The following is a 72,089-nucleotide window of genomic DNA, read 5'->3' on the forward strand; positions in this document are numbered from 1 at the left end:
AATGTGTTAATTACATGCAAAACACTATTTCACATATGGAAATGTATATAATTATATAGCTTGATATACTATTTAATACTTATACATACACATAAACACCTTTGTCACATGTTTTATATCATGGAAAAAACATTTTACATGGAGTAAATTCACGTTTTAATGGCACATACACATTGTTAGACACTGTATGAAAACATCATTTCAATTATAAAGTCACATGTAATATGAAATGGGTTTCAAATGTAATGACAATTCACATGTGAAAGGAAATAATGTCATACAGGCACAAGTGGTTTTAAGATTCCCCACAAAATGCAAGACTTCAGGTGTTGAAACTTAAACAGTCACATGGGAAACATCAATTTCACATGTTAATTATTACACTTCAAGTGAGCAAATATACATTTCATATGTGCTTTGGTATGTAAGGGTCTGAAACAAAGCCCTAGCCTGATGATATGTGGGTCACCTTCTGACACATGGACTGGGACCAGAACCAAAGGCACCTTGCAGAGCAGCAGCCTGGCGGTGCTGGGAGGCTCTCGGATGCCCTCTGTTATCACAGTCAGCCTCACCTCCACAACACTGGCCTCTACAGCATGACGTCAACCAGCCTACAGATTATTTCCCCCATGTTTTTACTTTTAATCCTTCCTCCAGTTTTTCATCCAGCCAGCAATTTGCAAAGCTCTGGTCTCTCTCCACACACACACACACACACACACACACACACACACACACACACACACACACACACACACACACACACACACACACACAATGTGGCATAGAGATTAACATATATCAGCACTGAAATTATGAAAAAATAAAAACTGTTCTTGCACATAACAGATTCATGATGTCCTCGGTAAACAACATAAATCAATCATTTAATTGAGGGAAAGCATAGTTTGGAATGAGATTAAGGTTAGTGAAATGAAATATTGAGTAGTGATATACCTGTCTCACTCAGCCGAGGTTTGGATGCGGACTATGGCTGCTATGCTCTACTTTAATGTGACAAACATGGAAAGGACAATTCAACAGATTAGCCTTTATAGAGGACTGTGAACTGTTAAGTGCTGAGTGTTGTGTTGTCTTTGCTGGAGGACATAAAGCGGTTTTATGCAGCCAAGTCACCCTCATGTTTGTAAATCTCTCCCAGTATGGAAGGCAGAGAGTCTGCCCTGCTGTCGGATAAAAGACTCAACAGCAGCAAATTGATAGACTACAAAAACTGTTCAACTGGTGGTGCTAAACAGAACATTAGGAATGGTGGACGCCAGGCAAAACAAAAGCTACTTTGAGTGGGAAATACAGGAGTTTCAACTCATGTTAATATCCATCTAGCACAGAGGTCAGTTCTACAGTATTTTCAGGGCAAATAGGTCTGTCATCTGGCTAACAAGCTGTCAAACTTCAGGCCGAAGTCCCAGCTGAAAGAGGACTGGCAAATGAAATTCCTTTCATCTTCCAAACATTAAAAACTGTTGTAGAAAACTTTCATTGGAAACTGCTGTACATTATAGCAATTATAATATTCAGCAATTTACTTGTAATCTTATATATAATCAGTGCATTAAGCATGTAATCTTGTATCCATATTAGTGGCAAGGCAGCATATGCAACTAGGAGTATAGGAGCAGGTTTAAATACCCAGAGGATAAACCATGTCAAAAGTGATGGATGTACCTGGCAAATAAAAAATGCCTAAAGTACCGTGATCAGGGAAAAGCTTGAGGAGCCATGGGTGCATATTTCAAAAGCAACATGTGAGCACCCCATCACCAGAGAGGTACGGTCTCTGTCTCTAGTGAATTCATTTTTAAGCTGTTTTGAGACTTCAGTGACTAGTTGATTATGCTGAAGACAACAAGAGCGCAAGGATTATGAAGAATGTTGGGAGGAGCTGATTAACAGAAAACCATGCTATATGGTTAGCCAGGATGTGTACGTAGGACCAGAAGGAGCAGCTGTGACACTCCCCGCTGAAATAAGAGACTGGTTCCACATCTAGAAATCTACTCATCATGTCACACTGTTGGTGGCAGAAGGACACACATCCCATGAACTTGGTCCAATAGTAAAAGCAATGTTCCAAACGCAGGAATGGAAGCCCACCAAGAACAAATACATTCACACCTCGTCAGATGGACAGTACATCAGAATATCACCACAAGCATGTGATGAGGGACTAAAAGAGAAGGTTTTAGTAAACAAGAGCACACCCGCACAGTTATCAACAGAACATGAAGATCTGCTAAAACTAGTACCACAGGAAGTATGGTCGAAACATAAGACAGATGTAGGACAAGTTAGAAAACAATATCCACTAAAGCAAAATGCGGTTGAAGGCATCTGTCACAACAAGTCGATGGTGGACCCAAATGCAGCACACAGGAAACCAAGGATAATTGGTAATGACCTTTATTAGTAGTCAGGAGCAGGTTATAGCCGAGTACACTGATCCACAGCGGGATTATAATAATCCACAAGGACCAACCAATAGGTAGCAGGCAAGAGGTAAATCGGGGCCGGGTGGAGGGTCGGGAAACAGGCAAGGCAGGTTGAAGGAATCCTGTCTGGGTCGGGAAACAGGCAAAGCAGGCAGGTCAGGGGCAGGCAGGGTCGGCAACGAGAGATCTGTTTGGGGAAGAACGCTGGACAGATTTGCATGATACAGAGTACAATCTGGCACTGAGTGAGTGACTGGGAGAGGCTTAAATAAGGGCTTGATTAATTGGCAGCAGCCTGAGCCCAAGGTGAGGTGATGAGGTGGGAGTGGCTGGCTGGTGTGGTGAGAAAAAGTACCAGGCTGAGGTAAGAAGTACTGGAGCAGACTGTGACAGCATCAGACCCACCATTGAAGGCCTATTGAAAGTATTAAGACAAAGAGGCCCTGCAACACCCCCATTTTTCCAATTAAAAAGCCACACTAATGATTATCGATTGGTACATGACCTAAGGGCCATCAACTCCATTGTAGCGGCTGAAACACCCATCTTCCCAGACCCCTCTTACACTGCTCTCTAATATAACTGATGAATGATGGTATACAGTGATTGATTTATGTTTTTCAGTGTACCATTGCATCCAGCCTCACAGCATCAATTTGCTTTTACTTATCTGGGACAGCAGCACACGAGTACCATAGGGATGTGTCAAGAGCCCCTCCATATTTAACAGGGTGTTGGCTCTAGACTTACAAGACCTAGATGTTCCAAGTACTGTACTTCAGTATGTGGACGATTTGCTGATTTGTAGCCCGACAAAAGAGCAGTGTGAAAAATACTCTATTGCAGTATTGAAGGTGCTGGTAAAATGGGGGTCCAAAGTTAGTAAAGGCAGGCAGAAGTTGAGTATCTGGGAAGAAGTTTATGTGGAGACAAGAGACTAATCGCTTCCTCACAAATAGAAGGTATAACTAAAGCTCCCAAACTTCAAACGGAGGGACAAATGCTCTCTTTTCTGGGAATGGCAGGAAGCGGTCGTCTGTGGATCTGTCACTATGCTGTCAATACAGCACCTTTGTGAATTCTAATACGAACAGCAGGACAAATAATTCAGCCCAATTACAATAGACAGAGAAGGCAATGGAAGACTTGCAGAGCTCCAGCACGTAGGAACCTGGATTACTCCAAACCTTTCTATTTATATGTTGCAGAACAATCAGGATATGCTAGTGCTGTATTGATGCAAGATACACTAACAACAACAACTATTAGCTTACTATAACACCAAATTGGATTACATGCAACTCTGTATACATCTCACAAATTACACGCTTTTCTTACAAGTTCACGGTTCACTCTGACTCAAACTAGGAAGCCAGGTTATGAAGTTATACTTTCAGCACCAGAACTTAACATCCAACGGTAAATCCGGCAACTAGGATGGTGTTTCCGGTAGAAGGAACTTTGCATGATTCTGTTCAAACTTCTGTAACAACCTGTATGCTCAGCCTATCATAGCAGAGCTTACGTTATTCTTAAACAACTCCAGTTTTAGAGATGCTATAGGGAATCATGCAGGTTATGCCATGGTGAAATTAAATCAAAATAATACATTCACACATGTTCAGGCAACTAAGATTGCTAGACCATGTTCTGCACAGCGAGCAAAAATGAAAGCCTTAACAACGGCGTATAAATTAGAGCGAGGGAAGTGCCTATATATATACAGACTCAACATATGCATATGGTGTAAGTCATATACACAGTAACATTTGGAAACAGAGGTTTTCTTAGAGTAGATGGCACTCCAGTAACACACAGGGAGGCTGTTTCTGCATTGTTGGAAGCAATGCACCACCCAGTGGTGGTAGCTATCATTAAGGGCCCAGCACACAAAAAAAGAGGAACAGACTCTCTAACAGCTACAGGCAACAACTTGGTAGATGAGGCTGCTCAACATGGCTCTGTTGCTGTTTGGAGGAAAGCTTAATTGGATAGAGGTTTTTCCTTCAGTGCTAATGTGCATGGGATCACAAACTATCAGACTAACACATCCAACACCTCACAAGATGCTAACAGGGCGACCAATACCCGTGCCATAGCTTTGAGGCCTATGTGAGGGTCCTTTATTCGAACAATTGGAAAAAGAATTAGGAAGTTATGTACAGCATTTAACTCAAATCCATGAAGTGGGGTTTCTTTTAGGAAGTTTTTCCTTGTGCGATGCGAGGGTCTAAGGACAGAGGGTGTCTTATCCTGTACAGTCTGTAAAGCACACTGAGACAAATGTGTAATTTGTGATATTGGGCTATATAAATAAATTTGATTTGATTTGAAGTTATATTTTTAGTTATAGTTATATACCACACACCATACCACAGTATTATATTATACCGCGCTCTGTGTATCATGCTGGATGTTGTGATATGCTATACACTGAATGTCATACATATATAACTCTGTATTTAAAAGGAACATATAACATAAAGTGTACCGATGCCAGCCCCATAATTCCCATACTTTTGAGTTGAGCTTGCTCGACCCATTTTTAGCTAAAAAACAGCCAGTGATGTTTTTGAAAAAGGTGTGATCATGTAGTTACTGTTTTTTGAGTAAAGTATGAGCATTAGAGTAAAGATTTTATGCGAATGCAGGATCATGTTGCAAATGTACATGGTGTACTTATAGATGCATATGTCTGAACCTGTCATCAAACCTTATCCTCATGTTTGCTGTTGTCACAGGACGGGGGTTTCTTGTCTATTAGGATATGCGGATATTAAAATATGACTGACAAGTCACAAAGGGGGGAAATGTAGTAAGTTTTCTGAGGAAACTGCTCTACATAAAATTATAAAAAGAATACATGTATTCAGCGTGTAATCTTCTCTAATCTCTGTAATCCACTCTGTTCTCGAAGCGGACTCGGGTTTTGTTCTGTTCTTAAAGAGTAAAAGTCTATTGCATCGGACTATGTTTGTCTCCAGTGAAATCTTTTTTTAACCTGTTTTGAGACTTCAGCAATTAGTTGATTATGCTGAAGACTAAAAGTGTTGGTGAAGAGGTCCAGACTCTTTTTCTGGCCCATTTGACTTCATTATCTCCGACACAACTCTTTTCCAGTGCAAAAAAAAGAAGAAGACTGAAAATTCTGTACAAATGGCCTATTTAGTTAGATGTTCAGATCAATGTCATGTCTGTGCGTTAAGTACAGAGCAGGAGTAAGGACGTTGTTAGCCTAGCATAGCACAAAGACTGGAGGCAATGGGAAACAGCAAGCCTAATTCTGTCCCAAATTAAAAAATACAGCTCTAAAACTCACTAATTAACAAGTTGTATCTGCTATTTGAATCTGTACACAAGAAAAATGTAACAGGACGAAGAGTCTACATCCGTACTAGCGACTTTGTGAAGCTGAACTGAGCCATAGCGGTGCTTCAAGCTAAATGCTTTAGCATGCTAACATTTGCTAATTTGTACGAAACACAAAGTTTAGGGAATCACTCTGCAGAACGGTCGGAATCAAATCTATGACATCAACAGTTTTTGAAATATTTCAGTCTGGACCAAAGCAGTCGACTCTCCTACCAACAAACAGACAGACATTGCCATTCACAGAGCCACGGCACTAGTGTGGCTAAAAACAACAGTTTGCGGTCTTAAAAATAGATGTGTTAATATTTCTTGAGGAATAACAGTTTATACGATGAACAGCACTTCAGCACTCCAGTGTTTCTGCCTATAGCCTATTGGGTTTAGTTTTTCTCTTCGTACAGGGATAATGGTACCAAACCTGGCAACCTCACTGTGATGACAAGACTTCAGGAAGCTGCACACAGATATGGTTTGCAAAGAAATAGTTACAGCACAACATTTTTGTTTTAAAATGTTTGTTTAGATAGCCTACAGATTAGCAGACATATACAGCATGTTAATCAGTGAGCTTTAGACGTGTTGGTAGGTTTATTTTTTAACTGTGGACAGAGCCAGGCTAACTGTTTCCCCCTACTTCCGGTCTTTATGCTAAGCTAGGCTAACTACGTCCTGACTCCAACTCCATACATGATCTGAACGTCCCACTTTCAAAATGAGAAAAAATATGGGAATTTTATGGAGCAAAATCCAGGCCAAATGTGTTGATCATTTGAACAAAAAATTTAAACTGAAAGTTCATTCATAATCCAAAATCTAGACATAGTCTCCCAAGATCATAGACAGAGAAACTGTGAATTCAGCTTTGGGATTAAAATCCATGCACTTTGTGGTTTGAATAGCCACAGGCATTTAATAATTTTAAAGTACAGATTACCTTGAGCAATATGGGTCAGATTCAGACAATGGGCTTTTTACCCCAGAGGGGAGAAATCTCTGAACCGCATTAGGTAACTAACATGACCAGGCTGCATAAACATCTTTGACACAAAAAGTGTTGTTTTTTGCTTTATATTTGTACTAATTATTGCAATTAATTGTGGGGTTCTTTTGGGGAGTTTTTCATGTCAACTGCGAGGGTCTAAGGACAGAGGGTGTCGTAAATTGTCCAGTCTGTAAAGCCCCCTGAGGAAAATTTGTAATTTGTGATATTAAGCTATATAAATAAAATTAGATTTGGTTTCATACTATATTGTCATCAACAGAGTGAAGAGTTGGTCCGTTGTTCCACGACCAGGACGGAATCCGCATTGTTCCTCTTCAATCAGAGGTTCGACTACCAGCCGAACCCTCCTTTCCAGTACCTTGGAGTAGACTTTACCAGGGAGGCTGAGAAGTGTGATACCCCTGTAGTTGGCACACTCTCTGGTCCCCCTTTTTAAATAGGGGAACACCACCCCGGTCTGCCAACCCCTAGGCACGGTCCCAGACTTCCACGCAATGTTAACGAGGCGAGTCAACCAAGAAAGCCCCTCAACACCCAAAGCCTTCAGCATTTCTGGACGGATCTCATCAACCCCTGCGGCTTTGCCACAGTGGAGTTGTTTGACTACCTCAGTGACTTCCATCAGGGAAATTGACGATGATCCCCCATCAGCTTCCAACTTTGCCTCAACCATAGAGGGCGTATTAGTCGGATTCAGGAGTTCCTCAAAGTGCTCCTTCCACCGGGCGATAACCTTCTCTGTCGAAGTCAGCAGGGTCCCACCCTTGCTGTACACAGCTTGGATGGTTCCCCGCTTCCGGATGGTTTTCCAGAAGCACCTTGGTGCCGACCGAAAGTCCTTCTCCGAACTTCTCCCACACCCGCTGCTTTGCCTCTGACACGGCAGAGGCTGCCGCCCTTCTAGTCCTTCAGTACCCTGCAACCGGAGTCCTCCCGGATAACATAACCCGGAAGGACTCCCTCTTCAGTTGGACGGCTTCCCTGACCACCGGGGTCCACCACGGTGTTCGAGGGTTACCGCCCCTTGAGGCACCTAAGACCTTGAGATCACAGCTCATCACCGCAGCTTCAGCAATAGAGGTTTTGAACATCGCCCACTCAGGTTCAATGCCCCCAACCTCCACAGGGATGTCTGAAAAGATGTCTGAAAAAGGAGGTGTGAGTTAAAGATCCTCAGGACAGGGGCTTCCTCCAGACGTTCCCAGTTCACCCGCACTACCCGTTTGGGTTTACCAGTTCTGTCCAGAGTCTTCCCCCACCCCTTGATCCAACTCACCACCAGATGGTGATCAGTCGACAGCTCCGCCCCTCTCTTCACCCGAGAGTCCAAAACATGCGGCCTCAGATCAGATGATACGATTACAAAATCGACCATTGACCTTTGGCCTAGGGTGCTCTGGTACCACGTGCACTTATGAGTATCCTTATGTTCGAACATGGTGTTTGTTATGGCCATTCCATGACTAGCACAGAAGGCCAACAACAAACGACCGTTCGGGTTTAGATCAGGGAGGCCCTTCCTCCCAATCACGCCTCTCCAGGTGTCTCCATCATTTTCCACGTGTGCGTTGAAGTCTCCCAGCAAGACTACGGAGTCCCCTACTGGAGCCCCCTGCAGGGCTCCATTCAGGGTCTCCAAGAAGGCTGAATACTCAGAACTGCGGTTTGGGGCATAGGCACAAACAACAGTCAGAGTTTTCCCCCCCATAACCCGAAGGCGTAGGGAGGCGACCCTATCGTCCACCGGGGTAAACTCCAACGTAGCGGCGCTCAGCCGGGGGCTAGTGAGTATCCCCACCCCGGCCCGACGCCTCACACCTTGGGCAACTCCAGAGAAGAATAGAGTCCAACCCCTATCCAGGAGTACGGTTCCAGAGCCAAGACTGTGCATAGAGGTAAGCCCCACCAGATCCAACTGGTAGCGATCCACCTCCCGCACTAGTTCCGGCTCCTTCCCCCACAGAGAGGTGACGTTCCACGTCCCCAGAGCCAGCCTCTGCTGCCCGGGGCTGGTCCGTCGAGGTCCCTGACCATCACTGCCACCCGTGTGACAACGCACCCGACCCCAGCGGTTTTTCCCATGAGTGGTGGGCCCACAGGAAGGATGGATGGATGGGAGGCACCACGTAGCTTCTTCGGGCTGTGCCCGACCGGGCTCCGTGGCAAACCTGGGCACCAGGCGCTCGTTGTCGGGCCCTCCCTCTGGGCCGGGCTCCAGACGGGGGCCCCAGGCTTCCTCTGGGCAGGGTCTCTCCTTTCCTTTCCCTTTCTTTCATGAAGTCGTTTTTGAACCATTCTTAGTCTAGCCCCTCGCCTGAGACCAATTTGCCTTGGGAGACCCTACCAGGAGCACTAGGCTCCAGACAACACAGCTCTCAGGTTCATAGGGACACACAAACCTCTCCACCACGATAAGGTGATGGTTCCCAGATTTGATTCAACACAGCTTTATTTAGGAATGTAATGTATGTATTAACAAAAAGTTAAATTATTAATGTCAGAATCAGCTTTATTTGACATGTACACATACAAGGTTTTCCGTGTGATTGTTACACAGTATATTACATACAGTATTAGGTAATAATGCAGGAGCACCTCAGATAATTTTGTACTTCAGTAATGCAAATTTACAAGCAAATATGCAAACAATCACATTACCTAAAAAGTTGTCACACTTTGGATCTGAAGCTAGTGTGGCCCCTGGAGTTGTGAGCACCCTTTTGTGTGGTTATATGAAGATCTACTTGCAGAGATTTCCTTGCTTGGAATACAATCCATCCAGTGACAGTGTGCATCATGACTGTGTTTTATCATGCCTCACTTATTATTTGTAAATATACCAATTTGAAGAACTTCTACTTCATTGCCACAAAAAAGTGATGTACAGCAATTTATTTATAACCTTTATTTTACCAGGATAGGTCTCATTGAGATTAAAAATCTCTTTTTCAAGAGCGTCCTGGCCAAGATAGGCAGCAGCATAGTTACAGACAAAAACAAAACAGTCACAATCACAACACAATCACAACATCAATTAAAACATTAACAGACACAGCGGTCTGCTTCAATGTCTTTAAGAGTTGAGCAATACAATTTGATATTTACTGTGATGGATTGTTTAACTCAAGCAAGTTTCAAGTCTGTGACTTTTCAGACCCAGAGGTTGCGTCTTGGTAATGAGGTTCTCTCAATCAAGCATGATTAGATGCATCACACCACTGGTGACAATGAGCTCAGCTTTCAGCTATAAACCACAAGTGAAGCGTACCTTGTCACCTTTCAAACTAAACTACCTGAAATGACTTCATAAAGCTTTCTACAGCCTTTAAAGATACATATGCAAATCCTCTTCACCTCATCAAACAGAAGAAGCATAAGTCTGCTGAAGAGGTCATGTCCACTTACCAGCTATTAGACTGAGCGTGTGAGCAGAGAGGAGAAGGCAGCAGAGCGCGAGGGGACCAGTCATCCTGCTGGGTGCTGCTGCTCACAATGAAGGATGCTCCATCTGTCATCAGAGCGGAGGACGATGTTTCATCTCCCATCCTTCACACTGAGGCTGTCTCACTCTGTCGCCTGGGTTTATAGTCAGAGGATTACAGCCTCTCTCTCTCTCTCTCTCTCTCTCTCTCTCTCTCTCTCTCTCTCTCTCTCTCTCTCTCTCTCTCTCTCTCTCTCTCTCACACACAATATTTTAACACTCCTTTACTTTCTCTGTCTCTGTTTTTTCTCCTTTGTTTCTCTTTTTCTCATTATGTGTGCGTCAGAACTAGCTCAGCACATCTCCCATTTGGGTTTATGTAACTTGTTCATTAAAGTCCACAATACAAAACTGTTGAAACACACAACTGATGATGTGTCTATACCAGGAGTTAAAATAAAAATAAATGGTCCTGAGTGTGCTTTTAATTAAAAGCTGTGTGTCCAAAATGCAAAATGTTAAGTTCTGAGGAGAATGAATATGCTCAGAAAGTTCCAGTAATTCTTCTACCAGAGTCAACAAGTCTCTCTGGGAAGGTTGAGTATCTGACCAACAAGCTCCACCGAGAGGAGACCTGGAGACAGCAGCAAGTCAATGTGTTCTGGGTCTTCTCCCAGCTGGACGTGCCTGGTGGCATCCTTACCAGAAACACCTCAACCGGCTCCTTTCAACACAAAGGAGCAGCGGCTCTATTACGAGTCTCTCCTGGATGGCTGAGCTTCTCACCCTATCTCTAAGGGATACGCCAGCCACCCGCCTGAGAAAACCCATTTCGGCCACTTGTACCCGCGATCTCGTTCTTTCGGTCATGACCCAGCCTTCATGACCATAGGTGAGGGTAGGAACGAAGATCGACCGGTAGATCGAGAGCTTTGCCTTCTGGCTCAGCTCTCTTTTCGTCACAACGGTGCGGTGAAACGAATGCAATACCACCCCCGCTTCTCCGGCCAATCTCTGACTCCTTCACTTGGGGTAAGGGCTCATTTCCTACCCATGATCATGTTGGTTTCCCACCAACATGATCTGATTATATTGGATGATGCAGGGTTCTTTCTTATTCTCTGGTACAGGGTCATACTCACCCCTCCTGTTGAGACTCTGACCTCCTCCCACAGTCCCCTTCTAACACTTCGGGTCTGTTGATCTCTTCACTGATGTTGAGATAGGAGCCCCTAGGAGTACCTCCTCCCTGTGTAGTCAGACTACACCACGAAGAGGTCCAGTTTCTGCTCCATGGAGGGTCAGTGTCGCCAGCAGGAGTGGGTGATATATTTACCCGTTTACAGTGTCTCAGGTGTCTTCAGGATGCTCTTTCTTTGACTCGGACTGCTGTGGGTGTTGTCAATAGGACTTGAAAACCGTCCATCCCATCTTGGAGAATGCCAGTGTTTCCTTTTATTTTACTTATTTTTTGTTTACTTTTAGGAATACCCAATCTCCTGGTTTCACTGGACTCTCCTCTCTGAGTTTTCTGCATGTGACACAACAAACACATTTTGTAATATATTTTCTTCTTACAGTTATGACACTTCTTCTTCTATGTCTAATTCTAAATGCGATTGTTTGTCCATAAGTTCTCTCTGGAATATAATACAACTCAAATGGCGATAAGCCTCTTGCACAATGTGCATTTTTAATATTACTGGTGCTAAGCACTTCATCCAGTTTATGCTGTTTTATACTATTATAAATCTGCTATTTCATACTATTATTAATGCTCTTTCACATTTATTTACATCAACACTGTGATTACTGTGTTGTAAATGCTCTTATTCTGTCTAATTTATACGTTTTTGCAGTGAAGCTCTTTGGGCTGCAATTCTTAAATAAAGCTTATTCTTATTCTTATTCTTATTCCTAAAATTACCTATTTTACAGTTAATTTATCTGTAAACACTTTAGCTGCTGTCATAGCGTCTACTGTATGTGTTGAAACTACTTCAACCCAATTTATATATGTCTATTATCGTTAAACAATATTCTTTCCTTAATATTTATTTAGTTTTATAAAATCCATGCACATGTGCTGAAATGGATATTCTTGAGTCGGCATTCGGCCTCCTAGAGGACGAAAGTTACCCTTTGTATATATTGTACATGCTAAACAAAAGATTTTTTCATGTAGTTTGTAAAGCCAACTGCTATGAATATACTTTATATCAATGTAACCCTCCCTCCTGTTGAGACATGATCTATATCATGGCTCAAAAATACATACACATTGATATAAAACTTCTTGATAGTACTAACTTCTTCTCTGGTCAAGTACTCTTCCAAATGTCGTCTTTGTCCTGTATGCAATTTTTCTTAGTACAAATAGCTTTTCTTGCTTTGTAGCTGCATTTTGCATATATTTATCTCTCTGTCTATATGTCTGTTCTCTCATTTACATATTGTTGCTTAACTTCACTCCCTGCTTGTGCTGCCTTCTTGGCTTCCTCATCTGCTTTCCTGTTGCCTATTGAAACTGGATCAGTTCCTGTAGTATGTGCCGTGCATTTACATACAAAAATAGAAAATGCATAGTTACTGTCTGTATAAACTTTGTCAACAAAAATTTCTATCTCTGATTCCTCTTAGGGAATGTCGGTCAAGTCTGGTCTTGGTACAGTCTTCTTGTCTGTCTCTGTCACAGTCATGTGGTTCTCCGTCTTAAACTGTTGGTCTAACTTTGTGTCCTTGCTGACATAAAAATGTTAACAAAGCATGCATATCTTCCTTACAATCTTGTTCTGTTTTTGAACAAATCAAAATGTCATCTACATACAATAATATCTGACTATTTCTTGGAGGGTCAAATCTGTCTGTAAAAATATAGTAGGTGCTCTCACAATATCCTTATGGGATTCTTGTGTAAGTGCACACTTCCTTTCCTCATACTGGAAAGCAAACTAAAACTGACTTTTCTTTTCCACTGGAATGGAAAATAATGCATTTGCTAAGAAAATAATGTGTTTGCTAAGTCAGTTAATTTCACTAAAAATGTCTTTTTAAAAACGTGAATGTGTCTGGGACTGTGGATGCTCTTGGTACTACAGCCTTATTTACTGCCTGTAAATCTTGTACCATTCTCCATCCTATAGATGGCGCTGTTTTCCCTAATGGAAATAATATTGCAAGGCAAGTCAGGACATTAAATTATTACTCCTGACTCAAATACAGCCTATTGGTCTAATTTCCTCAGACACTTTTTATTTAATCGGATACCGTCTCTAATATGGTCCGATGCTAATGTTTTCTTACAATTAACTCTTACTTTAACTCATTCTTCTCTTAATGCTTCACTTTCTTTCTTTTTCTCAATACCAACAACCAATTTCTCACAATCATTCACATCCAAACATCCTTCAAAATCATACATTTTCCAATGTATCTTTTCCTCTCATATACTTCAAATGTCCCACATTTTCTGATTTGTCGTCACAAATCTTCTTACTGCCTTGGCTTCCCATGTCTATGAATTCAATTTAGTCCTTTGGGACTCCTTGTTATTATCTCAGCTTAGATAAAACAGTGTATAATTCTATGAGTACTCCGTAAACCCTGCAGTTTGTAAATATCACTATTCCAAATGCTAAAACCCTGCAGTTTGTAAATCTTTATTCCAAACGCTATAACCCTGCATTTTGTAAATCTTTATTCCAAATGATATAACCCTGCAGTTTGTAAATCTTTATTCCAAATACTATAATCCTGCAGTTTGTAAATCTCTGATATTCCAAACGCTTCGACTATTTGTCAATACTTCTGATATTCTAAACGCTGAACCTGCAGTTTGTCAATATCGCTAGTATTACAAATCCAAATTATATAAGACAAAACCAACTCGACTATTTGTAATATCTCTGATATTCCAAACGTCCCACATATATGAATCAACTATTCATAATTATCTCTGATAAAGCAACAGTTCTAATCTACCACTTGCAACTATCATCGGTAATACGAACGTCAACATAACATAATATATATATATGCAACATATATATGCACACATAAAAACAAACAAAACAAACAATTAACGGTTAACCTACTTCACCTGTTATTTGAGTTGATCACTGATTCGTCTTTCGGATCTCGTCACTCCGTCCACTCTTCAGGGATAACCTGGCCTCTCAATTGTCCAAATCGATCTGAAGTAACAGACCGAGGCAGAAGGCTTTTGATCAGGAAGTCTCGGACTTCCCCCGTACGGTTTCAGGCTCCCGTGTTGAAGAGCAGACAGAGGTGTTGAAATCCGGCTCGAAGGACCAATATGTTAGGAAAATATTCTTAATAACGCCACGAAGTCAGGATTCAAATCAAATAAAAGTCTTGATCAATATTCTTATAAGAAGAAGCCAAGTTTTATTTCATACAAAGGATGATCAATAAAACTCACACAAATACAGGTTTGTAAGTAATAAAGGCACATGTTCAAAGAACAATTGTTTAAGGCAAAGTCTTAGCCTCGGTGACAGCTAAGCGGCTCCGTATGTGGTAGTAAAAAGGGGATAGAAGGTAAATACAAACATGGCAGAGTGGGTGCAAGTATTCAGAACGAGTATGACGGTGAAAACAAGTGCCATATGCATTAGAGGTCAATACCACAATTCAAAATAAATGTGCTGCTCCCAGAAGCAACTGTCTCAGCCCTTATATATATACATATTCACAGGATCAGGTGTCAGACTTGTTAATTCAATAGTCTCCGCTATCAGACGTGCTAATTTACCAGGCTGAGAGCCTGTTCTTTAGAAAGTGCAGTTCACCTCCTGTCCCCTGCTGGGCTTAACACTTCTTTGTTAACCCTGTCTTGTCTTCTGCCCTGTCTCCTGTCTCCTGCTGTGCTTTACACTCGGTATTACAATCAGTATTATAATCAGTATTATAATCAGTATTACCTGTATTTTCCTATCACAAATACATAACAAATTATTATACGTATGTCAAACCTACTGATAGCGTATCACTTACTTATACAAAACGTATCACAACGTCTGGCCAACGGAGCTGGAAAAGTGCCATTTGGTTCAGGTTATGCTGATGCTGGAGAACGGCTAGAATGTACTCTTGTCGCAGCCTCTCAGCATCCTCCATGCTCTCTGATGCTGGGTTGATGTATTCATCAAGACGTGCTGTGAAGAAGTGAGGATGAGCTACTCACAGGGACCCTATATACTATATTCAAACCCAATAAGCTCCCAAAACGGTATCCGAACGCTAGCTGTACTGTAGAAACACGTTTAATAAGTTACTCCGTCGTCAGGGATAAGCTTAACATAGGTTACGTATAGGTTATCCACTCGTTATCAATAAATTGGCTGTAGGGCTCACCGTCAGCCGACGTAGCTTATATCTAACATACCTCTACCGTAGTCACGTACTGTATTCACGTAGGTATTTACGTAGTATATTTACGTGGGTAAGTATTCACGTACTGTATTTACGCACTATATTTACGTAGGTAAGTATTCACGTAGGTATTTATGTACTATATTTACGTAGGTAAGTATTCACGTACTGTATTTACGTAGGTAAGTAATCACGTACGTATTCCCTATTCACGTATGTCTAACGTAACGTAACTTATGTGTAACGTCTGCATAATTTATGAATCACACGTTGGGTACGTCCGGTAATTTTTAACATGCTCAAAACATCAGCGTTCAACAACGCACCCCAGCGTAACACCGCATGCTCTTAACGAATACTACTTATGCCTTCCCTTATATCAACGTATTGCCGATATTTTGTATACGCCATATTTTTGTATACGTTATGCATTCGTTGGGTATTCGTCTGATACATTTTGTATAAGTAAGTGATACTCTATCAATAGGTTAGACATGCGTATCTGTATATGTTCACTTTTCCGATCCGATCCAATGAAAAGTTGGACGTATTTGGAAATGTTCATATACGCCAGCATACGTTTCTGCCATACGGATATGTGTGACAGAGCCTTAACATCCTTGAGAAAGCAGTTGCAAAACAGTTGTGTGATTTTTTACATAATAATAGTTTATTTGAGGTTTTTCAATCTGGATTTAGAGTTCATCATAGCACATAGACGGCACTGGTGAAAGTTACCAATGACCTTCTATTGGCATCAGACAAAGGACTTGTCTCTGTTCTTGTCTTGTTAGACCTTAGTGCTGCTTTCGACACTGTTGATCATAACATTCTACTACAGAGACTGGAACATTGTATTGGCATAAAAGGAACCGCACTAAGCTGATTTAGGTCCTATTTATCTGAGCGATCTCAATTTGTACGTGTTAACGATAAATTCTCCATGACAGCCAAAGTCAGTCTTGGAGATCCGCAGGGTTCTGTACTTGGACCGATTCTATTCACCTTATATATGCTTCCTTTGGGCAATATTATAAGGAACCACTCTATAAACTTTCATTGTTATGCAGATGATACCAAATGGTATCTATCAATTAAACCATACAAAACCAATCGATTGGCTAAACTTCAAGCATGCCTTAAGGACATAAAAACTTGGATGTCTAGCAACTTTTTGATGTTAAACACAGACAAAACTGAAGTTATTATACTTGGCTCTAAACGCCTCCAAAATGCATTTTCTAATGAAATAGAAGATCTGGATGGCATTAATTTGGCCTCCAGCACCACCGTAAGGAATCTTGGCGTTATTTTTGATCAGGATCTGTCTTTTAACTCCCATATAAAACAAATCTCAAGGACTGTCTTCTTTCATCTACGTAACATTGAACATTAAAAATAAGACACATCCTGTCTCAAAATGATGCAGAAAAACTAGTCCATGCATTTGGATTACTGCAACTCATTGTTATCAGGTTGTCCAAAAAGTCGCTTAAGACTCTTCAGTTACTCCAAAATGCAGCGGCACGTGTATTGACAAGAACTAGGAAACGGGATCATATTACTTCTGTATTAGCTGCTCTGCACTGGCTCCCGGTAAAATACAGAATATAATTCAAAATCCTTCTCCTGATTTACAAAGCAATTAATGGTCAGGCTCCAGCATATCTTAAAGATCTCATAGTACCTTATAAATCAACTAGAGCAGGGGTGTTCAAACTTTTTTCACTGAGGGCCACATACAGAAAAATATACGAAGGGCTGGGCCACTCATACCTTTGAGGTATATTGCCTAAAAAAAGAAAATCAAGCTTGTAAGTTAGTAACGTAAGTCAAATAAGTTATTGGGCTCCTAACCCTAACCCATCAACTAACGTTAGTTAGAAAATTTTATCAACTTTAATTGATTGAATTTATTGAAAAATTTAGCTTATTAACATGAATACTTTGTAATATATGTTTTAACTCTCCTATAATGGGAACAGCATTGCACTCAGTGGGAGCAGTGATGCGCTTTGGACTGAAGGATGGCTGGCAGGTCAGGTAAGTTTGGTGTTTGAGAAATGAAGGACATCACAGAGATGGCTGTCGGTCATTTTGGTTCTCAATCTGCTTTTGTTCAGAGTTAAGATATATATATGTAACATATATACACATAATTGAGTGGGGAAGTGCGCAACATAGAAATTGCGTAGTTGTGTCTCAAAGAGACGGAGCTTCACACAGAATGCTTTCATATGCGTAAGCTCTTGTTCAGTGTTGAGATGACCAGTAAGATCATCTGAAAATGCCAGGTCTGCCAAACATGAAGCTCAGCTCATGAAGACGTCGGTCCTTCTCTTTCAAAAATAGATCGATTTCTGATCTCAGGGAATAAAACCGCTGCAGCACGGAGCCGCGACTCAGCCAGCGCACATCAGAATGGTGGAGTAGGTCCCCGTATTCAGCATTGACATCAGACAGGAAAGCTTGAAATTCTCTGTGGTAAAGTCCTCGTGCTCAAATTATGTTGTGGCCTTTAGACTCCTAAAACCAAGCAGCTCTTCCGTAACGCAAAAGTTATTGTCAACTCCTCGCAAAAAAAATGCGGTGTCTCTCGTATCTGTGCTCTCATCACATGCAATCGAGTAAAAATCTAAAGCACAAGCTTTATCTGACACTTGATGTTTTAAGTTAGCTGACAAGGCAAAACTGTGTTTCTGTGTTAGAACTAAGAAGTACAATACATTTAAGCACAAGTTTCTATCTGGGCCATATTCCATTATACTTTTATAATTTGCTGCGGGCCAATTAAAAATGGACCACGTGCCGTAGTTTGGCCAACCCTGTACTAGAACATTGAGCTCCCAGACTGCAAGGTTACTTGTAGTTCCTAGAGTCTCTAAGAGCACAATGGGAGCCAGAGCCTTCAGCTATCAAGTGGAGCCAGCTTCCAGTTTGTTTTCAGGAGGCAGACACCCTCTCCACATTTAAGAGCAGGCTAAAGACTTTCCTTTTTGATAAAGCTTATAGTTAGGGCTGTCTCTGGCTTGCCTTGGATCAACCCCTACTTATACTGCTATAGGCTTAGACTGCCAGGGGACACCTCCCTGCTCTCCTCCTTCTCTTCCTCTCTCCTCCCCTCCCTCTCCCCTCTTCTCCCTGTCTATCTGTATGCATTTATGTAAATGCATGTTACTAACTCATCATCCGGGGTATCATCCCCCTTTTTGACATTATCCTAGATTCATCCATACTTTCTCTTTTTTGATCACAACAGAATTTCTGTCAAATGTTGTATTTGTACTATGTTGTTTATCCTGTACACACAACATCTATTGCATGTCTGTCCATCCTGGAAGAGGGATCTCTCCTCAGTTGCTCTCCCTGAGGTTTCTTCCATATTTCCCCCTTTAATTGTGGGGTTTCTTTTAGGAAGTTTTTCCTTGTGCGATGCGAGGGTCCAACGACAGAGGGTGTCGTATCCTGTACAGTCTGTAAAGCACACTGAGACAAATGTGTAATTTGTGATATTGGTCTATATAAATAAATTTGATTTGATTCGATCACAAAATCGATCATTGACCTTTGGCCTAGGGTGCTGTGATACCACGTACAATTATGTTCAAACATATTGTTTGTTATGGCCATTCCGTGACTAGCACAGAAGCCTAACAACAAACGACCGTTCAGGTATAGATCAGGTGTCTCCATCGTTTCTCACATGCGCGTTGAAGTGCAAGTAGTCAATGTCAAGCTGTCTGAATACATCCCATCCTCCTTGTAACATCACATGCACACAGTGCAATTTAGAAGACAGTTTGTACTTCACAGGAAGCAGAAGCCTCTGGGACAGATTTTCTAAGAACACACCTTTGCTGTTGTTAGCCAAGCTTGGCATAAAGACTGGAACATGTTGCATCTCATTTGTTTAATCTGTAAACAAAGAGAAATATAAAAACACCACGTTGTGGTTTTCAGGGGAGTCACATGCTGGAACTATGTGTCATGTCTCGTCGAATTTGTTGAGTTGTTTGCTGGTCAATGCATTCACACTTCCAAGTGATATTTCATAAATTCCACAATCACAGGGATTTAAAGCCAATGTTGCAAATGTGGCAACAAATAGAAAGTGAATTAAGTGCATTTCCGTCAGCTGGGTTGAGGCAAATAAACTGAGCACAAGGTTCCAATTTCAGGAAAATGACATGGGAACAAAGGAAACAGGTTCTTTCAGCTCAGATGAGGCTCTCGTGATGTACAGCGGAGGGTCTCCCCTCCAGGTGCAGCAATGTGTTTGACAGCTCTTGGGAAAGAAACATCTAGCTTTTATAATGAGAAAGTTATTTGACGATGAATTGACTCCTTTGCAATGCAGTTCCATCCATCCATCCATCGTCTACCGCTTTTCCGGGATTGGGTCGCGGGGGCAGCAGCTCCAGTAAGGAACCCCAATCTTCCCTTCTCCGGGCCACATCCTCCAGCTCCGACTGGGGGATCCTGAGGCGTTCCCAGGCCAGTGAGGAGATATAATCTCTCCACTGAGTCCTGGGTCTTCCCCGGGGTCTCCTCCCAGCTGGACGTGCCTGGAACACCTCCCTAGGGAGGCGCCCAGGTGGCATCCTTACTAGATGCCCGAACCACCTCAACTGGCTCCTTTCAACGTAAAGGAGCAGAGGCTCTACTCCGAGTCTCTCACGGATGGCTGAGCTTCTCACCCTATCTCTAAGGGAGACGCCAGCCACCCGTCTGAGAAAACCCATTTTGGCCGCTTGTACTCGTGATCTTGTTCTTTCGGTCATGACCCAGCCTTCATGACCATAGGTGAGGGTAGGAACGAAGATCGACCGGTATATTGAGAGCTTTGCCTTCTGGCTCAGCTCTCTTTTTGTCACAATGGTGAGGTAAAGTGACTGTAATACCACCCCCGCTGCTCCGATTCTCCGGCCAATCTCTCGCTCCATTGTCCCCTCACTCGCGAACAAGACCCCGAGGTACTTGAACTCCTTCACTTGGGGTAATGGCTCATTCCCTACCCGGAGTAGGCAATCCACCAGTTTCCTGCTGAGAGCCATGGCCTCAGATTTGGAGGTGCTGATCCTCATCCCAACCGCTGCACACTCGGCTGCAAACCGATCCAGTGACTGTTGAAGGTCACAGACCGATGATGCCATAAGGACCACATCATCTGCAAAGAGCAGCGATGAGATCCTCAGGTCACCGAACTGCAACCCCTCTCCTCCACGACTACGCCTCGATATCCTATCCATGAAAATCACGAACAGGATTGGTGATAAAGCGCAGCCCTGGCGGAGGCCAACATTCACGGGAAACGAGTCCGACCTACTGCCAAGTATCCGGACACAACTCTCGCTTTGGGCGTACAGGGATTGGATGGCCCTCAAAAGTGACCCCCTCACCCCATACTCCCGCAGCACCTCCCACAGTATCACCCGGGGGACCCGGTCATACGCCTTCTCCAGATCCACAAAACACATGTAGACCGGATGGGCGTACTCCCAGGCCCCCTCCAGGATCCTTGCAAGAGTAAAGAGTTGGTCTGTTGTTCCACGACGAGGACGGAATCCGCATTGGTCCTCTTCAATCAGAGGTTCGACTACCGGCGAACCCTCCTTTCCAGTACCTTGGAGTAGACTTTGCCACTGTGGAGTTGTTTGACTACCTCAGTGACTTCCATCAGGGAAATTGACGATGATCCCCCATCAGTTTCCAGCTCTGCCTCAACCATAGAGGGCGTGTTAGTCGGATTCAGGAGTTCCTCAAAGTGCTCCTTCCAGCGACTGATAACCTTCTCAGTTGAAGTCAGCAGGGTCCCACCCTTGCTGTACACAGCTTGGATGGTTCCTCGCTTTCCCCTCCTGAGGTGCCGGATGGTTTTCCAGAAGCACCTTGGTGCCGACCGAAAGTCCTTCTCCATAGCTTCTCCGAACTTCTCCCACACCCGCTGCTTTGCCTCTGACACGGCAGAAGCTGCCGCCCTTCTAGTCCTTCGATACCCAGCAACTGTTTCCGGAGTCCTCCCGGATAACATAACCCGGAAGGACTCCTTCTTCAGTCGGACGGCTTCCGAAGGCCGAATACTCAGAACTGCGGTTTGGGGCATAGGCACAAACAACAGTCAGAGTTTTCCCCCCCATAACCCGAAGGCGTAGAGAGGCGACCCTCTCATCCACCGGGATAAACTCCAACGTAGCGGCGCTCAGCCGGGGGCTAGTGAGTATCCCCACCCCGGCCCGACGCCTCACACCTTGGGCAACTCCGGAGAAGAATAGAGTCCAACCCCTATCCAGGAGTACGGTTCCAGAGCCAAGACTGTGCGTGGAGGTAAGCCCCACCAGATCCAACTGGTAGCGATTCACCTCCCGCACTAGTTATTTGTCAAATAACTGTCTGTACTGTACTAACTGTACTAAAATTGTTTAAGATTTGTGAACGTGAGGTTGTTGTACTATGCTTTGAGAGGACATGACGCTCCGCTACCTGTTCTATCCTTGATAAGAGAAGAGTCTCCTTACAGTCTCGTCTCTCAGGCAAATATTTAAATATACACGTGAAAGTGTGTCTCACTGTGTCAGGTTGGGCGAGATACATACAGAGCAGAGATGTTGAGAGACACAGGGAGAGCTAATGAGTAAAATGTGGGGAGGTTATTATTGCATATTAAGTGAATATTAGCAAACATGCAAATACATGTATTGAATAAACTTCTTTTTTGCATGATCATTTATCACTATATATATATAATGTATGTGCTTGCACATTTTTTTTTAATCAATTATCACTCAGTCTAGAGGTGTGTTTTCTTCTTCATATTCATCCACTCAACAGCATTTAAATTGAGGTTAGTTAAGGGCATATTCATATTTCAGCTGTTTCACAAAGCACCACAGTAGAGAGGTCACATCTCAACAAAGGGCAAACACACACATTCTTTCACATTCCATTTGGCAGGCTGAGCTGGAGGCGCATTTTGTTTAGTTAATCTAATTTCATTCATCTTCAGTGGTAAATTAGGACAGCAGAGCCAGCAGCACATGGTGATGCATGTTAACGGGATTACAAACCAACATAATATTATTTTAGTATTCAATATTTCTGCACTGCTGTGGCATTTGAGAACATGTGGAACAGTGGTATGTTATCCAAAAGTAGCACAGCTCAAACTGTCTACATGAGCCAATCATAGTTTATCTATAAGGCCCCATAGCTAATTAAAAGTCATAGATGGGGCCAAAGTAATATTTCCCAAAGTGACAGTCTTTTCCGTATGGATGCTCATGTGGAACACCTTTAATCCGAGACTAACACTCTTTAATATGGAAACTCATTTACACGACAAATGCTCCATGTGTACTAGAGTGTCCACCTGTGTGTACCTGAGGCTGGATCCCTGGATGACAGTGACTTGGTTGGCACAGCTGGCCCACACAGCGTCTTCCAGTGTCAACAGAGTGCAGACCGGCTCACAGCCAGCCTGCACGAGACCACGTCCCACAGTCTCTCTGAGAGGAACAATTTTTTTGCACGCATTCACAGCTGTAGTGTGAATGTGGACCATCATACAAAGCAGCATGACGTCAGTAGGCACTCACCGCCACTCTTTCTGTGGTACACAGCTACTTTGCCATTGGCCAGTCCAGCGAAGAGGAAAGACAGCGAGTGTTTGAGGCAGAGGACTGGATAGCTGTCAGGGTTCACTGAATAGCTGTGTCCACGCTGCTGTACACAGAGATGCTGGGAAAACATGAGACACATTACACTGAAAAGTTAAATTCTACACATACAACAAAAGACAAGCCTAAAGGAATAGTTTACTGTACTCCTTCTCTTTCGTCCTGAGGGTGAGACAGTGCTATGGATATCAGCCTCATGTTTGAGGACAGAGCTCCAGTCAGGACGTGGGTAGCCTAGTTTAGCATAAAGACTGGAAGCAGGGGAAACAGCTAGCCTGGCTCTCTGGGATTGGGTTTGTGTAATCTGTTCACAGCGGGTGACTGGAGCAGATGAGAATATGTGTGCTCTGACTCAGTCTGACCTGCCATCCTGCAGGCCAACACAGATGATGTTTCCTAACTTGGCTGCAGTCTGGGCCTTCACAGCCTGCCTGTCCTCTGTGCTGGGACACGGCTCCTTCACATACTCTAGACAGAGGACTGGAGCTCTCAGCGGGACGCTTTTAACCGGGCGAGGAGAGGCACGGTTCAGGGAGAAGATCTAAGAACAGAAGAGTTTACCAAACCAGTACACGATAATCATGAACAAAACAGAAACAAATACACATTTAAAAAAAGAAAGAAAAAGTTTGACTTTTCATTAAACTTCATGAATTCAATGTGATGACTTAATCAACAGTTGCCTTGCTTGATGACTTGATTTATTACTTAATACTAATAAATAAATAAAGTAATTGGTTGATTTGTTGGTTTATTAATTGGTTAATTGATTGATCGATTAATTTATTAATTACTTGATTGATGACTTGATTGAGTGATGACTTGATTGATTGGCAACTTGATTGATTGGTGACTTGATTGATTAATTACTTAATTGATTGATGACTTGAGTACTTGATTGACTAATTGATATGGACGGGCACTAGCACTAGCAGAGTGTAGCTAACCGTACTCACCCAGCGGTAACCCTGTGGTAAGGACGTACTGGCAATGCAGAACCCAAGCAGGGTGGACTGAGACGGACTGTGAAGAGCTGCCTCCAGCTACGCAGACAGAAGGACACATCATTCATTTGCTGTTTATATTCACATGTATATATACACACATGTACAGTAAGAGGCATTACATCTTCCATTCCATCATCTTCATTGTTGTGATCCCATAATGAAAAATGACTGCAGTGTCTCAAAGAACATGCAACAGTGATACTGATATATTCCTACTGCTATCTATGACGAGCTAAGATATTTATATATTATAGTATATATTTCTATTAATACATATTATAGCCAATACAAATCACCTATAATAAATATTCTACTTAATAAATAAACAATAGTAATACAAATTATAGTACAAATATAAGTAAAAGCTTAAGCTGAAGATGGAGTAAATAAATGTTGGAAATGATAAGTAAACAAATCTCAATGTATTCACCTCTAAATGTACACATATAACGTTAAGGCCTTTATTTGTGCCTTGATATATTATGAATATGTATTTATTCAATTGCATTGATTTATTGAATAATATATATTTTTATGTGTTTGTTTATTGATGAATTTCATTCCAACAAAACATATGAGTACAACCCACAGCATCACACGGCCAAAACGCAGACAATGCTGATCCAGAAAAAAACATTTTAAAAATGGATTTATTCATTTGTGATGGTCTCAATTTCATCATATCCTAATGATTTTTCAGTTTTTTTTCCTACAATTTATTTATATATTGAATGCTGCAACCTCCTCAGTCTGATGTAAATATCACTTCTTCACCGTGTTTGGCTAAGAGACATGAGCAGAATATATGACTGCTCAGTGACCTACATAAATCCCACCACCTCACTGTTGCAGAGTTCCCCATCTCTGACCATAAAGTTGTGTCCTTCAAGGTCAACGTCCCCCTATCCACCATAAAAAAGCGACGGACCATCTCCTTCATCTCCTTGGGGATACTCACTAGCCCCCGGCTGAGCGCCGCTACGTTGGAGTTTACCCCGGTGGACGAGAGGGTCGCCTCCCTATGCCTTCGGGTTATGGGGGGGAACTCTGACTGTTGTTTGTGCCTATGCCCCAAACCGCAGTTTGGAGTATTCGGCCTTCTTGGAGACCCTGAATGGAGCCCTGCAGGGGGCTCCAGTGGGGGACTCCGTAGTCTTGCTGGGAGACTTCAACGCACACGTGGGAAATGATGGAGACACCTGGAGAGGCGTGATTGGGAGGAAGGGCCTCCCTGATCTAAACCCGAACGGTTGTTTGTTGTTGGACTTCTGTGCTAGTCATGGAATGGCCATAACAAACACCATGTTCGAACATAAGGATGCTCATAAGTGTACGTGGTACCAGAGCACCCTAGGCAAAGGTCAGGTCGTACTCTGATCTGAGGTGTGAAGAGAGGGGCGGAGCTGTCGACTGATCACCATCTGGTGGTGAGTTGGATCAAGGGGTGGGGGAAGATTCTGGATAGACCTGGTAAACCCAAACGGGTAGTGTGGGTGAACTGGGAACGTCTGGAGGAAGCCCCTGTCCTGGGGATCTTCAACTCACACCTCCGGCGGAGCTTTTCAGACATCCCTGTGGAGGTTGGGGGCATTGAACCTGAGTGGGTGATGTTCAAAAACTCTATTGCTGTAGCTGCAATGATGAGCTGTGGTCTCAAGGTCTTAGGTGCCTCAAGGAGCGGTAACCCTCGAACACCGTGGTGGACCCCGGTGGTCAGGGAAGCCGTCCGACTGAAGAAGGAGTCCTTCCGGGTTATGTTATCCGGGAGGACTCCGGAAACAGTTGCTGGGTATCGAAGGACTAGAAGGGCGGCAGCTTCTGCCGTGTCAGAGGCAAAGCAGCGGGTGTGGGAGAAGTTCGGAGAAGCTATGGAGAAGGACTTTCGGTCGGCACCAAGGTGCTTCTGGAAAACCATCCGGCACCTCAGGAGGGGGAAGCGAGGAACCATCCAAGCTGTGTACAGCAAGGGTGGAACCCTGCTGACTTTGACTGAGAAGGTTATCGGCCGGTGGAAGGAGCACTTTGAGGAACTCCTGAATCCGACTAACACGTCCTCTATGGTAGAGGCAGAGCTGGAAGCTGATGGGGGATCATCGTCAATTTCTCTGATGGAAGTCACTGAGGTAGTCCAACAACTCCACAGTGGCAAAGACGCAGGCGACACAGGTTGGCGTTCTGGATTTCCCCCTCCTTCAGACGGACGACCCTCTGTAGAGCCAGACACCAGTCCTGAGACACTGTGCTGTTGAGATTCTGACAGCGACACGTGAAGGAAAAGAAGGGCAGACCAGTTACAATGTCTTTTACTTTACTAAGAAGAAATGAGCAGTGTAGCAGCCAGCTCTAACTATGCTCCTCAGATAAAGGAGGATTTTGGTTTTTCCTCCGCAGTTTTAGTTGTACTGTCAAAGTTATTAGGTGACATCACTAAAGGAGACTGTGAGGTCAAGAAAGTCGAGCAGTCAGAGGATCGGACAGGGTGGAAAGAAACATTACTCAAATTGTCCGCTTTAATACTAATATTACTAATAATAACAATAATAATAATAATAATAATAATAATAATAATGATAATACTACTACTACTACTAATAATAATAATAATACTAACACATCATAATAATAATAATAATAATAATAATAATAATAATAATAATAACAATGCTACTACTACTACTACTACTACTACTACTACTACTAATAATAATAATAATAATAGTAATACTACTAATACTAATAATAATAATAATAATAATAATAATAATAATAATAATAATAATAATAATAATAATAATAATAATAATAATAAGGTAGGGTAACATACAACATTTGAGAATAAGACATTTCCACTGTCGGGAGCTATGAATCTATGTTATCACTATCAAGAAATTGGGAGGAATTCTGATGCATCAACTTCTGGATGTCATGACGGCAGATTTGAAAAGATTACATTTTCTGAAAGTGCAGTTTGTTTTCACATTCATCTGCTGAATTTGTATTTTTTCATGTCTCAGTTTAACTCCTGGACACATCAGCAGGATTTACAGCTACTATGGAAACCGATATGCAAGTTACACAAAAGTGATGTGGAACGTCGACACTTCCACTGCACTTATACTAAGAAGGGACCTTTCAGTCAATCTTGTGAACAATGTTTGCATCTTTCGATTATGGATTTTTCAGTGAAGAGGAGACAGCGATGTCATTTTGAGAATTTCTCTCTCTTTGATTGTGATGGAAAAACCGTACCAGACACAAATTACTATTCAAAGCAGACTATTTTTATACGTCTTAAAAATGTGTGGATGGAATCTTACATTTATATATCACTAAATCTAAGTCAGGGAGAAGAAAACACTGAATGGGTCAAAAAAGGAGACTATTAAGTCTGTATGATTGTTAAAAATCAACATAATACAGACAGAGAATGGTTTTTAAAAGTTCCTAAAAATAATAAGAAAATGGATCTCTGATGCAATATTCATAGGAAATGATCTGCTCAAAATGAATCCAAATCTCTCGTTTTCCACAATCTTCCTTTGCTGTTCTTCACTGTTATTGTTATGAATGAATGATATATTTTATTGCCATTTCATTTTATACTTAGTCAGGGGTCGTTAGTTTACTGAATGATAGAAAAGGGCTTCTTAAAGAAAAAGGTCGGGAACCAGTGCTCTGAAGCATGATGGTCATTCAAACATTATGTTAGTCCTGTTGTAATCACATTCATTGCCTTGTGATTACAACAGAACAAGCTGGAAACGGTAAGGGTTGTTACCTGGTAGGTTCCATGAAGCGTGCACACCAGCAGTGACACCTCCTGCAACACAGCTCCAGCTCCTGGTATAGTCTGGGAGGACCCAGGAACATTTTACCTGAAACATAGGGAGTCACATTCAGCTCACATATTATGTATACATTCATAATTTAAAGACAGAACAACTGTATTCTGATCTAATTAAATCACAAGACATACAGCATACATATGATTGCCCGTGTGTGTGGTGTGTGTTGTTGTACCAGTGGGGCTGGAGGTGGAGCTGTGGCGTCTGCCTGTGAGGACACTATCCCTGTTCGGCAAACTGTCCTGTCCCACCTCCACCACCTGAATGTGCAGCAGGGGGGCACACCACTTCACTGTGTACTTAGGACCAACATGAACCAGGCTGCTGATGTCAGGGGGACCCCTGGTGGACAGAAATATTCTAAATGTTTACTACATGGCACTATTTATATTGTAATTAACACAACAACAGGTAAATAATCAAAAACCCACAGTGTAATAGCGATAAGAGGAGGTACTTACTTGAGGTTAAAATTGACACAGATCAGGGTACCATTGAGGAGGAAGACTTTCCTCTCCTTGGACTTGAGAACTTGACCTTTATCACCATAAACTATTTCAGTCAGCAGCTCACACTGGATCAGCTGCCCCTGCTCTGAGATCAACAGCTGGAAGCACAAATCACTTCACTGATTAAAGAACATTCTTTCCTATAATGGAAATACATACATTTGTGCCTCATGCTCTACAAAATGACAAGTTACCACGAAGACAAAGGGTAGCTAATGAATGTAGCTGCCTGGGCGCTGATTATTTTGGATGTCAAAGCTTTGATAGAAGTGTCTTTCCGTGGCTTTTGGTCCCTTACATGCATCTCAACGACTACCAGCCACATCGGATGCTTGGATATTCATGGTGACCTTCTCTCACCTCTCCTCTGGCACCATCATCCAGCCAAAATAGTTCAACTCAACAAAATACATATGCAAATGTAATAACATTCAAGGTTCAATGTGTAAGATCTGCCAGAATTTAAACTTAAAACATTAAAACAATGAACTAACATTATCAGCAGAGTGTGAAGAGGTAACATTAAACACGTCCATGTGTTGTGTTGCAGAGATAGCTATCCTGAAGTAAGCATGCTAACAGCGAGCTGCGCTGCGTCCAGCCGGTAATAACACTTGTTCCTCTAGAGTCTAGAGGTGAAGACGTACAGCTGCCTGATTGTAGATTTGGATTTAGTCCAACAAACAAACTAACGTAACGTTACATGGACTGCAACCTGGTTAATATCACTGCTCCAGTAAACACAGATGATCAACCTGAAGATTATAAAACAGCAGAGTTTTCTGACTGGAGATCAGAGTTACAGATTGGTTGAATTCTGGTATTTTTGCCCTGCTGACAGACTTACAGGCACTACACGAGAGTAAATGCAATACACAATATAAAGAATAAATAGAATACAATAAATATGTCAAATTACTACAACTAAAATCTGAACATTAGAGATCGTATGGACCCAGTATAGAGGTGAAATACTGCGCCCTGTTTCTTTGGAGCAGCAGAAGTGCTCATGCATGTGTGTCTTAATGCATCATGTGTCACCTTGTTGAGGTTGCGGCCCCCCACACTGTGTGCTATCTGCTGGATTTCAGCCTCCTGCTCGGCTAGACGCTTCTGGTTTGTTTGTTTAACACTTTGAGCTGCATCTCTGTATGAAAGGTGCTGTATAAATGAGTTTCCTATGATATTCTATATAATAATAATAATAATGTTATAATATATAAACATAATGTTCTGCAGCACTTAAAGCGTGTTGTGAGGAACGACCAGCGTGTTCATTCTAGATATTAATTTGCTGCTATTTATATCATCATATTTGAAAATGACTGAAGCCCTTTGAGTGCAGACTGTGGGGTTCAACTGTGTCACCAACTCAAAAGAGAGCTACGTGTGAGCACCTTGAGAAAGTCCAGGAAAGCAGGTTTCGACATGCATGCCTTCTTGATCAGTGCCATGGTGTTGTTGAAGTTGTTGATGTAGTCACTGTACACATTCAGCACCATGCACTTTGAAAACTGTGGAGGAAAGAGTGACATCAGGACTCTGCAGGGATGAATCTTTAGTTCTATATTGTTCACAGCCCTCAGGTATACAGTCATTTAGCACTGCCTCTGCAGAAATTCACTGAACTCCCCTAAAAGTAAAAAAGTATTTCTCACCTCTTCAACCACTGACTGTGGTGGCTCAGTGAGGACCAACAGTTAGTGCATAACGTCAGACTGAAGTGTGTATTGTAAGGTGAATTACTGCTGGACTTCTGAATTTGTTTCAAATTTAAAGTTTTATTCTGACACAAGAGTCGAGAGAAATCAAAATTAAGTCTGGAAGTGACGGTTCAGATGCATGTTTGCACTGCGTGGTAGGGCTCTGCTCGACCCAGCTCACTCTTTTCTGGTTCTCCACTCGGGATAGTACCTGTGGCTGTACTTTTTTTAGTACCAGCTCAGCCAAGGTTCTAAGCAAGCTGAGCGATACTTAAAGTGGAGTTAAAACACTGCAGATGATTGGGCAGAGAGGATCGTCAGTCGCGTATCACTGGACATCCTGCACAAACCCGCCGTCCTTATATAACAAACTACCGTCAATAGCGAGCGCATGTTTTTTTTCACTCAACCCAGATAAAAAACAAGCAGTAGCTGGTAAAACTATGGCGTACACCACACCTTACAATGGAGGAAGTGTAGACATTCCTCTGTTTGGTTTCCGATGGAAGGATTCAGCGAGTCTCCTGGTACTATCTGCCATGGAAAACTAATTATGTAAGGCGAGTCGAGCCTACCATGCGGAGGACACGTGGATGGAGTGGCTCAGTGACAACAAAGATTAACGGGGGGTGGAGTTTGAAAGACTACACCAGTGACCAAAGGGAAGAAACAGTAGCGAAGTGAAGGAGGGATAAGGAGGGTCTGAGTGACTAACCGAGGCCACAAACAGGTCTCCGATCTTCTCGCTGTGATCCCACTCGGCCACGCGGGATGCCAAGGCAATCTGGAACATTGAGTGGCACTGATGGATCTCCTGCAGACAGTAAAAGATTTGACGCACCTTCTTGGAGCTGAGGATGAGGCGTCTGACAACCTGAAGGAGGCAAATGTGAACACAACTGCAATTACTATTTCAGGGTTATACCAATACACCACATCATATCCTGTAAATTAACAAATAAAAGCTGATGTTAAAATAAGGACAGCGTGTTCAGCACAAACCAATAAAAAGCGGTTCACATGGTAAATTCAGTAAAATGTACATTTCCACAGCACTCGTTCCAGTACAGTACACGTCATGTTACATCATCACTCTGCTGCTCTCACGTTCTATTTTTATCCCAAATGTAATTGTTTTCAATCACTAATGCATTCCAGTGGCTTCTACTTTTGTTTGGTTCATTCAATGTTAAGCGATCATCTTGGAAACACTTCCTGCAGATGTTTTAAAGGGGATGTTTTAAAGGGGAGGATGATGCAACGTTGGGCCACTGGAGGGCTTATATTTAGAATGATCTGCAGGAAATGTTCCACTGACAGTAGCTTAACGATTGAGAAAACAGAAAAGTAGAAGCGATTAATTAGTGAAGGAGGAGGTTCGAGTATGACCTGACACGTTGTTGTCCTGATGGACTTACAGCTGTAGAATTGCACATTTTACTCATGTATTACGACAACATGGATGTTGCATACACTCCCGTCCATATACACACCCGTCCAGCTCCTCTGGCATGGGGCACAGTTGTGGTGGAGGGTGCTTCAACTCACACACAGACACGTCCATGTAACCTCCTTCCATCCTTTCCCTCACCTGCAAATTAGACACAACCACTTTATGCACTCAGAGAAGGAGAAACGATTGAATCAGCCATATGTCTGCCGTCGGGGTTTGCTCATTTGTCTGGTCAGGGCTGGTTCGAAATTTCTAAAGAGCTTCTACCCTCACTGCCTACATGTGCCAAAGAAATTCATTGAGGTGAACTTGTTGATCCCAGTTACAGTTTCTGCACCTGTGGAATCTTTCCTCTGCAGGAATGACACTTTGCGGATCATGGCTAACTTTGTCTTTTCTAACCCGTCCTTGGTACCGTTCCTCGCTGCTTTCATCAACTGCTGAACCTGGAAACACGAGTACAGACGTATAACCAAGGTTAAAGCAGGCTCTGATCCTAAAATGTAACAATTGTTGGATGATGCCACCCCCAAGGACAACTCCTACTTTAGTATCACAGCTCTGTCTGATGTGGGCAACATGAGGTGTACTGAGATGCAGCACCAGCTCCCTCCGGGTGACGGCACAGCGCTCCTTCAGCCTCAGCCCATCTGCAGGCAGCTGGTAGAAAAACTGAGTTCAAGATTAACACTAAAGCAGCATCACACACTGAAACACACACACCTCTTCTGAGGACCAACTGCAGAAGGGGTGGCAATAATTTAGAATATTATCTTGTGTTTATGTCATGGGAGACTTCAATACTGATCTTTTGAGGGTTTGGCTGAACGTACAATGACCTGCTCGACCCTGCCGCGAGGATATTTACACCAGGCACAGCAATGATCCGGCTGGGACAATCATTATGGCTGTACAACATATAAAGGATCCATGCTGCAAAAGAGCCCTTCATCAAAGCTGACTGAAATGAACATGGCTTTGTTGTTTGTCATAAGTAATAAACACCACATGGTCCAAAATGAATTAAGACGGAATATTCAATTCTAACACATAAGTTCACTAATATCCATTTAAACCTTTAGTCTGTTAAAAACGGATCTCATGTTATAAAAGACAGCAGCATCCCTCTTTGAACTAAGCTCCACCCTAGTCTCATGGGACTACTTGCAGTTAGTATTCCTACACCACATGCTGATCAGGACTTCTCTAAATGCATTTAAATCCACTGCTCTTAATATTTCACAGCCACACAAAAACAATAACTTATGTAGTAAAAACGTATCTCAAAAGTCAAGCAGATTTAGAATCTGGGTGACAGTTTTCCAGATTCCATCTGAAGTCCATCGATTCAATACCTAGCTCAAGTTATTGCTACTGTTTACTTCTAGCCTGAGAAGACATGACAATAACTCACCAATGGTTTCTCATCCAAACGTCCAGCTTCTCCTAGAGAGACATCCTCTTCATCATAGCCAGCTCCTTATCTCCTTATCTCCTTATCCTTGTTATGACACATGAGCTGAGAGGGGAAAGTCCAACTCAGGAGTAGCACATGGTGACAGAAGCAGAACACAGAAGTCAAATCAAATCAAATCAAATTTATTTGTATAGCCCAATATCACAAATTATACATTTGTCTCAGTGTGCTTTACAGACTGTACAGGTTACAACATCCTCTGTCCTTAGACCCTCGCATCGCACAAGGAAAAACTTCCTAAAAGAAACCCCAAAATTAAAGGGGAAAAAATGGAAGAAACCTCAGGGAGAGCAACTGAGGAGGGATCCCTCTCCCAGGACGGACAGACGTGCAATAGATGTCGTGTGTACAGGATAAACAACATAGTACAAATACAACATTTGACAGAAATTATGTTGTGTTGGAAAAAAAAAGAAATAGAAAGTTTGGATGAATCCAGGAAAATGTCAATAAGGCTTCCCGGTGTCCAGCAGGACCAGGTCAGCAGGCGCTGTCACGATTCATGATCCTGACGTAAACTTTATCAGTGGCAACCTGCCACATGAGAGACAGACACTCCGGGGATGATACCCCGGATGGTGAGTTAGTAACATACATTTACATAAATGCATACAGATAGAGAGGGAGAAGAAGAGAGAGGGAGGAAAGGAAGAGAGCAGGGAGGTGTCCCCCGGCAGTCTAAGCCTATAGCAGCATAACTAGGGGCTGATCCAGGGCAAACCTGAGCCAGCCCTAACTATAAGCTTTATCAAAAAGGAAAGTCTTTAGCCTACTCTTAAATGTGGAGAGTGTGTCTGCCTCCCGAACACAACCTGGAAGCTGGTTCCACTGGAAAGGAGCTTGATAGCTGAAGGCTCTGGCTCCCATTGTACTCTTAGAGACTCTAGGAACCACAAGTAACCCTGCAGTCTGGGAGCGTAATGCTCTAGTTGGTTTATAAGGTACTATGAGATCTTTAAGATATGCTGGAGCCTGACCTTTAATTGATTTGTAAGTCAGGAGAAGGATTTTGAATTCTATTCTGTATTTTACCGGGAGCCAGTGCAGAGCAGCTAATACAGGAGTAATATGATCCCATTTCCTTGTTCTAGTCAATACACGTGCCGCTGCATTTTGGATCAACTGAAGAGTCTTAACCGACTTTTTTGGACAACCTGATAACAATGAGTTGCAGTAATCCAGCCTTGAAGTAACAAATGCATGGACTAGTTTTTCTGCATCATTTTGAGACAGGATGTGTCTTATTTTTGCAATGTTACGTAGATGAAAGAAGGCAGTCCTTGAGATTTGTTTTATGTGGGAGTTAAACGACAGATCTTGATCAAAGATGACGCCAAGATTCCTTACAGTGGTGCTGGAGGCCAAGTTAATGCCATCCAGAGCTTCTATGTCATTAGAAAATGCGTTTCGGAGGCGTTTAGGGCCAAGTATAATAACTTCAGTTTTGTCTGTGTTTAACATCAAAAAGTTGCTAGACATCCAAGTTTTTATGTCCTTAAGGCATGCTTGAAGTTTAGCCAATTGATTGGTTTCATCTGGTTTAATTGATAGATATAATTGGGTATCATCCGCATAACAATGAAAGTTTATAGAGTGGTTCCTTATAATTTTGCCCAAAGGAAGCATATATAAGGTGAATAGAATCGGTCCAAGTACAGAACCCTGCGGAACTCCAAGACTGACTTTGGCTGTCATGGAGGATTTATCGTTAACAAGTACAAATTGAGATCGCTCAGATAAATAGGACTTGAACCAGCTTAGTGCGGTTCCTTTTATGCCAACACAATGTTCCAGTCTCTGTAGTAGAATGTCATGATCAACAGTGTCGAAAGCAGCACTGAGGTCTAACAAGACAAGAACAGAGACGAGTCCTTTGTCTGAAGCCAATAGAAGGTCATTGGTAACTTTCACCAGTGCCGTCTCTGTGCTATGATGAACTCTAAATCCAGATTGAAAAACCTCAAATAAACTATTATTATGTAAAAAGTCACACAACTGTTTTGCGACTGCTTTCTCAAGGATTTTAGCGAGAAAGGGAAGGTTAGATATCGGCCTATAGTTGGCTAAAACCTCTGGATCAAGACCAGGCTTTTTAAGAAGTGGTTTTATTACAGCTACTTTAAAGGATTTTGGTACGTAGCCAGATAATAGAGACAGGTTGATCATATTTAATAACGAGGTGTTAATTAAGGGTAAAACTTCTTTAAACAGTTTAGTTGGAATCGGGTCTAAAAGACAGGTTGATGGTTTAGACGATGAGATTGTTGAAGTTAGTTGGTTAAGGTTGATTGGAGTAAAACAGTCTAGATATATTTCAGGAGTTACAGATGTTTTTAAAATTCCAACAGTTGAAGTTAAGTCATTACCAATTGAGGTCAGGAGGAGATTAATTTTGTCTCTAATAATTATAATTTTATCGTTAAAGAAACTCATAAAGTCGTCACTACTGAGAGATATAGGAATAGAAGGCTCTGTAGAGCTGTGGCTCTCTGTCAGCCTGGCTACAGTGCTGAAAAGAAACCTGGGGTTGTTCTTATTTTCTTCTATTAAGGAAGAGTAATAAGCTGCTCTGGCATTACGGAGAGCCTTCTTATACGTTTTAAGATGATCTAACCAGACTAAACGAGATTCTTCCAATTTAGTGGAACGCCATTTACTTTCAAGATTTCTCGACTTTTGTTTTAGTTTGCGGATTTGTAAATTAAGCCATGGAGCTTTCTTTTTCTGTTTTATGATCTTCTTCTTAAGAGGAGCGACAGAGTCGAGTGTTATTCGCAGTGAGGCTGCAGCGCTATCAACAAGATGATTAATTTGGGAGGGACTAAAGTTAGCATTGGAGTCCTCTGTTATATTGATATTGAGTCCTGGTATTGAATCAAGTGCTGATGGAATCACTTCCTTAAATTTAGTCACAGCACTTTCAGATAAACATCGAGCGTAGGATATTTTGCCTACTGGCTTGTAGTCCAGTAACAGGACTTCAAAAGTTATTAAAAAATGGTCTGATAAAAGAGGATTATGTGGACACACTGATAAACTTTCAATTTCAACACCATATCCCAGAACAAGGTCCAGAGTGTGGTTTAAACAGTGAGTTGGTTCATGTACATTTTGACTGAACCCAATTGAATCTAATATTGAGATAAATGCATTATTAAGGCTGTCACTATCAACATCCACATGAATATTAAAGTCACCTACAATAATTACTTTATCTGTTTTAAGGACTAAATTTGATAAAAATTCTGAGAATTCAGATAGAAATTCAGAGTACGGACCAGGAGGGCGGTACACAGTAACAAATAAAACTGGCTTTATTGTTTTCCATGTTGGGTTTGAGAGCGTAAGAACAAGGCTTTCAAAAGAGATATATTTTAGTTTAGGCTTAGGATTGATCAAGAGGTTTGAGTCAAATATGGCCCCAACTCCACCTCCTCGGCCAGTACCTCGAGGAATGTGAGTATTAATATGACCAGGTGGAGTAGATTCATTTAGACTGACATATTCTTCATGTCTCAGCCAGGTTTCAGTGAGACAAAATAAATCAATCTTATTATCTGATATTAAATCATTTACCAATCCAGCTTTCGTTGATAAAGATCTGATGTTTAAGAGCCCACATTTAATTTTTTGATTTAGTTGCACTTTTGCAGCGGTGGTGTTTATTTTAATTAGGTTTTCATGTATAACTCCTCTTCTGTTAACCATAGACTTGATTAGTTTCAGTGGTCGTGGGGCAGACACAGTCACTATGGGGATTTGAGTGGGTGACTGCCCGGAAAGAAGCACAGAGAAGTGTGTAAGACTACAACTCTTTGTCCTGGTCTCAACTCTGGGTTGTCATGGATTAGGTCCACTAATAGACTGTGTAATATTATTGGATATGAGATCTGCTCCAGCCAAAGTAGGATGGATGCCGTCACTCCTAATCAGACCAGGCCTTCCCCAGAAAGTCCGCCAATTGTCTACGAAGCCCACATCATTATCTGGACACCACCGTGAGAGCCAGCGACGGAATGATGACATGCGGCTAAACATGTCATCATTCAAAAGATTTGGCAGAGGACCAGAGAAAACTACGGAGTCCGACATTGTTTTGGCAAATGTACACACCGACTCCACATTAACTTTAGTACACTCCGATTGACGCAATCGCGTGTCATTACCGCCGACGTGAATAACAATCTTACTGTATTTACGTTTAGCCTTAGCCAGCAGTTTCAAATGTGCTTCTATGTCGCCCGCTCTGGCCCCCGGAATGCACGTGACTGTCGTCGCTGGTGTCTCAAAATGAACGTATCTCAAAATTGAGCTACCGATAACCAGAGTTGGCTTCTCAGCTGGTGTGTCACTGAGTGGGGAGAATCTGTTAGAAACAGCAAGCGGTTGGTGGTGAACCGTAGGCTTCTGATAACACTTCTTTCGGACAGTCACCCAGTCTCCCGGCTGCTCGGGTCCCGCCGGGGGACGGCTAACAGGAGATACCACTGGTCGACCCGCACCGGCTATAGGGGGCTTGCTAACAGCTACACTTGCTTACTCGCTGACTAACCATGGTGCGGAGCCGCTCATCTATCCCTCTAAAACTCGCCTCCAACCCTGCGTATAAACTACATTTAATACACGTACCATTATCACTAAAGGAGGCCGAGCAATAGCTAAACATGAAACACACCGAGCAGGAGAGAGCAGAAGAGGGAGATGCCATCGCTAGCTGCCGAGCTGCAGCAGCTAACGTTAGCAGAGCCGAACAGAGCGTAAAGAATTGAGGATTTAGCGAGCGTCGCTAAGAGAAGGAGGATAAGGAGAGAGTTGTAAGTGCTTAGGAAGTACAAGTATAGGTTTAGATAGATGACAGGTAATTAGCCGATGTGATCAAGAATATAACAACATTAACTGGGTCAAGCTGGAGCTGCCGAAGTATGCTACCAACAACACAGAAACATTAACAACCGGAAATGACGTGCTTACCGTAACCGGAAAAGTCGTAAAATGTCTGGCCTTCCTGAAGTGCTAACAGTGAGGCTAGGGACTGCCAGAAATAATCCACTTCCTCTTTTCATCAAACCAGGTTTCATTCACACAGTACATCAGTGGCCCCGCTAAGGTGATTTCGGGGTCGGACCAATTTGGACCTTTTAAGATCAATAGCCACAGACTGAGGAATTGTTGTGTCACAACATTCAGTACTTTTAGATTAAATAGTTTAGTGCTAAAAGGACTCCACTGGAGATCTAGCTAGAAACCTGCATTAATCCATATTCTCTCTGGCAACATTAGGGGGAATGGCACTGGTGAAAGTTACTAATGACCTTCTATTGGCATCAGACAAAGGACTTGTCTCTGTTCTTGTCTTGTTAGACCTCAGTGCTGCTTTCGACACTGTTGATCATGACATTCTACTACAGAATGTCATTTGGCTAAACTTCAAGCATGCCTTAAGGACATAAAAATTTGGATGTCTAGCAACTTTTTGATGTTAAACACAGACAAAACTGAAGTTATTATACTTGGCCCTAAACGCCTCCGAAACGCATTTTCTAATGACATAGAAGCTCTGGATGGCATTAACTTGGCCTCCAGCACCACCGTAAGGAATCTTGGCATCATCTTTGATCAAGATCTGTCGTTTAACTCCCACTTAAAACAAATCTCAAGGACTGCCTTCTTTCATCTACGTAACATTGCAAAAATAAGACACATCCTGTCTCAAAATGATGCAGAAAAACTAGTCCATGCATTTGTTACTTCAAGGCTGGATTACTGCAACTCATTGTTATCAGGTTGTCCCAAAAAGTCGCTTAAGACTCTTCAATTGATCCAAAATGCAGCGGCACGTGTATTGACAAGAACAAGGAAACGGGATCATATTACTCCTGTATTAGCTGCTCTGCACTGGCTCCCGGTAAAATACAGAATAGAATTCAAAATCCTTCTTCTGACTTACAAAGCAATTAATGGTCAGGCTCCAGCATATCTTAAAGATCTCATAGTACCTTATAAACCAACTAGAGCATTACGCTCCCAGACTGAAGGGTTACTTGTGGTTCCTAGAGTCTCAAAGAGTACAATGGGAGCCAGAGCCTTCAGCTATCAAGCTCCTCTCCAATGGAACCAGCTTCCAGTTTGTGTTCGAGAGGCAGACACACTCTCCACATTTAAGAGTAGGCTAAAGACTTTCCTTTTTGATAAAGCTTATAGTTAGGGCTGGCTCAGGTTTGCCCTGGATCAACCCCTAGTTATGCTGCTATAGGCTTAGACTGCCGGGGCTCTCTTCCTTCTCTTCCTCTCTCCTCCCCTCCCTCCCCTCTCTTCTTCTCCCTCTCTATCTGTATGCATTTATGTAAATGTATGTTACTAACTCATCATCCGGGGTATCATCCCCGGAGTGTCTGTCTCTCATGTGGCAGGTTGCCACTGATAAAGTTTACGTCAGGATCATGAATCGTGGCTGCGCCTGCTGCCATGGTCCTGCTGGACACCGGGAAGCCTTTTTGACATTTTCCTGGATTCATCCATACTTTCTCTTTTTTTTTTATCACAACATAATTTCTGTCAAATGTTGTATTTGTACTATGTTGTTTATCCTGTACACACGACATCTATTGCATGTCTGTCCGTCCTGGGAGAGGGATCCCTCCTCAGTTGCTCTCCCTGAGGTTTCTTCCATTTTTCCCCCTTTAATTTTGGGGTTTCTTTTAGGAAGTTTTTCCTTGTGTGATGCGAGGGTCTAAGGACAGAGGGTGTCATAACCTGTACAGTCTGTAAAGCACACTGAGACAAATGTATAATTTGTGATATTGGGCTATACAAATAAATTTGATTTGATTTGATTTGACAGTGAAAGGAGATGTGTCGCCATCTTTTGTTTCAGTGTTACGTCTCAGCAGCAAACAAAGAGTAACAGAGTGAACATAGTGGATGGTTAAGCATGTAAAGAGACAGATATCAGTAGCTGGTGGAGACCAAAGCCAGAGCTAAAGGAGAGAGAATGTTGGACACAAAGACTCCTGATGAGTCATCACGTTGCTCCGTAACTCGGCAACGTGACCACAGCCATGTCAGGTGATATGCTGATGATGTCTTTGTTCTGTTGAGAGCTTGTTCTGCTGCCCCCAAGTGGTCAAAAAAGTATTATACATTGCTTTAAATCTTTGTGTAGTATTTGACCATGATGTCATCATGTCTTCTATAATACACTGTATGAATTATAATGGCAAAACAAACTAATTGATTCCATTTAGTAGTAGTAGTTTTAATCATTACATTTGTACCAGAACGTTTGTTTCTACTTGCTTCCCAATCAGAGTTTTAGCTGAACTCGCATAACGTGAAAAATGTACAAAATATAAACTATTTCAATTTAGCCAATATGGAAAATAATATAGAAAGCAAAACTGAATGATTATCAAATATCCTGCATGTGACCTCATCAAACCTCTTAACCTGTTAACCTCTTAAACATAATGTTTCGCATCAATTCTTCAACCCATGATCGACGTACTATGATGCATACAAATTATGTAAATGGTAACTTTCAGTGAACAATGGAAGCATTACTGACAGTATTTTTGTGGACTATGGATTTCCTGTCAGACACCAGAGAAATAAAATGAGGAGTTCTTCATCTTATTATTCACACTGAAAATATAATCTGAGAGTGAGTTACCTTGCTACTGCTGCGGCCTGGAGGAGCCGTCTCACTGTCAGACAGCTCGTCATAACTCTCAAACTCACTGGAGCTCCAGCCGTTAGAGCCACGCTGATCAGATCTCTGGATGTCCTCGTAGATGTTCATGATGATGTAGATGATCAGCATCTATTCAAACAAGCCCACAGATGAGACGCACACACTCTAGTGTTTTAGTCTATTGAAACTGTGTAGGCCACTGTGCTAAAGGTGGAGGAGTGACCAACTGATCCCTCCTGTGTGTAAAAACAATGAGACTCACCTCCCACTGGGTGCTGCAGGTTCTCAGCAGCTACGTCATCATAGAGGACCTCTGGGTTTCTGAGCACACGGTCTGGGCTGCAGCTCGCTGCACTCGGGTTGGTTGGTGTGTGATGTTCAGCCTGTGGATTGACTACAGAGAACAGCTGGGCCTCAGCAGCGTCCAGCTGTGGGCTGCTGCACTCGTTTACTGCATTGCCAGGCTCTTCCTGACCGCTTTCTGTCATCAGAGAAGGCTTTCCTACAACACAATGAAGCCATTGTACCACAGTGTTAACGGAGCAGAGCTGCCACAATTAGTCGACTAACTGATCAGTCAATTCTCGGGGTTCACATCAGTGAGGCCCTGACCTGGACTCATCACACTTCTTCCTGCCGGACCACCTAGTTACACCGCCCTCAACCTTAGACTCTACAGAGGGTGAACGCTACTCAGCACATCACCAGGACGGAGCTGCCATCCATGGAGGACTTCTACACCCAGCGGTGTAGGAAGAAGACACACAGGATCATCAAAGACCCCCGTCCACCCAGCAACGTCTGGCAGACGGTACCGCAGCACCAGACTATGGGACAGTTTTATCCAACAGGTCATGTGATCGTTGAACTCCTGAATTCTAAAGTGTCACTACTTACTTATGTTTACAGTCCATACATCTGTTTATTCCACATATCTATATATTATTACAGTATACAGTATTTATGTTTTTATCTTATTCTATTGTATATGTATAATATTCTACTTAGTCCTGCATTTTACTTGCAACATTATGTCTCTTGCACTATTTTATTACTTTATTACATTTTATGTCTTAAGTATACTGTAGAAGGAGCCTGGCACTTTAGATTTACATTGTCAACAACTTCCCTGTAACTTTTGTTCATATGACAATAAAGCCTTTGAATCCTTGATGAATGGTGTGTGTTTGAAGAACAGCTCACACATGTGTGACTCTATGTATACAGACATTACAGGGGTATGGAGCAGAGGACAGCTAGCTATTGCTGAAGCGAACATGTGTACCTATATATACATACAGCTTACTTGTGCTAGAAGCTAGTTAGCTACCAAAGCAAGGCTAACACTACAGGAGGCTTGTGTATCTTTGTGTAATCACAGTGTGGGCTCTGAAACCACACTGAGCCACTCCGTAGCTCGAGGTGACGGCCGTGCTGTCCGGATGCAAGCAGACACAAAACATCCTCATTTTGCTGAGCATATGGACACAGAGCAGCTCAGGCTTTGACGGATGTCAGATACTGACATGTTTCATGTTATCTATGAGGTTATTTCTCTCCTATTGTGGAGATGCACTCCAGAGCGCTGGAATAAAGATAGTAAGTGGACCTTGAGTACACTTGTTTTTTGCTGTTGTTAGGGTTAGGAACTGTCATGCTCAGCTGGAACCTTACGTTTAATGAGACAACAGAGACTGCAGACAATAAAAACAGGGACCTTTGTCATTCACAACATGACGTTTAAGGTGGTAAATAGACATTTAATGCGGAGTCGTATCACATGTCAAGTATGGGGTTTTACTCCGTGTGCAAAAACATAATGTGTTTATTGCATCATAGAGGTTTTTCCACTAGAGTTGGTGTGGGTTTTTGACTATATCCACTATATCAGAAAGCTTGAGCTGGACTGATTCCGATGGTGATGCGGTCAGCTTTAACTCCACAGCTTCACTCAGTGGAGTCTAAAGATTCGGTGAGATTGTGTTTACTGCTAGATTTAGTATATGTTTATGTTCTTTTTGTTTACAGAAACATTAGGACAGTTTTCTTTATTTCAACGTCCATGAAATTCTACCGAAATGTGAAGCTTTTTGCATGGCCCTCGATATTAAACACAACACTGGTTTTTAAATTCGGTTTCAGAGATAATTGGTCTACTAATTCTTGGCTTACAGATTGTAGTTTGGTCTGTTGTATGTGTGTATGTGTTACAGGTTGTAATTCATTCCATCATAACTTACCCCTCTGGTGACTCCCTGACCTCCATATCTGGTATGAAAATACAAACAAAAAAGAACATTACAACATCATCTATGAGCAGAAAACCCTCATCGTATATATCCATACCTGTTGTGTACCTGAGCAGTGTAGCTCTATGTTGCTGGTTCCATTCATGCCCTGACTTAAGAACTCATCTCTGGAGGTCCCATGCCATTGCTGTCAAAATCAAAACTTCTCCCCCGGCTCATCTTCATCCTCATCTTCCTCTATGTGTGATGCCCCATTAGATATAGACACTGAGGAAGAAGCATTTAGTAATTTAGTACAAAACAGTCTTCTACCCTGTTTCACTCTAGTTCCTGTAGATGAGCTCAGATGTTCGTCTAGAAAACATGTTCAAGCTATTAAAGTTGTCGTAATATGAATTTGAGAAATAACTCTGAAATCATGTCTTGAAAAAGGTTTAATGTTCCCGTAGAAACCGCTGAACCTGCTTCTGTGTCAACTGAACCAAGTTGATTGTGCTGATACATCAGTTACTGCTAATAGTTTGTGCAAAACAGACAAACCTGGACAAATGTAGCCCTGTTGTTAATACTTGGAATCCTGATTTATGTTGTAAATTTGAGATAGAAAAAACTTGAATATTCTATATATCTATAATCCAATTAATTTTATTTTAGTTTTTTTCCTCATAAAAGTGTCACCACGCTGACTGGTGTCCCCACGCTGACGGGTGTCCCCACGCTGACGGGTGTCCCCACACTGACAGGTGTCCCCACACTGACAGGTGTCCTCTCACTGACAGGTGTCCCCTCACTGACAGGTGTCCCCACACTGGTTTGACTTATTGTTTACGAATCCTTTGGATTGATCTCAGTAACTCTGGGTTCAACTATAAAGTCTGTCATCACATTCATTGTTAGATGATGCATTATGTTGGACAGCTTGTTGACCAGCTCTACTGAGCAGCGTGGGACACAGCAGCGCCGAGAAGCAGAGGAGCTGCTGGTCGGACAGATTACACTCGAAACATATAGCTTTTAAGTCCTAACCCTTCACTAGTCACTCCTCATTGGACCACAAATTAAGACATCCACACCGCAGCAGCAACAAGGCTGAATTACCAACTGGACAAAGGGAGGAATGGCCTCTGGGCTCCAGACCCCCGTGTGAAGACTACAGCTCCCTCCACAACATGGTACACTTTGGTTACAGGTGACAGTGTGAAGTTAGAATATACAATACATCAGATTAAGAAAAAGGCAATAAAAAACAATACTCTTGATAATAAGCAGATGAAGTAATAAGAAATAGTTTAATAATAAAATGTCAGAAATAGTAATTAAATAGTTTGTCTCATCCAGTAGATATCATTGTCACAATGAAAAAAAGGAAAGTTTCATGGTTACTTATGAGAAATCTTTATGCTATGTGCTTACTTTGAGATGTTTAAACTCTAGCCCTAAGCCTTTGAGGCCCTTTCTTAAAGAATAGCCATCCTTAACATCACATCTTAAATTATTTTATGTTTAATGGATGTGTCACACACTGAAGCTGGGGCCAGGTTGTGTTGCAGCATAACACACTGTGTGCAGGAGCTCATTTACCTCAAGCAGGTTAATTAGGACATGAACATAAGTGACTTGCAGATACTCTAGTCCAGGGGTGTCCAAACTACGGCCCGTGGTCCATTTTTAATTGGCTCGCAGCAAATTCAAAAAGTATAATGGAATATGGCCCAGATAGAAAATTGCCCTTGAATGTATTGTACTTCTTAGTTCTAACACAGAAACACAGTTTTGACTTGTCAGCTAACTTAAAATATCAAGTGTCAGATAAAGCTTGTGCTTTAGACTTTTACTCGATTGCATGTGATGAGAGCACAGATGCGACAGACACCGCACAGCTGATATTTTTTTTGCTGGGAGTTGACGATAACTTTTGCGTTACGGAAGAGCTGCTTGGTCTTATGAGTCTAAAGGGCACAACATAATTCGAGCACGAGGACTTTACCATAGAGAATTTCAAGCTTTCCTGTCTGATGTCGATGCTAAATACGGGGACGTATTCCACCATTCTGATGTGCGCTGGCTGAGTCGCGGCTCCGTACTGCAGCGGTTTTATTCCCTGAGATCAGAAATCGATCTGTTTTTGAAAGAGAAGGACAGCCCTCTTCATGAGCTGAGTGACCCTCCATGTTTGGAAGACCTGGCATTTTTAGTTGATCTTACTGGTCATCTCAACACTGAACAAGAGCCTACTGCTGAAGCTCCGTCTCTTTGAGACACAACTACGCAACTTCAATGTTGCGCACTTCCCCAAGCTGTCCGAAATCAAATGTGCTTTTCCAAAGGCCAACCTTTCTGATAACAAGGGGAAATATGTGTCTGTGATCACGTCTCTCATGACAGAATTCAGTCAGCACTTCCAAGATTCTTCTATCATTGAGAAAGAAATCAAGTTGATCAATGCAGAAGAAGTTTAAGAGAGTCTGCAACTAGAACTTATATACAATAATTATATACGATAATTCCCTGAAGAATCAACATCAGCTTCTCTCCCTCCCCGACTTCTACCGGAGCTTGGAAAAGTTTCCTCTGATGAGATGTCACACACAAAGAATGATGAGTCTGTTCGGCTCATACATGTGAGCAAACATTTTCTCTGTTAACAAAAGCAGATTGAAAACCAAAATGACCGACAGCATCTCTGAGATGTCCTCCGTATCTCAAACATCAAATTTACTCCTGACCTGCAGCATCCTTCAGTCCAAAGCGCAGCATCACTGATTCCACTGAGTGCAACGCTGTTCCCATTATAGGAGAGTTAAAACATATATTACACAAGCTTGAGATATCCCCCCCCCCCTTTATACAGGGCTGTGAAGGGGATCACCATCCTGACTAAGAAGCAATCTGAGGCTCCTGTTTTGAGAATGAGCTGCAAACCCTTATTGTAACAAATTAAATGTGTGATGGAGGATGCTCCCCCTTGAGTATATTCAATTATCAAGCATAATCTACCTACATTTGATAGATTTCTTTTAAGGCAATATACCAATATATGTGGCCCTCAGTGAAAAAGGTTTGGACACCCCTGCTCTAGTCAGTCATAGAATGCTAGTGTGAAACACACACACACCTCTTAACCTTGTTGAACATCAGTGTCGTAGTGTAATACCTAAAGGTTCCCCTCCTACGCTGCAGTATATTACAGCGGTCTGCAGCATGGGGAGGCATCCAGAGTTCACTGTGCCAATCCTCCTGGTCGTCTCTCTGCAGTCCGACTGTGTCAGTAGATTTGCATCAAGGTTGTCTGAGAAGCATATGGTCTGCAGAGGCTAGCAGATGGTCACTGGGCTATTCGGCAGGGGATTAACGAGTCCGGCTTCTCCTAATGAGTCGTGTCTGCCCAAGGCCACTTCAGACCGGACACTTGTGTCCAAATGTGTTTCCTTTGTTACAGGATGTCATGGCACAGGAAGTGCCTTTATGAAACAATATGATTTTATTTAAATAAGGTAAACTAAGTTCATGATAGAATCAAAACGGTCTAATATTAAAAATGGGATTTCACATATGAAAAGCATTTGTGTGCTTGCTTGTGTACCAGACAGGGAGAGTCTAATGAAAGACACCATAGCATTATGAGAAGTGTAGGATCCACGGTGTTTGACTAAATTTCAGCTTTCCCCCAACTTTATGGAAGTCTAACTAAATACTTGGAGTACCCCTTTATTTCACAGTATGAAAGCAGACATGTGCTCTTATTGCACCTGGTACAAGGCTAGTTAATGTCATATATGTCCATAATGTCATAATTATAATATATTAAATGTCAAACTCTGGACAGCACACGAGAAGACGTGAGCTCAAAGAGCTCTGCTGCAGGATGCATTCCAGCCACTACTATCATGACACCCCCAAGTCCTCCACACAACTATTGCCAATCGAGTTGCATTGTGGGTAATGGAGGCGCCATATTTTGACAAGGAAGAAGAATACGTGGAGATAAAAGGAAGATATCTCTGGTAGCATCGACGTGTTTTCATGCTCTGGTCAATTAGAACGTTTGAGCTATTTTGCTCCACTCACTCTCTCTCAGAGTAGTGGACAGAAAACATCAAAATCCCCATTCAGGAGTTTATTTTACTAACTTTGTCTGTTTGTGTCTGTAGATTCACCTAAAGTTAGCATTACATAATGCCTAATTTGCATATTTAAACATAACATTTCAGAAAACTTGTAATAGAAAAAGTAATTGTGTTAATGTCAGTAATGAAGTGGGGAAGTTTCATGGTGATATCTTTTAGTTACATATTTGACCCTATTCACCTGTAGTGCGTACAAAATTATGAATTTTACAATACATATCTTTAAAGGACGCTTTCTTTAAAGGAGGTTTTTCTCAGATTCTGAGCCAGAAACTTCAGTATCACTTACATACACCAAACATTTCCTTCCTTCTCTCTCTCTCTCTCTCTCTCTCTCTCTCTCTCTCTCTCTCTCTATATATATATATATATATATACACATATATATATATACACATATATATATATATATATATATATATACACATATATATATATACACATATATATATATATATATATATATATATATATATATATATATATATATATATATATATATATATATATATATATATGGCTCTCAGCAGGTGGATTGCCTATTCCGGGGAGGGAATGAGCTTTTACCCCAAGTCTTGCTCAAGGACATTACTCTTTTAGGAGGAGCCTGGTATTGAACCGGTAACCTTTTACTTACTGCAAATGCAGGAATGCAACTTCATAGGGTCATCCATTATCATTTTTTTCATTTCAATTTATTTTAATTAATTTAATTAATTTGTGTTTTATTTTCCTATTTCATTTGATTTAATTGTATTTTTAAATTTTGTTTTATATAACTATTTCATTTTTAAATGTAATTATCAAATCAAAATGTTAATGTAATTAAATTTAGATCTTCTTTAACTAAATACATTTTGTATTACAATTTTTAAGTAAAATGTTATCAAGTTTAAAAACAAGTATTGTTTTAGAAGAACCTTTTAAAATGTAATTTATTTTAATCTTCACGGACCCCCGGAATGATCAGGTGCTAATGCTGTTGTGTTCCCGCTGATCCATATCAACAGTAAGTTTGTTGGTAGACTGCCAGTTTAGGTAACCGCTCTGTCGATACTAGAGAAAATACAGATGTTGCATTTATTGCTCATTACTCCTCTCAAAAGCCAGAGCTGCAACAGGATACAGGATATATATAATAAATTGACACCTGTGCAACCTGGTTTTCCTGACTGTTAAGGTGATCCTACAATCCAGAACCCAGTCAGTACTTTTCTCAGTACATTGAAAATCAAGTCTTCAGAGATTTGGCAGCATTCACATATCAAAGGCTGTATTTTCACACTAAAGATAAAAAAAATATGTAGGAAATCTCACAGAAATGAAAGTGGAAGCTCTGTAGCGCCAAGGGGAGCTGCAGATCCAGATGATAACTCTTGAGGTTCCTCCATAGGTTTCTTCATGCCTTTACTTGATAGGAAACTTTCAGAGGGGCAGGAAATGTGGGCAAAGAGAGAGGGAAATGAAATGCAGTAAACGGTTAGGCCAGCCGGCAGTTAAGCTGGGGACGTGCTGCTCAGGGCAGTGTTGCTATTGGGTCACCCTCGTCACATTGTTGTCACATTTAATTGTATTCAATTTATTTTGTAATATTTCAATCTGATTTATTGATTTGTATTTGATTTATTTAATGACATTTTTCAAAAAAATGTTTACCTTAAATAATGTTATGTATGTTATGTTATGTAATGTATATTATTATTCATTATTAATATTATTTCAATTAATATTGCACCCTAAGCAGCATTAAATCATAAATCATAACATCGTTATCATAATCATTATTTTATACATATATATAATAACAGGCATGAATATAATATAAAGTAACATTATGAAATAAAACATGATATGAAAAAGTATTGGGGAATAACAACAGGGCTTTTTAAGTCATATGAAAAAGAAATGCCTATAATTAAGTAAACGTTATATCCAATAAATTAAATTATGAAAATGTTTATGAAAAGCTCCACAGGAGGGCGCTCTGTGATAAAAAGTCTTCAAGTGTTGCTGCTCTGCAAAAAAAATACTTTAAGTCTTGTTAAGTACATCTTTGTTCAAAATGTAATTTACAGAACTTGTTTTGTTATATGTTTGATAATTGTACAATTATTCCAACCAATCTTGTTCAGGTTCCTTCCAGAGAGAGAGTGAATCTGACGTATAGTAAGAGAATGAATGCATGTTCATATTCTGAACCGGTAAAGTAGCTCCCATTGATAAAGTGTCCAGTTAGTTACCAGAGAAATTAACAAAATGGTGTGGAGATGGACAGGGATGTCAGTTGACCTCGCTTTACCTCAGAGCTGTCTGATTGGTTGCTGACAGGTGAAATGCGTCCCTGGTATATTACCATCTCCATAATCTTTATAATCTCCATAATGTAAGTGGACACACAGTGTGACAGTAGCTCTGTCTTAACCCATAGTGACGTCTCCTTCTGGCTGCCTGTCAAATGCATTTGGACAGTAGTTTACAGGTGAATCACAGCCGTATTTCCTCTCAACAATCTGTGTTTATTTGACAGCCAGTTGAAAGCATTAGATACAATTAGTGTCTTTCTGTTTTCTGTCCGTAGTTATCCTGTTCAGTTCAGTATGGCTGTTGCCAGTGAGCTACAGCCATCACCTGTTTATAACACCTTTACAGATGTTTTACAGTGAAACCGCTTTACAGATAATGTAATACTGTAACTGTTTATAATGTAATAGTGTAACTAATATAATAATATAATACTGTCACTGTGTTTATAATGTAATACTATAATACTGTAACTGTTTATAATATAATACTGTAACTGTTTATAATATAATGCTGTAACTTTTTATTATATTATACTGTAACTGTTTGTATTATAATGCTGTAACTGTGTTTATAATATAATACTGTAACTGTTCATAATATAATATAGCTGTTTATAATATAAACATATATTTATAATATATCTTACTGTACTGGATTACTTCACAGTTGTGCCTAACAAACTGGTAACTCACTGTTTCTTACATAAATACACTAGACTGCTTAAACTACAATACAGATGGATAATGACGTTCACCTATTACCATGGTTACTCTAAAGGGCTATTGTGAAGGAATCAATGATCAATCAATTTGCTAGAAAACTAGGATTGATTGTGCCAAAAGTATTAATAATTCAATAAATACAAACTATGTTGGTTCCAGGGAGGCTAAGCAGATATATTGATATATTTTACCGATAGATTGCAATTAAGAGCACAAAATAGAATAAAATGTATGTTTATACATACATGGTTATACCTTATTTTATTTATTGTTATGATTTAATCAATTTATATACTTGATTTTAATTAGCAACTCAATATCAATAGAAATGTCAATAGACAATAGCAAAGTCAAAGTAAAATAAAAATTACATTTTCATGTGTATGTAGCCAAACTCCATTGGTTGGAATTAAAATTCCTTCAATGGACTTGCTCCTTGACTCTAATTGACAAATTTGGATTTCCAATGACACAGGGTAACTTTATTTCCCACAAATTAAATGCTTTATAGAAACTTAGAAAGATTATCCGTATCTACTGTACCTATTTCATGCTTGAAAAAAGAACAGAATTCTACATATTTAAAAAATATTTTTATTTATCTGTTAGCAACCCACCTGCACTTATGTTGTTCACTAGTTTCCTTTTGGGCATTAATGTTACGCAGTGTATAGTGGACTCAACATAATTTGTTACATATTCGCAAGAAGTCAATTTGTCACTTCAAACAGAGAAATACATACAATACACAGTTGAACTGTGACTAATGCAAAATCAAACATATGCAATCTATTTAGATGTGTCCTCAGTTGGAAATCAAACTAGAATCCAACATGTGTCCCAGGAAGCTGTCAGACTACCCTAAAGGGAAAATGGCACAAATACAAGAACAGCATTAGTTTTAAACAACTGTACAGTAGTGCACATCATATATATTTATTTCTGGGGACCATTAATGACAGTTCTATAAATTGCACATAGTCAATATTTATGTTGTTTCTGCAATCTTATCTCTGATGGAAAATGTTCCTGCAAGACATTTTGATTTTGTAGTAAATAATTCATTGCCATACCTGACTTCCAAACTATGACAACCCACAAGCTTTTGACCCATTGTCTAAATCACATTTTGATTTCCTCCTGCCATCCTCGGCTGCAACCTTACCTCTTCCATTGTTGCATCCCAGACCACTGGCATTTCCTATTCGATCCATCCGGGCTCCAAAGCAGCCAGAAGCCCGTTTCCTGGCAGTCAACAGCAGGTTCTGCAGACGGTTCCTCTCACTCTGGCTCCTGCTGTAGCCCTCAGCTGGTAATTGAGATCTTTCTGACACCAAAGCTTGTTGGTCGTCCTCCTGGTCCAGGTTCCACCCCCGGCTGGCCTGGCGGTTATCAGGCTGTTGCTTTGTCCCTTCGTAATCAGCCTCAGAGTCCTCGTCCTGGACTGCTTCAGCCAGATTCTCCTCAAAGCGCTCCAGTAAAGACTGGAAGGGAGAGTTAAAGATCAAACTGCTTACAGTCATACTGGTTATGTTAAAGTTAGACATAGGAAGCACATGCTGATTGAAAAACATAGGCCTCCTAGTGAATCTGTTACTATGGATAGACCAGAACTTGGTCTTGGGTGGTGTTTGTGGTGGTGTTTGTTGCTTCTAGAAAAGGAACATTTAAAAAACAATCTATGGTATTAAAGTTTTATCTTTTAAACTAGGCTTGCTTGTATAGATCGTGTGCATGTGACGTCACGCTTATTTCCCAACCTGGAAGTCAGCCATGTTGGTTGTAATACACAACCAAGACTGCGGCCGTTCACGTGTGAGTTGCTGCAATGCTTCGTAATTTTCTTTGTATTTAAAGGTCTAAGATTGAAATAAAATGCCAACCTTGTGCACAGTGTATAATTGTGGTAATAACGCTACTCGTGACCCAGAGAAACAGTTCTTTAAATTTCCTAAAATCATCAAAAACAACGATCCACAAAAGAGAGATGAATTGCTGTCTACCGAACGCCGTAAACTGTGGTTTAGCAACATAAATCGGATTTAACAGAAGAAAAAGCACAATTCACCCATGTGTGTGGCGTCCACTTTATATCTGGTAAGAGCTCATGCTAAAGCTATGTTTTCAATGTTTACGTTAAACATTTGTGCTTATGATATACCCAAACACTGTAAGACCTTACTTCTCCATATCGCTGACTGGTAAATAAGGCACTTTCTTTACACTTTCTTTTCTTCTGTGTATGTTTTTGTTTTGCTTATTCTTGAGCCTACTTCACTTGTGAAAAGCAAAGCACCAATATGAGAACATGCTTTGCTTAATCCAGCCATACAGTGTGCGAGGATAACATCGTCGCTCTTCTCATTCACAAACCACGGCTTTAGCGGTGTATCTCGAGCTCTTTGAGAGTGATTTACACGGGCATGGACGAGCACCCTGTCATCTTTCACTGGTTTGGTAAGAAGACTACTAACCCAGCCAGAAACGAAGAAATTATAAGCATCTTAGCTCTTGTATGCCCTCATTTGTGCGTTGGTTGCCCACGACGTTTGTAGCACAAGGTAGTTCACAATATCCGAATATTCAATCGGCGATAATGACTCTAAATCCTTAATATAATTCGTCAGCTTTAGCGTGTACGGGTCAAGGCCGCAAATTTGGACCTTTTTCTCTGAATCTTGCCTTTGCAGAGGACTCTAAAGTTAAAATATATTGAAGAAGTCGGAGTTGTTGTTGCTCACTTTAGACGCCATTGTTGATTTGTTTTCCAACCAACATGGCGTCGCACGCATACATCACATCACATCACATATAGCGGGGTGCTTGGACACGCGATTCCAACCGTACCTTAAGATTGACTTTAAGATTGAAAAATCAGTAATCCGCTTAATCAGGACTTTCACTTTAGATGGTTTAGGCAGGTTCAGTGCAATGCCTATCGTAGAGTAAGGTTATGTTCCTAACCTCATGGAGTTTTAGATCATAACTACTTACCCATCTACCTGTTTTACATTTTTTTGTTTTTGCATAAAAGAAACAGCATAAATTTGAGCAGAATATTGCGAATACGTTTTTACGCTTGAATTGTTGGTTTATTGATTACATTATTTTTTTGACGAATCGCAATGCAAACAAACTAAGTGAATAAATCATGAGATAAATGAAGCTTTCAAAACATCAGACCTTCTTGACATTAATATAATGATACAAGCAGAAATACAAAATTTCCATCATGTTTTCCAAATCTTCTGTTTGAGGTTTGACGGGCGCTCTTTTAATAACATCTTGTTGTGTCCTCTTCTTCTGCGATGGTTTAATGGCAGCGACTAGAGAATCAGTGCCAACAGCATTTTATATTGATGCGCCCAACTCCTAATTTTCACATAACAGTAATGGATGTAAACACACATTGTACATACTGTACTGTAGTGCTTTTCAAGAAACTTCAAGAGAAACTATTAGGGAATTACAGTCCCAAAACCCTGTCCACACTGTCAGATATTACATTCTGGAATCAACACAAATAAACACAAATCACGGCACAATAACACCTTGAAGTGAATTCATACCAACAATTAGAAAAGGTAACAAAAAGTGCTGCCAGCACTCTCCCTAACTTTTATTATTTTTTTATTATTATGATTATTACTACTATTGTTATTATTAACATGTGTGTACATTTGTGAGTAGCACTATTGGTGATGGCAGTAAAGGTAATATTAGTATTAGCATAAGAGTACTTTCATTTAGCTAGTTTTTTGTTCCCCCATACTTTCCCTTAGTTTGCTCAGTGTCCTCAGCAGTATAGTAGCTATAACCCTGCAATTAGATGCAGAAATATCAAAACATGGACAAATTAAACTAAACTCATCTGCATAATTAGAAACCAATAAAAGATAGGTAAGAAAAGTTTTTAAGATGTAAAAGGGAGCTATATTTTTTGGGCATTTCATGATAAAGAAGTGTGAAAGGGGGAGAGAGAGAGGGAACAACATACAGCAAACGCCACAGGTTGGACTCAAAACAGTGGCCACTGTGGCAAGGACTCAGCCTTTGTATATGGGACGCCTGTGCTACCGGTTGAGCTACCTGGACGCCCCCAAACAGTTACTTTTAAACATGTTCTACTCTCTGACCTTATAATACATAACATAACCGTCTTTAATTGTGACTGTAACTGACCTTCCAATGTTCAGTCTTCAGTGATGAGTCAAGGGGTGGTTTCTTACCTTGAGCTGAGTCAGGTCACTGGTAGAAGAAGGCCTACCCAGTATGTGACTGCTAACCAGTGTGTGCTGACACAGCAGGGCCAGCAGGCCCCACAGGACCGCAGTCCTCATGTTATCCTTCTGCTGCTACTACTGATACTACAGCCTGCACTGCAACATTTTATATACATACCAGCACACACACACACACACACACACACACACACACACACACACACACACACACACACACACACTCACACACACACACACACACACTCACACACACTCACACACACACACACACAGTCAGTGGCTCATCATTTTGTAAATTGCCTCAAGTGCATTCTGACACCTCTGCATGATAAGGCAGCTGGTCAGATGTCCATTTATGTGGCGCTTGGTGGTAGGTGATGGTGTGTGTGTGTGTGTGTGTGTGTGTGTGTGTGTGTGTGTGTGTGTGTGTGTGTGTGTGTGTGTGTGTGTGTGTGTGTGTGTGTGTGAGAGTGTGTGTGTGTGTGTACATAGTATATGTGTCTGTCTATCATCACGCTTACCAGCGGGCAGTGGCATGACCTCAAGAGCCATCTTGGAGGTCTGAGCTCAGACGTGGTGTGTATTGACAGGAATGCAGCATTCGCTATGCAAATACTTAACACTGTCTACACTCCTGAGCCTAAAAAAAGCCCTAGTAGGTTAAAACCGCTGCTCCTGGGTTACAGGGAGGTTACAAATGTTAAATTAGGAGAGAAAGGAAACAATGTCATCATAAATATAAGACCTTGCTAGCATATAATATGTATAATCTGATTAATTGATGACATTTCTTTCTTTTCTGTTATGGTTCATTTTCTAAGGTAGGGTTGAAAAGGTTTAAACTGTTTGTAAAATGACATAATAGTTATGCTTAATTGTGCTCAATTTGGTGTACTATCAGTACAGTTCAGTGTGCAACATTGCCACTGTTTTTGTTTAATGGTTTGAAGTGTATGAAATGTTTGGAAAGTTTGAATTGTTGGAATCACCCGGCCATCACTGAGATGAGTTGTACAGTCTTATGGCCAGGGGGACAACAGAGTTCTAGAGCCTGTTTGTGGAGCAGGACAGGACAGCAGTCTGCCGCTGAACAAGTTCCTCTGCCGGGTGAGTGTGCTGTGCAGAGGGTGGTGGGCGTTGTCCAGGATGGATGACAGTTTATCAAGGGTCCTTCTCTCTGCTACAGTCACCAGGGAGTCCAGCTCTGTGCCCACTACAGAGCCAGCCCTCCTCACCAGTCTGTCCAGCCACCTAGCGTCCCTCTTCTTGCTGCTTCCTCCTCAACACATCACAGCATAGAAGAGAGCGCTGGCCACCACAGACTGGTAGAACATCAACAGTAGTTTTTTGCAGATTTTGAAGGACCCCAACCTTCTCAGGAAGTACAGACGACTCTGCCCTTTCGTATGAAGAGTGTCCATATCTGTCGTCCAGTCCAACTTGTCGTCCAGCTGCAGGCCCAGATATTTGTAGGACCTGAACACCTCCACGTTGACCTTCTCGATGGACACAGGTTGCAGGTGTGGCCTGATCCTTTGGAAATCCACCACCATCTCCTTGTCTTGGAGGTGTTCAGCTGCAGATGGTTCGACTTGGACCACCTCACAAAGTCCTCCACCAGGCTCCTGTACTCCCCCTCTTGTCCATTCCTGACACAGCCGACGATCACAGTGTCATCTGAGTATTTCTGCATGTGGCAGAGCTCAGAGTTGTGCTGGAAATCAGAGGTATAGATGGTGAACAAGACAGGGGAGAGTACCGTCCCCTGCGGCGCTCCAGTGCTGCTGACCACAGTGTCATAAGTGCAGCCTTTCAGCCTGACGTACTGTGGTCTCTCTGTGACGTAGTCCATGATCCATCTCACCAGATGTGAGACACCAGACATTCTCACCGCGCCACTACCCTTGTCCAGACGAGAGTAAGCCCTGTGTAACAGATAGAGGGTGGAGTCATCCATGCCCACCTTCGCCTGGTATGCAAACTTCAGAGGATCTTGTGCATGGTGGACCTGGTCTAAGGTGATGGAGCAACAGCCGCTGTATGGTCTTCATGATGTGTGAAGTCAGTGCAAGTCATCTGGTTCCCTAGGGTGCTTCTTTTTGAGGACAGGGATGAGACATGAAGTCTTCCAGAGAACTGGCACCCTCCCCAGCCGCAAGCTCAGGTTGAACATACACTGAAGGGGCTCCCCTTTAGCATCCTTGGACACCCTGCTCTACTTTCCTGTATATTCCTCCTTTGCCTCTCTCAGTTGAACCTTGAGCTCCCCCTGCACGTGCTTCAGCTCTTCCCGGTCTCCCTCCTTGAATGCCCTCTTCTTCCTGTTAAGGATGACATTGCTGGTAATCCAGGGCTTATTCATGTATGTTAGGGAAGCAGCGTACAGTTTTTATGGGAACCACAACATCCATACAGAAGTTCAGTTAGTCAGTGATGCAGTGTGACACCCCCTCAATGTCCTCACCACTTGTCAGTAGACTCAAAACAGTCTCTCAGAGCCTCCTCTGCCTCTGGAGACCAATTCCTAAAGGAACATGTGGTTGTAGATTGTGTCTGGATCCTTGCTTTGTATTGTGGTTTCAGCAGCACTAGGTTGTGATCAGACTTCCCAAGTGGGGGAAGGGGGTGGCAGTTTAAGCACCCTTCACATTAGCATACAGGAGGTCTAATGTCCTGTTCTTCCTGGTGGGGCAGCTTACAAACTGATGAAAGTCTGGTAGTGTGGAGTCTAGTGTTACATGATTGAAGTCTCCTGAGATGGCAATGAAAGCTTCTGGGTGTTGGGTTTGCAGTCTAGCAACAGTGAATGACGTCACACGCGGTCTCTGCGTGTGCATGTGGAGGGATGTAAACACAAACAACAATGACGTGCGAAAACTCCCGAGGCATGTAATATGGTCTTACCTACAGCAAGCAGCTCAATGTCCCTTTCACAAGTAGTCTCCTTAACCGTAACATGTCCTTGGGTAAGATGACCATCCGTTGTTAATAAACAGTGCGAGTCCCCCTCCTTTACGCTTGCCACTGCGTTTAGCGTCCCTGTTCGCTCTCACTGTGGTGAATGCTGGTAGGTCCACGTTAGCGTCCTGAGTGTTAGCTGTTAGCCATGTTTCAGAGCGGCACAGTAAACTGCTCTACCTGTATGTCCTGTCGTTCCTCACAAGGGCAGCCAACTCATTAGTCTTGTTGGTTAAACAGTTAACATTCCCCATGACTATTGATTGAACAGAGGGCTTGTACTTCCACCACTTCGCCGTTAGCTTAGCCTTTACCTTCGCTCAAGCTCTGCAGCGTCGATACGCCCGTCTCAGCTCCTCCGGTATGGGGTGAACTATGCCAGCTTGCCCCATTGTGCGAAGTGAAAGCAGCTTCTCCCTTGAAAACAAGTTTCCGCCGTTTTGTTGCTTATCGTAAAATACAATATCCATAGGATATATAGAGTTCTGTACTACAGAAAATTCAAATTAACTAAATCAACTAAAGTGCTAAAACAACACGAAAAACACGAAGCTACTGGAGAGGCTGCCACTTGCGTTGGTGCCAACTAACTAACTGTGCGCCCTTCAGTAAGTTAGGGAGATCCCAGAGCGTGCCCCGCAGTAAGTTAAGGAGAGCCCAGTGTGCGCCCCGCAGTAAATTAGGGAAAGCCCAGATTGCGCCCCACAGTAATTTAGGGAGAGGCTAGAGTGCACCCAGAGTAAGTTAGGGAGAGCCCAGAGTGCGTCCCGCAGCAGGTGAGGGAGAACCCAGACTGGAGAGCCTAGAGTGCCCCTTAAGTTTCAGCATTTGCAACCAAACAGCCAGCAAAACCTGAGAACGTTAAAAGGATCAGGCTTACAAGGAAAGTTCAAGGTCTAGCTTTTCCAGCACAGTATGCTATCACGACTAATGTGACTACTGACAATCTATGAAGTGCCTAGGACATCAGTGGAAGGAGTCAGGTGGCGTTTGAACAAACACCTCTGCAGGTGGATCAGAATTCCAATTCAGTAGGGCTATAAATCAGGTCTGGATAGTTACAGTTACCCCTATCATCAGTGGTCAAAGAGTTCATGGTAGTAAAGTGCAGGGCACTGATGATGTACAGAGATTTCAGCGATGGAAAGGTCAGAGGTGCAGGCGTCCCCAAGACAAGGACTTGGAACTACCAACTTCCAGCAATGGGTAAAAACAGATCTGAGGCTAAGGAGAGACACTATCCAAGCAACAAGTCCGACACCTGGAGGAGGAATGACGAAAATCACAATTCATGGAACAAAGATGGACCTGCCAAAGCAGAAGATCACATGGCCTGAACTTTGGAGATTGAAGCCCATTCACATAACTTTCCTGCTCTTACCAGTGTATGACACTTATCCATCTAACCTGCAAAGGTGGGGAATGGGGACCAAAAATGCAGGAGACTGCAGGCAACAGTAACATACATAAAACAGAAAGGACTTTAATTTCCAGTTCGGTGCAGGCAAGCGAAAACAGAACTTCAGATTACAACACCTGGAAAGAAAACTGCGCTTCCCATGGGAAGACGGATGCGAATAAGCCTCTAAAAGGAAACCTACCAAGTACCAGGACCTGGTCCAACAATGCAAGGACAAAGGGTGTCAGGCTGGGTTTTTTCCATCTGAGGTTTGCTGCAGGGGTTTCCCGGTAGTCTCAGTGGAAGATGCTCACAGCTCTGGAAATAACAGGAAGGGAGAGGAAGACAGCTGTTCATGTTGTGGTCAAGGCTTGAAATGATTGAAGGAAAGTTGGATGCTACCTGATGACATTAGCTGGTATCACCTTCTATTACAGAAGTTAATTACTAGTAAAAGTAAAACAAAATAATCTCTGCAAAAAATTCTAAGTAAAAGGATCTTTATTATAGCACAAAAAGGTCCAAAACGGAATATTGAAATATATCCATGAGGCAGAATTTTATTCTGTAATAATTCAAGACATTTCTAAAGAAGATCACCTTAGTTGGTATGTTACGTTAAAATTATACTCTGTTAAGAGGAGAAAATACACAAAAGTTTCATAAGTTTCGATCTAGTGCACGATCAAAGTGCATCTGATCAATCCTAAGCCTAAACTAAATAACAACTATTTTGAAAGCCTTGTTCTTACGCTCTCAAACCCAACATGGAAAACAATAAAGCCAGTTTTATTTGTTACTGTGTACCGCCCTCCTGGTCCGTATTCTGAATTTCTATCTGAATTCTCAGAATTTTTATCAAATTTAGTCCTTAAAACAGATAAAGTAATTATTGTAAGTGACTTTAATATTCATGTGGATGTTGATATTGACAGCCTTAATAATGCATTTATCTCAATATTAGATTCAATCGGGTTCAGTCAAAATGTACATGAACCAACTCACTGTTTAAACCACACTCTGGACCTTGTTCTGGGATATGGTGTTGAAATTGAAAGTTTATCAGTGTGTCCACATAATCCTCTTTTATCAGACCATTTTTTTTATAACTTTTGAAGTCCTGTTACTGGACTACAAGCCAGTAGGTAAAATATCCTACGCTCGATGTTTATCTGAAAGTGCTGTGACTAAATTTAAGGAAGTGATTCCATCAGCACTTAATTCAATACCAGGACTCAATATCAATATAATGGAGGACTCCAATGCTAACTTTAGTCCCTCCCAAATTAATCATCTTGTTGATAGCGCTGCAGCCTCACTGCGAATAACACTCGACTCTGTCGCTCCTCTAAAGAAGAAGATCATAAAACAGAAAAAGAAAGCTGCATGGCTTAATTTACAAATCCGCAAACTAAAACAAAAGTTGAGAAATCTTATAAGTAAATGGCGTTCCACTAAATTGGAAGAATCTCGTTTAGTCTGTTTAGATCATCTTAAAACTTATAAGAAGGCTCTCCGTAATGCCAGAGCAGCTTATTACTCTTCCTTAATAGAAGAAAATAAGAACAACCCCAGGTTTCTTTTCAGCACTGTAGCCAGGCTGACAGAAAGTCACAGCTCTACAGAGCCTTCTATTCCTATATCTCTCAGTAGTGACGACTTCATGAGCTTCTTTAACGATAAAATTATAATTATTAGAGACAAAATGAATCTCCTCCTGCCCTCAATTGGTAATGACTTAACTTCAACCTCCGGAATTTTAAAAACATTAGTAACTCCTGAAATATATCTAGACTGTTTTACTCCAATCAACCTTAACCAACTAACTTCAACGATCTCATCGTCTAAGCCATCAACCTGTCTTTTAGACCCGATTCCAACTAAACTGTTTAAAGAAGTTTTACCCTTAATTAACACCTCGTTATTAAATATGATCAACCTGTCTCTATTATCTGGCTACGTACCACAATCCTTTAAAGTAGCCGTAATAAAAACACTTCTTAAACAGCCTAGTCTTGATCCAGAGGTTTTAGCCAACTATAGGCCGATATCTAACCTACCCTTTCTTGCTAAGATCCTTGAGAAAGCAGTTGCAAAACAGTTGTGTGTTTTTTTACATAATAATAGTTTATTTGAGGTTTTTCAATCTGGATTTAGAGCAAAGATTTAGAGTGGAAACAGCACATGTGAACATCCAAATGGAGCTGATTGACCTCCAGTGAAACGACACACTCAAGGCAAAGTATGACTCTGTGGGTGCTGCAGTTTCCAAGCTTCACCCCCAAAACGATGCCTTAATTTTGGCCCTCGCTGTGATTGAGTTTGACACCCCTGGTCTACTGCTGGCTTTGCGCAGTTTCTCCTCAGCTGTTCGCGAAGGGCAGGGCTCCGCCCCCTACACACACACACACACACACACACACACACACACACACATGTGCGCACACAGTTAGTCAGAGACAGGGTGGAGGAAAGGAGAGGGGAGAACTAAAACAAAATCCGCTGCTAAATGTTTTACATTAAAATGACACAGTATAATTATTTATTACTTGTTAAAATGTCAGCTCAAAAATGTCTGTGAGCCATATCGCGTCATCGAAAGAGCCATGTATGTCTCGCGAGCCATACGTTCCCGACCCCTGATCTAAAAGGATGCTGGGTTGTTTGTTAGCCGCTTCTCCATCTGAGCCTTGAGCCTTACCTTTCTACGCTACTTCAAGCTACACCAAGCTACACCAAGCCTACTTGAAGGTTATTCACCTGATCCTATCCGATCTGCTCCACCAGCTCCATAGCTGTTCCTTAACTAGATCCTTCCGTCTAGTGTGTCCGCTCCTACAGTGAATTTTATCCTCTGCACAGTCTCTCTGCTGTCCTGGTGCAGTTAGGCCTTGTTGCCTGGCACCACTGCCTCCTCAGCAGGCTGTCAGCTAGCCGACCTCCGGTCAGCGATCAGCTAGCAGCCAACGTTACCTGCCATCTGTTATTCTTCTAGCTGACTTCAAAATCCATGTCGACTCCACAGACTGCAAAATGACGGATGTGGAGCTAGAGCCAGGAAGCAATTCATCTTAAAAGGACTCAAGGATTATTTAATATCTTTCTGCAACACAGGGTTGCACAATGAAATGCAGTTGTAGTCCCTTTATACTACACAAAAAAACAAAAACAGTAGAGCATTCCTGTAGTGCACTTTTTGAATTGGCATCAGAAGGAATATAAACAGCAGCAACATAAAACACTTGGGGTTTTTTTGTGATCAAATCTTTATTGATGTTAACACACAACATGTACAACCAAGAGCAGAACGTTCTTTTTTTTTATAAATTACATAACTTAAAATACACAAGAGAAAGAACAATTAGATACAGCAATTACTTGCAAAATATACAAAATGCAGAGTACATATGCACACACACACACACACACACACACACACACACACACAAGGTGTTCGCTGATGGGTGCCGGCACTCCATCAGCGCTATCAGACAGGATTGTATACCATCACTAACACATACACACACAGGGAAACGCTAGGTTGCAACTTGGAGGACTGTGGATTAGGGAAAGGGAGAAATCATTCCAAAAGATCTTTGAAGGAATCAACTGCAAAGCGCCAATTGTTTACATTAGTGTCACTTGTCCTATTTATTCGGGCAGACGACAACTCTAGATAAACAACATCCAGAGATGCAAAGGCCCAGTGTCTGAAGGTGAGGGAATTAGGAGGCTTCCATCGAACCGCAACCATCTTTTTAGCAGCTGTTAGGTCAGCTAGTAAAATGCGCCTCTCAAGCTTGGAGATATTGAGCTTGGACAGATCATTTAACAGAAGGACGGGCACAGTCACCGGCACTGTCACTGAAAGCACACGTGACATGCCAGAAGCCACTTTATTCCAGAACAGTGCGACTGGAGGACAGTCCCACATCATGTGATTGAACATGCCAGGGGCCTTCATAGTGCATAAACTACATGAGGGATCGTCTATTATTTTCATGCAGTGAAGTTTACGCGGGGTTAGATATGTTCTGTGGAAATAGTTAAAGTGGATCTGTTGGTGATCAGGATTCCGAGAGGCCTCTTTTATGCTTGACCAAACACCCTCCCAACTGAAATCAGGATCTAAAACTGGACAGTCGCGTCTCCATACTCTGTCGAGCAGTAGGTTATCGTGAGAAGCCTCCAAAAAGAAATTATACAGTGTATATAGAAGAAAAACGAGCTACCTGGCAGATTGAATGTGCTCTTAATTTCTTGAAAGGAGCGCAAACCCCTATCATCATAAATGTCACTCAAGTGGTGAATGCTGCTGTTGCTCCAATGAGAGGATGAAACAGGTCTCCCGCCGATTAGTAGACCTTTATTGTCAAATATAGGAGAAAGCGTGTGCCACTCTTACATTGTGATTCAACTATGCACCAGATCTGGATGAGATGTGAAACTATAGGGCCAAAGCGTAGTTGACATTGCTTATTTGTTAAATTGGCAAAAAGGATATCTTGCAGGTTCCACGGTCGTATGATATTTTCTTCTAAATTACGCCTGGAAATGGATGCATTAGGGTTACACCAAATGGTCGAAGCACAAATGACCAAAAATACAACTTAAAATTAGGCACTGCCAGACCACCACCCTCCCTCCTCCTCTGTATAGTGGATCATTTCAGTCGCGGACGCTTTGAATTCCAGATAAAGCGTGAAATATAAGAGTGAGTAATAGAGAAAAGAGTGGTATCCTGGGTAAAATGTTCATTTTGACTATAGAGATACGGGCCTAAGTGAGTTCGGAAGACTAATCCATCTTTCCAGATCTATTTTAATTCTGTTCCATGCTTCTGAGTAATTGTATGTTACTATGCGATTTAAAGATGGGAAAATGTCTATCCCAAGATACTTAATGTGCTGGACAACTGAGACATTGGGTGGAAATTGAAGCATTTTAGCTGTCTCATTTAGGGGCAAGAGGGCAGATTTAGACCAATTAATAGCAATGCCAGAGAGATAACCAAACTCCTCACAAATAGATAACAATTCAGGCATAGATTGAGTCGGACTTTCCATGAAAACCAGAATATCATCTGTGTATAGCGCCACCTGGTGGTGAGTGTCATGAACAGAGATCGGATGTACATTAGGAGATTGCCGTATCATTTGGGCTAGAGGTTCAAGGGAGAGTGCAAAAAGTGCTGGGCTCAGTGGACATCCCTGGCGGGAAGATCTAGATACAGGGAATAGTGCGGAGGATAATTGCCCAGTGAGCACCAGAGCTGAGGGATTAGAGTACAGCACCTTGACCATATGTATAAAGCCATTACCAAAACCCATTTTCTCCAGCACAGACCACAGAAAAGACCATTCTAGTCTGTCAAAGGCTTTCATTGCATCAAGAGACAGCACTGCTGTCAGGTCTTTTTTATCTACTGAAGCATCTATTATATGGAGAAGACGTCTAACATTATCAGCAGCTAGCCTTGACTTTATAAACCCTGTCTGATCACAGTGAATCAATGTTGGCATATAATCCTGAATGCGGCTGGCAAGCACCTTTGCAAAAATGTTAAGATCTGAATTTAATAAACTTAGTGGCCTATAACTAGCACAATCTGTCCGGTCCTTATCCTTCTTTAAGAATAAGGAAATCAGGGCTATGTTCACATCCCTCGAAAAACTGCCCTTATCTATCGAATACATTATCATGTCCAAAAGTAGTGGACCCAGTTTATCCCAAAATGCCACATAAAACTCTGAAGGTATCCCATCTAAACCTGGTGATTTGTTTCGTTGCATGTTGTATACATCTTTTAATTCCTCTAAGGAAATTGTATCATCAAGATGGGTAGAGTCAGTGACTGTAAGCTGTGGTAAGTCTAGCTGACCAAGAAAGGCATCACATCTATTCTTGTCCAACTGAACCTCTGACTTATATAAATTGGAATAAAAGATGCGAAAAGTCTCATTTATTTGCTTTGGCTCAGTTGTGACATTACCATTCAAAGATTTAATGGAGGGAATATCTGCGAAGTGCTCACTAGACCTGATTTTTGAAGCCAAGAGGTGACTGGGCTTAGACCCGTGGAAGTAATAACGCTGCCTAACCCTATGTATTAGAAATTCTGATCTTTGCTTCAAAATATCATTTATTTCTTTAATTCACGTTTAGTTCACGTTTAGATGCTGTTTGTTTAGAGTAATTATTTTGCAAAATAAGAGTCTAGATTAGCAAACTCTGCTTCCAGAGGCCGTAATGTAGCGGATCTATCCTTACATACATTTGAAGAGAACAATATTGTGTTGCTCCTTATAAAGCCTTTGACTGCATCCCATAGTATTCTAGGGTCCTCAACTGAACCTATATTTATGTCAAGAAATTCTTCCAATTGCGTCTGGAATTGTTCTTTATATTTTTTATTTCCTAGTAAAGTGGAGTTGAGGCGCTATCTAGTGCCGCGCTTGGATAAATTGCCCAGAGTGGCACAGCAGAATACTCCTTTGTGGTCTCAGAGCGCAATAGGAAGCAACACTACACCAGTGGCGGGCCGTCAGGGCCAGCAAGGCCTTATCTGCTGGCCTAAACATCAGAATATAAATTTAATTTTGAAATATTTTTTTCCACAAATATGTATTAAATTATTCCCCATAGTCTCTTCTCTTAATTTCATAGCTTTCCTCTTGGTTGCGCTGCTTCCAGCCTCAGATCGAGATTTGGAGGTTTGGCCTTTATGTTAGAGCTTTTATCCAATCATATTTCAGCCATAATGTGTTGCCATGGTCCACGAAATCTGCCCTTAGGCCTTCAGAATCAACAGTGTGGGCGCCTGTAGCTTAAAGTGAACGGAGACAAAACTGTGGCGTTAACCAATCAGATTTCGAGTTGGCCAGCTAGAAGGCGTACGATAACGTCAGCACGTCCACGTCTTTTGATTGGATATGCACTATTGAGAGGCAGACCTATGCAGAGCTATCAACTGACCTTGAACAAGCTAGTTTGTGTAGATTTCTACAAGTTGTTTTTTCAACCCACAATGGCTGAAGGAGGAGAAGATATCGATTTTGTCGCATATCATTACAACGCCATTTTCGAGACAAACTTTTCAAGAAAAGCTAGATATTGTTAGAAGAGAAAGGCCAACTCCGATGCTAGCGAGTCTATCACAGGCAGGAAAAGGGTTTGTCCGCCACTTTCAAATCACAAACTACGAGCGGTTCCCCTGGCTCACAGCCTCCGAGAGGCACTGCACATTGTACTGCTGGGAATGCCTGCCATTTAAAACGGATTGATTTGGTGTTTGGAGCCACACTGGGTTTGCAAACTTGAGTTGTCTAACCAAGGCAGCAACGAGACACCAAAGCACGGCTGGGCACTTACAAGCTACGGTGCTTTTGAAAACCTTTGAGGACACCTGAGTGGATCTACAGCTCAACGATCAAGTGCGCAGGGAAACGGAGCTCCACAACGAAAGGGTGAACAAAAATAGGGAAATATTGAAAAGACTGATTGATTGTGTCCTGTTTTTGGGTAAACATGAACTTTCATTTAGGGGACACAATGAAAGCTCCAAGTTCACAAACAGAGGAAACTACATGGAACTTTTTTCTTTTCTTGCTGAAAACAACACAGATTTGCATTACCACCTGTCCACAAACAAAGTGTTTACTGGGACGTCAGGCAAAATACAAAACGACTTGATTTATGCTATTGCTGAAGTGATGGGAGAAGAGATCAAAATGGAGATTAAAAAAGCCCCCTTTGTCGCTGTTATGGTGGACGAGACGACAGACGTGGATAATATAACACAGCTGGCGCTTGTCCTGCGTTATGTGACGGACACAGGTGTCAAAGAGCGGTTTCTCAGATTTGAAGATGTTACAAGCGGCAAGCGAGCTGATGACATTGCCGCTCTTATTTTCCGTTTTATGGAGGAATATGAATGTAGTCTGGATAAAGTTGTAGCACAGTGTTTTGATGGCGCAGCGGTCATGGCATCTGGACTAAATGAGGTGCAGGCTAAAGTTAAGGAGAGGGCACCTATGGTCTTATTCATTCACTGCTATGGACATTAGACTGAATTTAGTACTCACTCAAGGGGCCTCAAAGCTTAAAGAATGCAAGGTCTTTTTTGCCAACTTCAATGGCCTTGCAGCATTTTTCTCCAGATCCCCTAAGCGCACGCAACTGCTGGATGACATTTGCAAGTGTCGTCTTCCTAATGTTGCACCAACACGGTGGCAATATACATCGAGATTGGTCAATGCAGTCTTTGAGAAGAGAGTTGCCCTAAAGGAGCCACTTGACCACATACTGGAACATCATGAGGAGTATGATGGGGATACTGTGCTTAACGCTGATGGATTTAATGCACGTCTGGATGATTTTAAGTTTTGTTTTTTGCTTGAAACATTCAATGGGATTTTTAAGCATTCACATGTGCTCTTTGGAATATTACAGAAACTAACATGGGATGTACAATTCTGTCTGACAACGAGTGAACGAGTTTTGTGACATAATTGAGCGAGAGAGGTGCTGGTTTAGTCAGATCTATGAGGACACAGCGCGCACCTCAAGTGGACTGAGAGCACACAAAGGCCCACGTACAGCACAAGGAGACCTTCGCACACACTACCAACAACTCCACAGCAATATTCTGGACAACATTCTTTGCCAGATATGGAATAGGTTTCAAGACCAGGAAAAATTAATGTTTCTCTCCCTCCTCGACCCCCAGCACTTTCAGACCTACTGGAAAAATTCCCACAAATAGTCTTCTCCAGCTTAACACAGAGTCACGGAACACTGTTCTATCTGTCCCGGCTAAAAATAGAACTGACTGTAATGTATGCCATGACTGATTTTGAAGGGAAAGTCCCACTGATCTCCTTGATTTCCTTAATCAAACTTAAAGACAAATCTGAGTGAGAGCATGGGGCAGCTTTACACATTGGCATGTGTGGCAGTGACTATCCCTGTGTCCACTGCTTCTGCCGAGCGGTCATTCTCGGCCTTAAAGCGAATTAAAACTTATGGCAGAAATGCTACTGGACAGACTCGGCTTTCAGCATTAGCCTCCATGTCTATAGAAAAGGACTTATTGGTGGAACTGAAACTCACTGATAAACTGTACAACAGTCATTGAAGTCTTCTTGAGGAAAGAAAGGAGGATGGATTTTGTGTTCAAATAATCAGTTGTTTTGGTGAGTAACAAGCATTTTGTTTTTTGACAAATATATAAAATGTTTGATGCTTCTGCAAGAGATGTAGAGATGTGTGTGGCGCACTGGCTCAGCTGTGCAGTAAAAGTACTCAAGGAGACTTGTTGAATTGTTTTGGTTTAACCTTTATCAAAGTGGACATTCAAGGCTAGGAATACACTTTCACCAGTGTCGCAAATATATCCTCATGAACAAATGGAAATTATTTGTTTGTTTTCTTTTATTTTCAGTGAATAGTTTATGTGTCTTTATTCTTTATCGTAACGTTTCTTAAATGAAACTGCTTTAGGTGCGACAATGCGCTGTTTAGTGAACACACTTGTTAAAACTTTGTAGACTAATCCCTTAAAAGCGCCTTTTATTTTTAAGTTTTGACAGTATCCTAGCGATCTTAAAGCTGGTAGTTTAACACTCTTAATTGTAAATGCGGATTTATTGATTATAAATGCTTCGGAAATATTAATATAACTCTGTTGTTAAGGTGATGCAACGCCCGGTTATACTGCGTTTCTGTCTAAATGTATAGTTTCTAGAGCCATGGCGTCATAATGATGGTATTTAGAGGGGGAATAATTCAGGTAGGACTGTGTATGACATCACTGAAGGCCTAGGTGTGAAATGCACGGCCCGCCACTGCACTACACTATCAATTTTCTGGAAAAGTTGTGCCGAGGTAAAAAGATAATCTATCCTAGAAAAAGATTTATGTCTGGCTGAAAAAAGATTATAATCTTTTACCCGTGGGTTAAAAGCTCGCCATATGTCCACTAGATCCAAAGTCCCAGCCCAAGTTTGCAGTGCGGCAGTAGCCGACTCCTGATCTCTAGAGGCTGTTAGACTTGACCGTTCATTTGAACTCCATACTGCGTTAATGTCCGCTCCCACCATGATAGAGTACTCGGTTAATTCTAGCACTTTTTGTGTTAAGGTATCATAAAAATCCGTATCAAACGTATTTGGGGCATAAGCAGAGACAAGAGCCCACACATTTCCACCCTGGTTATCGTTATCCTCCCTGCAGTGTTTGCCCATATGTCCAGCACCTTAACGCTCAAATTACGTCTAGATACAATGGCTACTCCTTTGGTTTTGGAGTTAGCTGAAGAGGACGCAATAGTGTGATAGAATTTATTGGCAATACGCCCGGAATCTTTACTCAGCAGGTGCGTCTCTTGTAGGAAAGCCAGATTAATTTTACGGCGATGTAACATAGTCAAAACACTAGTTCGCTTGTGAGGCGCATTCAACCCATCTCAGTTCCACACAAGAACAGATAAATCACCCATCGAGCTGCACTGCTCTGGAAGCTGTCAACAATAAGATGAGTAGAATGTCAGATGGCAAACAACCATATTCACTGAACTTGTAACCGAGACCAAAATAAAATGAAGCCTCTCCCCACATAAACAATCCGAGACCATGTGAGAGTTTCCCATAACGTGACAAAGACGAAAACACGACAATTCCCCATGAATTCCCTCGGAAACAAAAACAAGATAAGGAAAAATAATTAATAAAAACGAAACTTAAAATAACTAAACAGTAAATTAAACGGATATTCGTATATTGATCCGTGACCTGTTTGGATATGGGGCTGCAAAAGGATTGAATTTACACATCAACCCAGTACTTAAAACTTACTAAACTGTTGTTAACAGACTAAATGAGATTACCAAAGGCAAAAAATAAACTTGAGAAGAGAAACAAAAGCGTAGATAGGTTAACATTATAGCATACACTGTTTGGATAACCAATGCACATCTTACCGGCCATTGTCCATTCACATCCGACATGCACAGCGGATCCGGCGTGATATAGATAAAAAACAAATAGCTAACAAATAGCAAACAAACCGGCTGTGTTAGTTTAAAGTCCAAAGTATATTACGTGGTATGGGATCCACAAATCAGGCAGTAGGCTCGCAAGTCAGTCTGACCAGCCAAACAAAGATGAAGGCAAATCAGTCTCCAGACGAGTCTAGCGTCAGACAAAAATCAGCCTGCAGAAATAATCCAAAACTCTGGAAGAGATCCCAGTCCACACAGAGCAGTGTGCATTTAGTCCAAAACAGTGAGGCCATGTATGCATAACACGATCCAAAAGGGCCGCTATTCACCGTCAGAAGAGCGCACAGGATCCCCGTGCGCAGCCTGCACTGCCGGTAGGGAGCCAATGAAGTCCTCGGCATGTCTCGGGGACTGAAACGTCTTAATTTGACCAGCGTCCTTGACTTTCAGTGTCGTGGGGTAAAGGAGTAAGAATTCCACACCTTTGGCCCGGGCTGCATCCATGGCTCGGGAGAAAGCCTGGCGACGCTTAACAGTGTAGCTGCTGTAGTCAGGGGAGAAGCAAATCCTCCGTCCATCAATCGTGAGCGGAGCTTTCTTCGCGGCACGGAGGATGTCTTGGTGGGAGGTGTAACGGAGAACGCTGAAAATCAAAGTGCGGGTGGCGCCCTCCTGCTTTTTCCTGTTGTCGTTGTAGATACGATGAGCTCGCATTAACTCACTCTGTAGATTACCTAAAGAGGGGAACCACTTCGGAAGAGAGTGTGTCAGAAATTGGATGGCGTTAGACCCTTCCAGACCTTCTGCCAGCCCAGTTATACAAACGTTGCAACTTCTGCTCCGGTCCTCCATGTCCGCTAGCTTAAGTTGCACCAAGTTCAGCGCAGCCTCGTGGGTGGCTAGCATCTCCGAATTGTTCCCCACATCACCCCGTATCTTGCACATCTCCGCCTTTACGGTGCCGATGCTTTCAGTTAGTGGCACCAAGTCTGTTTGGTTAGCAGCTAATTTTCCCTCCGTTTCCTTCCCCATCTGTTGAAGTTGGTCGAAGCGCGAGTCCAAGTAGCTTCGTTGCTTCTCCAGCACCGCATTGGCTAACGCCTCCACGTCAGACTGTTCCCTTGTTTCGGAAACATTCCTACACGACGATTGTTTGCTGGATTTAGACATTGCCTTCAATCAGATACTCACATTGTCTAAAATATTTAAAAAGAAGTTGTCTCAACGGTATAAACTAACAGAATTAGCAACACTGGGTTAAGCCAGTTCAATCTATGCTTGCCATCAAAATAATTGGCTTTTGGAACAATCATTACTTTTTCATTTTACAGGTCACTGAGCAGATGCTCTTATCCAGAGCAATTTACAGTGAACTGACTACAGGGACAGTCACCCTGGAGCAACTCAGGGTAAAGTACCTTGCTCAGGGAGGTAGTGGCAACCCTGGTATTGAACTCACAACCTTCTGGTTTGGAAGAGTACCACCAGACCACTAGGCTATCACCACCCATGTGATGATTGCCTGACCGTGGATAGCTGGAGTGCAACCAACCCTGAACAAACTCCATCTGCTGATGAAGATTGTGCAATGGTCTTGAACAAGTGAGTAAGTGGACCTTGAGTCGATGCTGTTTTGTCATCTGTCATTTTCACTGATACAGTATATAGGCTATATTACACATTTGCATTGTCTTAAACATTTGGAAATGCGGCAATAATACAGTTTAAAATATATGTTATCAATAATTTAGACATTTCACAAAAAGCTAATTCACACTGAATAAGGCAAAGACGATTCCTTCACTTTGGAGTTATAGTTATAGTTGGTGGTTTCAGCAGACCTCCTTGACAACTGAGCAAATCAGACTTGCTGATGAAGGCCCCGAGATGCAGCTGAAAGCACCAGAAGACATTTACTTTCACATTACTATTTCTAGCATCAAGAGTGAACTTTATTATCTCAGTTCATGGCTGTCTGAGAGTGTCCTGCTGGGAATCCACATCACAAGTGAGACACGAGCACTGCGTAAGTGCTGCTGAAGCATCCGGTCTGTTCAATCCAAACTAATTCTAATCTACATGTT

General features: G+C 41.9%; 1 protein-coding gene and 1 pseudogene across 1 annotated transcript; both read right to left on the minus strand.

The window, feature by feature from the left end:
• Positions 1-1,850: 1,850 nt before the first annotated feature.
• On the minus strand, positions 1,851-50,447 carry LOC115011046 (rho guanine nucleotide exchange factor 10-like protein; annotated as a pseudogene).
• A 680-nt stretch (positions 50,448-51,127) lies between these two features.
• nppa (natriuretic peptide A) lies at positions 51,128-54,745 on the minus strand. Its single transcript, XM_029436281.1, has 3 exons — positions 54,635-54,745; positions 51,571-51,889; positions 51,128-51,266 (listed from the first exon to the last, which is right to left on the minus strand). Exons 1-3 carry the CDS (start codon positions 54,743-54,745, stop codon positions 51,262-51,264), a joined length of 435 nt encoding a protein of 144 aa, XP_029292141.1. The 3' UTR covers positions 51,128-51,261.
• Positions 54,746-72,089: the final 17,344 nt, after the last annotated feature.

Source organism: Cottoperca gobio, chromosome 7 (genome assembly GCF_900634415.1).
Source record: "Cottoperca gobio chromosome 7, fCotGob3.1, whole genome shotgun sequence".
Taxonomy (NCBI): domain Eukaryota; kingdom Metazoa; phylum Chordata; class Actinopteri; order Perciformes; family Bovichtidae; genus Cottoperca; species Cottoperca gobio.

Bases quoted from the DNA above. Each gene is read 5' to 3' on its own strand.
- nppa (XM_029436281.1), bottom strand. From the start codon at position 54,745: ATGAGGACTGCGGTCCTGTGGGGCCTGCTGGCCCTGCTGTGTCAGCAC. The intron at 51,890-54,634 runs GTAAGAAACCAC...TCTCCCTTCCAG, and splicing joins GTGACCTGACTCAGCTCAAG to TCTTTACTGGAGCGCTTTGA.